The sequence below is a fragment of the Anabas testudineus genome, chromosome 12 (assembly GCF_900324465.2).
Source record: "Anabas testudineus chromosome 12, fAnaTes1.2, whole genome shotgun sequence".
Taxonomy (NCBI): Eukaryota; Metazoa; Chordata; class Actinopteri; order Anabantiformes; family Anabantidae; genus Anabas; species Anabas testudineus.
The window spans coordinates 7,619,917-7,692,005 of NC_046621.1; the positions used below are offsets into that span (position 1 = coordinate 7,619,917).

The 72,089-nt window shown below is 39.1% G+C and overlaps 1 protein-coding gene across 1 annotated transcript; it reads left to right on the forward strand.

Moving 5' to 3' along the window:
- The first annotated feature begins 5,449 nt into the window (after positions 1-5,449).
- eng (endoglin) lies at positions 5,450-36,734 on the forward strand. Its single transcript, XM_026355085.1, has 14 exons — positions 5,450-5,549; positions 6,384-6,589; positions 18,956-19,095; positions 24,789-24,902; positions 27,827-28,004; positions 30,072-30,243; positions 30,339-30,444; positions 30,721-30,919; positions 31,110-31,261; positions 31,415-31,645; positions 31,830-31,896; positions 34,620-34,730; positions 34,846-34,893; positions 34,988-36,734. The coding sequence occupies exons 2-14, from the start codon at positions 6,532-6,534 to the stop codon at positions 35,107-35,109; spliced, it is 1,698 nt and encodes a 565-aa protein (XP_026210870.1). The 5' UTR covers positions 5,450-5,549; positions 6,384-6,531; the 3' UTR covers positions 35,110-36,734.
- Positions 36,735-72,089: the final 35,355 nt, after the last annotated feature.

Here is a 72,089-nt window from a genome sequence, read left to right on the forward strand (position 1 = left end):
TGTTATGATAACTTTTCCTTTGAGCCTGTGATGACCAACATGTCTTCCTTTACCTCGCACCTTCCTCACACACACACACACTTCCACCTGGACAAGCAAACAGTGCAACAGGTATCCGGAGTACTCTCCAAGGACAGCTCGGATCATGATTCCGCGCGGTAGGAATGAGGAAGAGGAAAAACAGCTTCTGAAGGAGGACAGGATGTGTCCATCGGAAAGTCAATCAAGAGAAGGAATCTGAACCAACTTCATAAAGTCATTGAGGATGCTGCTTGAATGCTAGGAATGCTGCCTTTACCTAATAAAGGTACAAAACAAAGGCAAAGAAGATGACAGTGAAATGTGTCACGTACAATAGACAGAGAATTAAAGAGACGCGTCTCTCTGTGTTTGTTTTACTGTGTGCTCAAATGTTCAGCTAGGTACTGAACATTTGAGCACACAACACAACTGACAGTTTACTTGCTTGTAGTATTCAGAAATGTGCAACTTCAGAGCCCCCCTGTGGTAGAAAAAAGATGATCCTAGTCAACACAAGCACCCAGTCTGTATGATATTCAAGAAAATTTAATAATAGAACAGCACAATGTGATAATAATAATGTGTAATAATATGAATTTGTGGATCTCTCAGATATATTTACATATGATTTCAGCCTTTGTATTATTTCAGACATCAACAAAGGTTTCATCTTACATCCATGTGCAGAAGTTTCAAGTCCTTGAGATCATTTTAACGATGATTTAATAATAAGCAAACTGCACATTTGTGAGACCGTTTGAGTAAGGCCTCCATTGAGTCAGATAAGATGAACATGAAGCACTTACCGCAGATTCTAACATTACCACAAAGAGATTAATGTGCAATTACCTATGACTATAACAGTTTGGGATCAGGCTGGTAATACGAAATTCAACTGAATGGAAAATGTGCTGAGTGAGAGCAGCACGGTCCTGCAGTCTGTTATTAGCATTGTGATTGACTGCAAGACCTGTTCAGGGCGTACCTTCCTCTTGTGCATTGTCTCCAGGAATTGGCTCCAGTCCCACCACAATCCTCAAGGATAATCTACTGTAGCTAATAGGTGGATGGAAAATGTACTGACAAACAGCAAAACTTGTAGATCCTGTGTGCATGCATAATCCATAATACTTTCCCTTCTGCTGTCAGAAGACTGCACTGAAATGAAAATGCTAGTAGCCTATCACAATTACATGCAGCTTTGTGACTGCAATCTAAAATTATCCAGGAGCACTCACTTAACCGAATCCTACCTACACTTCCAGCAAAACCCCTGAATCAAATTCAAAAGCGAGATATGATTTTGCAAGTGGGATGTTTCTATAGTGAAAGCCTTGTCGATTAGCTGCCTTATGGGATTGTATATGTACCCTAAATCAGCCTGTAAAGCTGACAGGCTTCTGTTCATCTTCTGTCAGTCTCAGATATTACGTGTTGCAAAGCCATGCATCAGATCCCCTCTCGGAAGGCGATAAGGAAACAAGTAAGCCGGCTCACACTCTTTATTCTCACTCTGTCTCTCCTGCTATGGACTGCGGCGGGCTGGCGGGCTGGCTGGCACCACAGAGACCCAGTGGCACCGTGCGGGAACCAGCGTCAACTTGTGATGAAAGACGATGGCCGATTGTTTCCTGTTATTGAAACACTATTCATGGGTGGGGGTGGAGAGTTGGGGGGGGCAAGCTCTGATAAAAAAGGAAAACCATTGAAGGAAAGTGCTACCGTCGAAGTGTCCTTTTGCCAGCCTCAGATGTGATGAAGTACCTTAAATGAACTCCAGCTATGACACATGTCTCAGCTACTAAATCCATCTACTGGAGGATTGTAAGCATTTAAGTAACAGGGAATAAAAGTAGTGAAAAGCTGTGTGCATTTCTTTGTTCATGCCGCTTGAATGAATGCGGTCAAGGCAAGTTCACAGAACAGTCACACTACTTGCATTGTAATTAGTGACTTTAACACTCAGTACTATGTTTGCATGCACTAGATCTGTAACAAGCTGTTTTGTTATGGTACAGCATGTGCCTGAATAACACATTCTATATAAGAGAGAGGAACTATTCTTTACTTCAAATACTCCTTTCAACTTAAAAAAAAAGAAAAAAAAGAAATCAGGACAAGGAACAATTTTAACTTTGGCTTCACTGGATCGTATCACTGACTTGTCAATGGAAGAAGATAGAGGTTGCCTCTGCTCTCCTCTTGCGTTGCCGTTAAGACCTACAACGCGTGACGCACGGAGCCGAAGCAGAGAGAGTTCGTGCAATGCTGTTTTTTCCACAGCAGTTGTGTAATCATTTTAAATGCCTTTATAGTGTTGTTGAAATCTGGTCCAGCGTGTGTCTATTTCTCTTTGCTGCTGCTCCACTGCTCTGCCAATACTCTTCGTGGGGAGAGTTGATTTGACAGGATGATGACTCCTCTGAGTCTGTTCAGCACAAAAAGGATGTTGTGTCTACTCTTTGCTCCAGCCTGTTTTTTCCACACAAAATAGTAGTGCTGCAGCAGCCAGAAGAATGATGAATGTTAGTCCTCAAGGGGAAGTTTTTGTTTTTAAATAAAATTTGCTTTATCGAGAAATTAAGCGATGATAAAACTAAAGAAAATCTATTTTAAAAATGCGGATACAAATATGTCTGGAAGTTCATTTCTAAACTTCCAGTGAGGGGTCGATGGTACCGTTCACACACACACGCACATAACAATATTAACATCCAGTGAAAATATGTGTTTTATCTGTGATTGTGTTTAACTATCAGCGACAGGCCACGCTACAGTCCACAGTCCACCCACACAGGTTTTCACTTATTTTAGTTGACTGTGTGGGACTGAGCGTGATAGGTCTGTTTGAAGGAGGATGGCCGCGTTCCACTCATTTGTTTCAGGATCTGCAATTTTAATGACATCATCTCTTTGTTGTGTTCCTCTGCAGTGTTTTTGTGGTTAAGGTCACCAGCTCTTTAATTCAGGGTGCTTTACTCCCAATATTTGCAGTAGTGGATTACAACACACAATAACTCACATTGTGCTGCTAATGATTTGCCTTAAATTTATAAACACATTTATGCTCCAAGTTTAGTTTCACTCCACCTCTGGCATGAATGGGCTCATTAGGTGAACCATGTGCAGGTGTGAATCAGGCCTGACAAATAGAAGAAAGGTTGTGTCTGAGGCCTCCACCTCTGTTGAGTTAATTCTTACATGCAAGGCTTCCCTCACCCCTCTCTCAAACCAGTCGTCTTCTCTGTCCAATATGTGAACCTCACTGTCCTCGAAATAGTGTCCTTTGTCCTTTAGATGAAGGTACACAGCTGATTCCGGTCCTGAGGTGCTACTCCTCCTGTGTAGCAGCTGTTTGGTTTCTCCAACGTACAGCTCAAAGCGTTCTTCACTGCACTGGACCGCATTCACTAAATTGCTTGTCTTGTGTTTTGGAGTCCACTCTTTGGGATGGACGAGTCTCTGCCTGAGTGTGTTGGTGGGTTCGAAATAGACGTGATGTCTATTTTAGACGTGCTGTGTTTTCTAAAAATCCTTTTCAGCTTCTCCGAAACTCCAGCCATGTAAGGAATCGTTGGGACTCTGGCTGTTCCCTTGTTCTTTTTCTGGAACAGGATGCTGTCTTGCTGAAGGCCCACCTGGGGTATCCACAGGTCCTGAGAGCTGTCTTGAGATGCTTGTCTTCCTTCAATCCCCACAAAGATGAGTACCAATTCACACCTGCACCAGATTTCCCACACTCCCCACTTTAGGGGATAAGAGGGGTTTGGCTGAGGTGTAACTATTAAATCTTTCACAACCTCCCGTTCCATTGTTCCACCTAAAGAGCCTATTCAGGCTTCATAAATTGATGGTCTCTAACCAACTATCTTCAGACTGAAGAAGCTGCTTAGTTGAGTAGTGAAACATTATAACCTAACAAGAAGGAAGCCCAGTTGCCATGACTCAACTTCCTGGTAACTTCACCTGGATGAGTAAGAATCTTTTACCACATCTCACGGTCCCATGACACTTAATAAAAACACTTTATGTTTAAAGTTACACAAGTTATTTTAAGGTCTGTATCTTGCAAAACCTTTTTTTGTGATACTGTGGCATTAATATTATCAGCAACACTTACCACACATTAAACTCAAATAAATAACTAAATAATAATGTAATAGTGTATGGAACTTAAGTACACTACAGCCTGTAACAGGAACAGGTCTGTAAAACCTATTTTTATCTACAAATATCTCTCTTTTTTTTTTTTTTTTGTTAATTCTAGCCTTATAACAATATTTTACTTTACGTGTGCATACTGATTAAAAACACTCACTGAAAAAACATTTATGATAACAATGATAGGATATTAGTAGTATGTAGAGTGCCAAATGAAACTGTTATGAGTCACGAAGTGGCTCCACAAAATTCAGATCCGTTGTAGTAAATCCCTGAATATTGTCCAATCTTAGTCATCACAGAAAGACATAACAACTTGATATGTTAGTGTAAAACCAGGAGAAATTATAATTTCCATTGAAAGTCCATTGAGTTTTGCAGAGTAAAGGTGACACTCCAAAAATAAAAACAACTAACCCTCAGAAACTTTATTTGTCCTCTGCTTCTTCACTTAATCTCCACAAACAGGTACATCTTTTAAAACCATCTTGACTGTGTCCTTCTGATCCCTGTTCCATCCATTTTTCATGCATGCTGGTCTGGATTTTTGAGAAATGCCACAAGTCAGAAGGGGTCAGGTCGGGTGACTAGGGTGTGACATCCTAACGTTGACCCTAATGCACAACCAATGAAGAGGATCACTTCTCTTGGATCATTTCTAGTAGAGAACGTCACTTGTGGGTACCTCTACCTTCATTTTATGCCTCCTCAATGGGTCACATTATCACATAACCAACATGACAGCGTTTCAAACTCATTTAAATGTTTGACTTTCCAAAAATTACATCTCCAAAATGTGGGATGTGCTGCGCTTGTCATCATCATGATGAAACCAATATTATCCATTAGGTTTACTGTGAACATGTTTTGAGATCATCAAATTCATCATTTATAGGCTAATATTGGAACTTGTTAAATATTAAACCTAAACACATTATAGGCTGTAACATTACTTCATACATGCACATTACAGTATATCTTTGTTATTTAAGGATTCCGATTAATCAAGTTGCTAAGCACTGCAATATTCCTCTGAAGACAGCTGGAGGTGCAGTGTCTACCTTTCTTTGATCAGAGCATAAAACAACTCTGTCACGCAACATTCAATGCTTTCAAATCACCACGACATGGCATTTGGATTTACAGTACCCTATTTTAAGACAATGCAGGACATGGGCAGCACTTGAGCTGGAACAAGGCCGGTGGGAGGGCTGCGCAGACAATGCGCACCGCCCAGGACCAGGCAGGACACAAAAAGTCTGGAAAGTCCTGACACCGTTACAAAGCCGAAAGCAGTCACATCCACATCCTCGTAGTCCTCGGAAATAAAGCCTGTCTCGCAGAAGAAAGCCACCCTTCCTCAAAAAGTAAGTTTGATTTCACCTCTGTACTTTTTAACTTAGCCGAAGTAAAGTTTTTCCAGACTGCACCGTTACTTTTCCTTTTTTCTTTATGTCTGTATGGAACATATCACGCTGAACGATCCTGAGTTCAATAATGGTCACATACGACTCTTAAGCAGGATTTATTTCATTATCATACGTTTATGTGTGTTTATTGAAGTGAGCTGAGCTTTGAGGAGTTCTGCGCCTGGTTAAAGGCAAAACGTGACTTTTCTTTTTGTTTGTCTTCAGAAGCGCGTAAACAGTTTACACAGGCTCTTCCTCTCTCTCCCTATATGAATCATATAACAAGAGCTATGTCCTTCTTATCTGATCCCGGCATTGTGATATTATTTAAAGAAAGCCCTAGTGTTTCCTGAAACTACTGGCCTGAAGTTAGTGACCACCAGATAACCCGTGGGTTCAGACCCTCATTGTGCGTCAGGAAGATGGAAAGAAATATTTTGGGCTTGTCTCAAGTAAAATCCTGTCATCTCACTGGAGGAATGTGCCGCTTTCAAGCAACACTGTCAGTTTGTTGAGTCGTTTGTAGGCGGAATCAGTTCTCACTGGGTTGTTTGCATGATTTTATTACACAGAGCTGCCATTTAACCAGGTGTCTTATGAGGCTAAATGGCACAGTATTCAATAATTATAACCATATGATTGATCAGCATCTGGGAATGCACCTCTGTACAGTGTTGCATAACAGGTTAACATTGTTCACTAATCATGAGGGGGGTGCACATGAGAGTTGTAGCCATCACTGATTCCCCACCTCCTTCTTTTTCCCCCCCCTCCTGACTTTTCAACCTTTAGATATTTTGGATTTGCCTGCTCCTCTGCTGCCACAGTCATTGCTGCTCTGCCACTAGACAAGGACACATCGACCGCTGCCCAAGCGTCTTCACACCCTTGAGACCCAGACTCAGCTCCCAGCGACTCTTGAAACCTAAACTTAACAGAGATGGAGGGTCACATGGTGCGGTTTGCCCTGCTTCTTTGTGCTACCGTTGCAGCTTCTGGTAAGTCAACAGGTGTTTAGTGTTTTCCCAGTTTGGATGATATGTTACTGGTTTTCATGCTAATACATGGGCTCATATTAAACTATATCCTTAGACAGAATTTCAGGACATGTTTCAATCAACCTAAAGCTCAGTGTCAGATAGTATTCTTGTCCTGTCCTGTATTCTAATGTCATTTCAAGCTCAAGACATAAAAGTGTGTTATTTGCTTTGGTGTTTTTTGTTCTTACAAACTAAGTCAGGATTTTACAGCTGATCTGTAGAGAGAGCTTGAAAGATGTTTTATCCCTACAACAACCTAAAGAATATATGCTGTTGTATGCAATATTTTATTAGACTAGGGAAATAAATGATGGCACACAAGTTACATTCAAATCCTGTATTGCTCTAAATCATATTCAGTGTATTGAACCACTGAGTTTCCCTTGGAAGCTTTTGTTTATGTAGTTAAATTAATTCTTTCTAAAAAGACAGTCGAGGTGCGAGAAACAAGATAATATGTGATCTTCCTCTGTTGGTGCCCTCGAACACACCCTCCACTGGCTGCCTCTGGCTGCCCATATCAAATTGAAACCTGTAATCCCTACAAGGTGGCAATGGGATCTGAAACCCTCCCTGTGCCCTGAGGCCATAATCCAGGCTGAGCTCTTACCAGTGCTCCGCGGTGCTGCTTCTAGCTGTTTGGGTCTCGCTTCCCTGCAGCAACGTTGCGTTTAGGTGGCCACATGGTTTTCTAATAGAACATAGTTTATTCCTTGATTATTTTTGCCTTTTTGTGCAATTATCTTCAATATAACAGTCCAGATCCACTGTTTGACAAGTTAATTGTATTAGGTACTATAAATTACAAATATGTTTTTTTCCAGGTGGGAGAGTTTTGAATTGACAGACTTTGTAACTCTTTAATACTGTTGGTTTGTAGTTTCAGACAATGTCCACTATCTGAGGGTCCTAATATACAAGATGTTAAAAGTATATACATTCATTTCTTTACATACATTAACTATCAGCAAGATAATCTTGTCTGCATTCACTGGAAAAAAAACAAAACAAAAAACTTCAACCAACAGTGAAAGTGAAACAAACACGTCAGCACCAAATAAGCCTTTTCATACACTGGGTTTATAAACACACACCAGAAAACGATGAACTGGCTTTTTATAACTCGCTTTTTTAAATGAGGCAAATGGCTCTGGCAAGCACACATCATTGTTAAGATCACGTGCCAAAAAACAAGCCTGTTCACTAAACCTGGCTTCATCGCTGACCTACTATATGACAAATCACAATATTGCCACAAGTGCTAAACACCCTCTCAGCAAGGGCGCCCATGGCATGGATACAGAGGTATTTTTTGGCCAACTGGCAGGCCTGTGGAGAGTTGACCTTATGTAGCTTCCACTGCAGGGGATCAGTCTCACTGTCTGCTGGTGGAGTCAGTAAGAGGCTGTTTAGTTCAGCCTTAATTGCCTCTGTGACACATAGTCCTGTACTTGCTATTAATTTGTTCTTTCTTGAAAGAGGTTTCCAAGGATTTTCTTTTTCTCTTATTTTTCATCTGCTACAGCAGCTTTAGGAGAAAACCCAGAGGGAGCTGTGACACTGTTCTAAGACAGCGGGGTACTCTGACCCTGTGTACTGAACGTTGAAGCATTAATCAAAACATCGCTGTGACACATATGAATTCCTCCGTCTCTTTATTGTTTATTTATCACTATATTGTCATAATAATTTCTCATTTTCTTTCTGACATTGTCTCCTGGGCTCAGGTCTGTGTTGTTGTTGAACTAAAGAAACACAGACGTCGGTGTGACACACTAAGACCGACAGTACACTCTATATAAAACCAACTTTAAACATTTGCAGACTGAATATGGAATTTTGAGAAAAAAATACACGGCACCTATATTTTCACAGCGATTTAAGGTCTGTTTTTTAATAGCATCTTTCCAGCTGCAGCTCAGTGTGGGAGGAGACACAATGTAAAAGTTCCTCAAAAGAGGAAGAAGTACAGAAAAAGTCCAAGTAAATCAATACTGGCTTGCAACAACTCCCACAACACTCATGGCCAATTACAGCAGATAGTACATTGTGCCTTATTTGTTTTAAATCTTCAGCTATATTTAAACAGTCTGTATGTCCGTATCTTTCAGCTCCTTGATAACAGGGTTATTACATCGAGTTGTGATGTTTCAAAGGTGGTTACATCCACAAATTCTTATTAAGATCAAAGCCACCTATAAAATTCAATGCCAGATTTTCTATGTATTGATAGATAGATATCATGGATACATAACCCTGACACACCGATGCTTCATTATGTCCCCCCTGGCTTTTGAATACACTATTCAGGTGGATGTATTTTTATTAAAATGAAGTAATATGACCAATCCTGTCTTCTAAAAGACAAAGAGAGGAGAACAGTTATTCCGTTTAGCACAGCAGACACCAGTTCTTTTTTTCCTATAGCTGACTTTGTGTCTGCCTTTTTTGAACTGTAAGCATAGGAACCCAGCAAAGCTCTTAATCTTACCCTGATATTTGATGAACACAGATAAATTCTGTCTTGAGATCCTGTTTTCGTCAGCTCTGCATTATTTATAAAATCACTCCCTGCCTATGTCTTTCAGACCTAAATAAAACCCGTCCCTCTTTTCACCTCACACCTTGATTATTAAAAGCTCTTCTATGCTGGGATCAGTCAAGCCTGTCCTTGTTGTTTGCAGCTCATCCATAATCTCTTGACAGGCGTCTGACAGGCTCTAGTAAAACAGACAACATCACAGCAGTCTTAGTTTCAGCATGCTGCCTCCCTGTGAGGTTAATTGTGTTTTAAATTTTGCTGTTTGTTTTGAAGGCCTTACATGGTCCAGCCGACAGGTTTATCTCTGACAACCTGTGGTGCACAATATGGCCAAATTCCACAATTTTTTAAAATCCTTTTCTTTTCATGGAAGAAAAAAATGGGGTTGTTCTTTTGTGCCAAAACCATACAGGTGGTGGTGGGTGTGCAATAGTGGAATAATAATTTCAGCTTTATGACAGGCTTATTTTCCCAGCTCCTCTAGAGACGCAGAAGAAATTGTCAAACTTTATAGCAAACTATGTAGTCTTCATTTATAATACTGGAGTCCTTTTAAACTTTTAAATACTAGAACTTTAACATATGAATATTTTGTAGCTAGCTTTTTCAGGCTGATTGGCCTTAAAAGGATTTTCAAGAAATTTCTCTGATTTTGTCCTACTAGCTGCTAATTACACGGGATGTACAGTAGTTTTATACTACCTCATAAGGCATTTGTTATTTCCAGACCACTTTATAATTGCAAACACAATAACTGGTACCACTTAAACCGGCTGAAGCAGTTGGACACATAAACAATTATCTATGTGTCTGACTGAAGTCTTTGTATTTTGTCCACTGTGTGCCCGGCATTTCCTGGCAGGGAAGTAGTGTTGAATATGCCCCCTGCTGCAACAACTTTCCCAGTGGGAGCCAGGCATCATGATGTTAACTGCCAGACCTCCTGCTGCATTTCTGCCTACCCATGAGTCTTCCTCCACGGGCTGAAGGAAAAGTACAAAAGTGATTAGCGAGCTACTGAGAAAGGAGGGAGGGAAGTCTGAAAATGGATCTCAAAGAAGGAAAGAGAGTCAGACAAGACAGACAGACAGACAAACAGAGATAACAGATTTCATAGCGACTGATTCATGGAGACAGAGAGGGAGTGGGGGATCAAATTTATGTGACTGTCAAAGAGCAGATAAGTGGTTTAGAAGGCAGATTTGGGGAAATAGAAATAAGTAGAGGATTAAACAGAGGGATAGGAGGGACATGACAGAGATAAAATCAGGGAAATATGGAGACTGAGTTAAATGAGTAAAATTACAAAACTATGAGTAATTACACAAAAAGGAGCGTAAAACCGCCTTTGGAATTTCTTAATTGACAAAAATTGGTTGTTGGCGATTAAAAAAATGGAAAGAGATGAAAGTTTCTTGGAAAGCATGCTGTGGAAAAAAACTGAAAGCAAGAAAAAAAAAAAAAACATGCAAAAAAACGTCAAAGTTAAAAATGGCGCTGAGAGTCAAAACAGTCCACTTCCCCTGTTTTACTGTAGTGAGCCAGCTCTGCCTGCAGTCAGACTGGGTGGCAGGGAGACGCGACCACTTGTCGCTGCCTCAGACCGATTTCAATCTCCTTCAGTGTTATGCCCCTCCCAAATAACAATCCTTTTCTGACTGCTTTGCTTTTCCTCTGTTTGAATACAGAATGCAGTGTGAAGGAGCCTCACTAACGCTAAGTTTCCTCTCTTCAGTTTGTTCCCACATGATTTTCACTACCTAACACTTCAGTAGTTATCATAGTTATTCTAGCCAACAATTTAGTGTAGAATTGAGTGTATTTGTCGCTTCCTTACATCTCTACGCCCTAAAATAAAAAATAAAAAAAGAACTTAAACTGCATGAATGGCATACAGTAGAAAACATAACCTAACTTTTAGATTTAAAAATAAATCCGGGAACTTACCAATATTTGTTTTGTATTGTAAAAAAAATGAATGAAAATCTGATAAAAACAATTAATCATACAATCACAGGTTTCAGTATTATCATTGTTTTGTTACTTGGAAGCACTCTAGCAGTTCTTTTGTGTTATCGCCTCATACAGTATTTTAAGCTGTCCTTGCAATGTCCTTGCAATGACATAACCCTGCCCTCTGTAATTGTATTAAATTGTGTCCTAATGCATAAGAAATATTTTGGGACACAAATCTGAGTATGTTGGAGACAGCAGCACTTGTATACCATATGTAGTGTTTGACTATTATCTGTATTACTTCAGTTATGTTGCATAACTGGGTTCCTATTGTTCTAAATGGCACTGCAGCGTGGCTCAAACACAAACGACACACTAGACTTTAAATAGCTGATGTATAGGAAGAGTTTTGCATGTCACGACTGGCTCTTTGCCAAATCTAGTCTTTCTCCTGAACATCATCACTGTGCGACTGTCCTGTCTTACACCCTGTGGCCCGGTGCTTTTCATTATGCAGTTACATGAAGACAGAATGACTCATTAGTAGCGGGTGAGATAAACGCCTTGTCAGCATGGCGACCACTTGTGCCCATGTCAACATGCCTGCTGTCTGTGCAGATAAGGCATGTTATTATGTACTCTTATCTCAAGGTCTGTCTGCCTGTGGTCAACGCTGGGGTCTGCACAAACACAGGAAATGTACCTGTATATTAACACAGAATTTGGATGGAAAAACTCAGCTGACTCACACATGAATTCAAGTCAAATGTGCTCAAAGTACTGGGAGGGCTTCCCAGCTCTCGCCAAACAGGAACATATTCTTCATCAAATGTATTCTTTTCGCCAAAACTTTCAGTAGTGGCTTTAATTAATGTTTTGGGGGATTCCTTGCCAGATACACATAGATAACATGTTTCCAATTAAAACATTTCAAAATACTTTATGACAAATAACTTAAAAGAAATTCCAACGAACTTGTGGAATCAATATTAACCCTAACCATCCAGTTAGAGAATAGTAATGTAATGTAGTGTATTTTCTTAGAGAGCACATTGTCTGTCTCCATAGATTTATCTCTGAATAGTCAGGACAGTGCTGTAAATTGGCGCAGCCTCTTGCTACGAGCAGTGGGTGTGTAATTTTCCTGTTGATCCAGGTGTCACACTGGTCAATCTGTGTTTAGAGATCTGAAGTCTCTCTCTGATGTTTGTGTGTGTGCGTGTGTGTGTGTGTGTGTGTTTGTAGGTTTGATGTGATGAATGAATCCTCCCTGGATTTGGACTCTGGATTTTTCATTTGCACGTATTTCTATGATATGTCAGAAAGCCGAATGTGTGACTCAAAGAAAAGGCCTTGGGACATCTGACAGATTATTTTAATCTGTTCATATATTGCAACTACAACAAATCCAGCAGTCAAACTTGGGATACTTAATAATCTTTTCACAGATGCTGGAGGGAATAAAGTTACACTTGTCAAAACTCTCCCTATCCTAACACTTACATTAGTTAAATAGTGAAAATGAATTCATAAACTTGAAGCCATCTCATACTTTTCTCTGTGAGTTTATTCAAAAGCTTTTGTTCTTAAGTTCTTACTGACGTATATTAGGATAAATTACACATTTACATGTACAGTACGTTCTCAGCTCATAGCAGAAGAGTGGCTTCTTTGCTGCTAATAATTCAGCTAATACATTTAGTTGTTCAGTTATCTACCCAATTGAATATCCTATTACAGTATCAGGTACTCTGATTTGGCTGTGATAGCCTCTCCAAGCCTGTATATTGCACTTTTCTATAGCACTTTTTTCATTCCTTAGCTTTCACTCACTTTAAATATGTTAAAAATGTTAGAGCTGTCATTACTATGCTACCTTCATATTGGTATGCAATAACATTTACATGCAATCAGTGAAGAAAAACGGGCTAATCTCTGTTGGCTCTACATGAAGCATATGTTGTGCAAAGCTACATCAATCTTGAATGATTGGGAGCAACCACTGTGCAGTGAATCTCTAACACTTCAGTCTGCTTCACTAGCATGGGTATAGCATGAAACGTTGCATTAGTCTGTCTAGACATCAATTAAAACTATAAATCTAGCCTCAGCATAAGTAAATGGAAAAGATGCCCTACCCAGTAGACAAACTGGATCACCTGAAGGCAAACCGTATAAGAGGATCAACATAAAAATGATGTTTGCAGCTGCTGCTTGATTGTAAAGAACCACAGTCCATGCAATCAGGCCAATCTGCATCAAAGAATATGAAATGGATAATGAGTAGCAGCAGACAGAGCATAAAGTGAGTGAGTGAACAACAGAGGATGTGAGCCATAGACCTTCTATACGCCTCTGTTGGACTTGTTGTTCCTCTGGCTTCCGACAACGATGAGATGACGGACAAATGGCTCCCAGAGGTGTAAACAGAGCTAGTGTGAAGACAGGCTGTCTCCAGGCCCACTATCACATCCTCAGTTCCTCTCCAGCAAGCACTGGAAGCAAGACTTGGCACAGAGACACACACATACACACAAAAAGTCTTATGCCATTAAACTGACAAGGCTAATCAGCACTTTTTTTTTGATAGAACTTCAGAACTTAGTATTAAGGTAAGATAGTCAGGAAGCTGGTGTGTTTTAAGCGCTGTGTAACGTGTAGCATGCAGGGGTGAGAGGCCAGGGGACAGTACAGGCCCCTGCAGAGGACTGATAAGAGCTTGTTTACCTTCCTGTGGATGGTCAAGCCTCAATCTGCAGTTGCGGAAACATCGGGACAATAGGTGTGTGTATATGTGTGTGTGTGTGTGTGTGTGTGTGGAGTCGAAAGAGAGACTTGAGCCAGCCTCGAGTCTCCCCTTTCCCTTTTCAACTAACTGCGATAGGACTGCTGACCCCTCCCTCCCCTTTCCCCATCATGACTCCGTCGCCCGACCCTGGATACAAACAGTTTACGCTGCCCCAAGGGAGCAAGGGAGACAGTTGGTCTTGACTTTGTCTGCTGTAAGGGTTTCCCCTCCAGTATTTTTCTTCAGTGCCTCTATCGGCCAAGTTCTTCAAGTCATCATTTTGCATCTAAACTCAAGGCAAGTAGCTGATGTGCATTTCCACAGGAGGGCATGAAATACAGGGTGTGAAATCAAGCCACCTGATGTGAGTGAGAAGGTAGCAAGCTATTGGGCAACATGTACTCAGTGCCTTGAATCTAAATCAACATTTGGTTATGATGTGATAGAAATTAAAAATTCAAGGGGTCACCACTGCCTTAGTACTAGGCACTGCAAGTTGATGCAGCTGTGTCAGAGACAGGACGACAGCTTGCGGAATCTTTAAATCACTTGCAGATCTTTATATACTGCAAATCTGAACAATCTCAAAATATTAGCTCAAGGAGATATTTATCTGAATACACATCTTTGTACTTTATCCTTACTTTGTTCTTTATGTAGCTTATTAAAGAAATATATTTTCACTATTCCTTCTTATCGTTCTCAGTTATACATTTAGGTCATCAAATTTTAAATTCCGCTGACCAGTGAGATGTTGACACTGCAGAAGATGGGCGAAACAAGAAGTATTATACTGTATATATAGTAACGGAAAAGAATGAGCAGTGCTTGTAAGTGTGCTTCTGCTTTTTGTGTAGTTATGTGCAGTCAGAGGCCACAGAGGGTATCATTTCCAGGTCAGCAAACATTTAGACTAAAGTACACTTTGACACACAAGAGTAATGACTGGCTAATGATGGACCAAAGCAGGTACTTTTTGCAGTTACAGTTCAAAAATGTAAAAACCTAACATTGTTTGGCATTTACAATATAAGGAACAAGAATTCCAACTCTTTGTAAAAGGTGTTCTGTCACTCCTCTCCCAGCCAATAGAGGTTTTCTGCAGCTTTTTTCCGCTCTACTTTCTCTCCATTCACACACACAGAAAACTAATTTGAGTTTATTCTATTTGATGGTTTGCAACACATTATTTATTACAACCAATGTGGTGTGCTACCCTGAAGTGAGATACTTCGCTGTTAGTATAAATGCAGTTTTTTGGCCTTCACAAATGTTGTGATGGCTGAGTCACAGAGTTGTCTGTGTTCTAGGTACTGGTGCTCCCATTTGCCATTACCAGGTAATGATAGGTGGTGTCAGGGATTTACAGCTTTTGTGTTGAGACTATTATACGGAAAAACAGAAGTAGGAGGCGAAACACAGGACGTCCACACTGAGTAAAGCTACTCTGATCACTGCTATTGAAAAATCACCTCAAGTTTCTGGTTTTCTCTGGCCTCGGTTTAGCTATGATGCAATCTGGACTATTTTCTGGACAATTAAGTTTCATACAGGGGATTTAGGTTGGCATATGTTAAGTATTGTACATCTCAACTTGTTAGTGTCAGGTCTTGACAGGTCCCTATTTCACCTTTAGCTACAGTGTAGTTTATAGACCTAATAAAGTTGATGCATTTTGAGAAATTACAACAGAAACTGACTAACACTGATAAAAGATAAGATTTTTTTGCTCTTACATCAGGAAAATCCACATAGCACAGCGGCTCAAATTACAGAACAAAAAAATAAATAAAAAATCCAAAGAAAAAGAAAGCGAGCATGTAAAACGCACATGTTGAGCAACATATCAAAGCAGGATTAATGACTCATTAAATTTATGAAAGCAATACATAATTGTCCTTAGGGAATGTGAAGCTGATCCTCATATTACCTAAAATGGTCATGGTAGTTGTACTGGCTATGCATAATTGAACACATGCGGAAAACGGACGTCTGTGATTTGGTTAACCAGTCCTCTATCTTGTAGAAAACCCTGCAGGCTAGAAAAGCAAAAGTACCCTGGACCCTGTGACCCTAGACATGAAGCGAATTGTATTATGTGTTATTCTTGTTAGTTGTGGCTCCAGGATTCTGTAGACAAACAGATGAACTGCATCATACTGTAAGGTATTCATTGCTCCAAGATATTGGCTCAGTCCACAAAAATGTGCTTTCTCAAACACCGTTATTGATTTTGGCTGCACACTTTGGCTGCTGATCACACTTTTATAAGCCTTTGAATATATTTCTAGTAAAAAAGCGTTTGCTAAATTTGTTAATTTGAACACATAGTGTTGTTAAAAAGATCATTAGTGGTCTGTTGAAGTATACAGATGAATTAACATGTTTTGTTATTTTCAATTCTTCAAAGTAGCCACTGATTGCCTTTATGACAGCTTTGCACACTCTCATTCTTGCACATACTCAGATGAGGTAATGACCTGGGATGGTTTTACAACAACCTTTTTGGAGCTCCCAGAGGAGCTGAGCACCTGCTGGCTGCTGTTCCATCACTCTCTGGTCCAACTCATCCCAAACCATCTCAATTGGAATCACATCGGGTGATTTTGGAGGCCAAGTGGTGAAACAGCAAGAGAGGGTCAGGGAGGGATGACTGAGGACAGAGAGAGAGGAGGACAGCTTCATGTTCAGAGAAGAAGTCTGATGAAAAGCTAAAAGTCTTTATTACAGTTGATGTTTTTTTTAATAATGTAGGTTTCTTTGTTTCCCTGACATGATGCGCAGTATAACAATATAAGCAAGCAGTAGAAAACATTGATATTTTCTGCCAGATACTAGCTATTGGTCAAAATCTTATTTTAAACAATAAGATTCAATATCAGATCCGATTATATGCGCTTTCATGAATTGAGTCAGTGCTTAGCCTTATGTTTTTTTGTAGTGTTTTCTCCCCTTCACAGCTAACATTTGAATGGAAGTCACCAACATCTATAAACATGTCCTCTCATGAAATGGGAAATAGGGGGGCGCTGATATAAGCAGATAAAGAGGACAGGGAATGGAATGGTTCTTCTATACCTCATTTACCAGCAAACTGCTTGGTGAGGCCATTGGCATTTCCCAGGTCAGAAGGGCAAAATGAATGTTCTTCATATCCAATGGTGAGTCGTAAAAAGGAGACTAGTGACACATGGATGTGCGCACACACACAGACAGGCACTCAGAGTCTTACGCAGTCATTGTGATTTATACTGAGAGCTGTCAGGCGACAGTCATGGGCTGTTGACTCTGTCACAGCAAAACAAGAGAGACATAACTTTATGGATGTGGATACTGAGCAACAGACATTAACACAAAGGCCAAAATAACAGGAAACCAGCCTTGACCTCTAGGGTTCCTCGAGTTCAGAGCTATGAAACAATAAAGATATTTTTCCACAAATTATACACAATTACTTCTAAATGACTTCTTAATTTGACTGTGAATATACTACTGAAAGCAATAGCAAGATGCTTTTTCAAGGGACACAAAAATAGATATTTAATTTCCAGAATTCGTATCAGTAACATCTTAGATGTTGTGTGAGATAAACTTATTTCAAAGTTACAAGTTTGATCAAGTCAAAAGTGGAAGTCTTTCCATCAGTGTTGGGTCACAGATCATTTGAACAAACAAATGTTTACATCTCTATCTCTGTCCATTCCCTTCCACTGCTAGCACCAAGGCCTTTGATCAGTACTACTTCTAAATATGGCACTAGGCTCCCTGCTGACCTTCCAAACTCTGCAATTTCCTATTAACCCTCTCCTCTTCCTTTCTCCTTGCACTTGTTGCACTCCACATCACTCACTGACTGTGCCTTTTGGGCAAATGGTTCAAATACATCATAAAAGTCAGTAGAGCGGCACGTCATGCAGCATTTGCTTACTAACTATGCTGGTTATGTTGTAAAATTGCACTTACTAACTTATATGCATCAGCACCCACATTTTTGGCCTTTTGGCATTTTGCATAGTGGATGGTAAGGAGTATGTTGGTTATTGTTGTCTCATTGTACATGTGCTTATTTAGTGATTAGGGACAGAAAAGAATAGTTCAGACTGATCCTAGTAGAGGGAGTGCTAGATGGGTGCCTTTAAGGCTTCGTCCTGAAGAGTAATTACAAAGTGGAGACTATGTAAATCTGCCATTGTGGTTTGAATTGAAGCTGCAAAGCCACAGAAATTCCAGTCAGACCCTTACATGGCTAATCAGCAAAAGGTGGCAGATAGTCCAGGAAAGAGCTGCCTGATTGAGTTGGGAAAGACATTTGGCCCGCTGCACTCTATTCTGTCTTCACTGCTCTTCCTCAGGAAAGAGGACCTTTGCTGTAGAATTGTTTTTCAATAACTTCAGGCAGATTAAAGTGAGCATGTGTGCATGCCTGTCCACTCTATCTAACACAATAGAAACACACACATACATCGTCCAGGTCAAACACCCTCATTTATACCCAACCTCATCCATGACCACACAGCCTCAGCTAGATTAATTCAGCCTCCTGAGACACAGATCCCCAGGTTAAACAGCAGGCTCATAGCAGAGAGCACAGTGAGCAGGTATGATGGATGACTGTAGCCCGGTACCCTGACACGTCTGATAAACGTGAACCAGCAGATCCGTTTTTAAACAATGCAGTCCTACCCACACATTTAACATCCATACTCCGAGACCAGGGAAAAGATTTCAGAATGACTAATAACAAACTTATCCTTTTTCAGACAAGAAATCTGTAACATGGCTGGGTTCATCTATCTGCTAAATAATTGCTTTTTGGCTTGCACAGATACAGGCCTTCATTCATGTGTGTGTTTCATGCCAAAATGTGACAGCATTGTTGTGGACAGACTCAAAATCTGGGACTAATTGGCATTTAACACATTAGACTATGTAGGTTGTTATAGATTAATGCTGAAGGCAAGAAATTATTTACTATAACTGAATTATATGCTGCTGACGCTGTTAATTTGTATTTGTATTTTTATTTGATGTCTTTTAGCCTCAAGTCAGACATGTGATCCAAAGGGTAATGAAAACCCATGGGTAACAGCCAGAGAGATGCCAACTGGCTGTTGGACTAACTTTGTCACAGAGGACAAGGCAGAGGTCCACATCTTTAACCTCCACTTTGATCACAAGGTAAGAACGTCAAGGTTATACAAAGAAGATTGCATTATAGTCTTTCTGATGATGAATTATGTCACACAGTTTGGAGCTATTTATTTTCACTTTTATTTATACAGCAATAAAAAAAATGAAGCAAATTCAACTGTGGAGGCAGATCTCTGTAGAATTTATGACACATCTTTTTAGAAATAGGTGGGGGCATAATTTGAAAACAACCCAAGAGTGACACATTTTGGAAGTTCCCACAACACACTTGTTGCTTTGCATTTTAGTGTATCTAAAGGTTAAACAAACTACATATAATTATTAACCTGGGACAGGACCAAGCAGAGAACTTCCCAAAATGCTATTCAAAAACTATTCAGTCAAGAATGACGAAGGGTAAGCAGAGCAAAATGAAGGGATGCATGAGAAGATAGCAGGGATGTCCTGGCAGAGATTGACTGATAGCTCTCCTCTCTCTATATACTGAAGATAATTGCAAATTGGGATTAGCTGGGGAGGCAGGTGAGTGGATCATGTCATGAACTGAAGTTGGAAAGTTAACACTTCCAGTTGCCCGGCAGAACTTTGAGTATCTTCATGAGGGGCGTGTGTGCACATCTCTGATTAATTAGATAAACTGGAGACAGAAGAGTCAAGAATGGATTATTTGGTAACTAACTGGAGGAAATATGATTTTGATGATATATGTAACTTTACTTTGATTAATGTTGTTATACAAATTATAACCCTCATCATGAAATAAGGTCCCAAATTTAGTTCCCAAAGCTAGAAATGTAAACATACCCAACAAACCCACTTGGTTTCTAACTTTTATCAGTAAAATAACCACCTAGCCATTAACAGATGCCAGACATAGCAGAACGACAGGGTTTCTTAGACTCTAACAAAATGTTTTTCACACTAAACTGACTGTGCAAGATTGCCTGTGTGTTTAAAGAATTTCTTTTCTAGCAAAACAAACACAAGCCATAATTGCAGAAAGTGTATTGGGTCATTTTGATTTTCAAACTTTTGGCTTCAGGAAATGACAGTGAAAAAAGTAACTCCAGAAAACCTTTAATCTTTATGTTGTTATTGCTGTGCCTGGCTCCATTTTTACTGTCTCTACATTGTCGGTCAGCTTACATTACTTATTTCACTGTGCTGTTTGTTTTCCCTCTTTGTTCTTACATAGAGTTCTTTAGTACTTTGCACATAACTTTTGTTTGTGTCTACTGTCTTCATATTTTTTGTGCTGTTTGCCCATTTACCTTACTTGGTGGTGATTGCGAGGAGCATTGAGATGTGGTATCTGAATAAAGACATCATCACATGATGGTACAGGACATTGCCTACCTGAATTCATCACCTCTACAAATAATTATTAGTAAAAGCACACATTTCTTCTATTTCTTTTACGAATGCTATAGAGAATTTGCTCACATTCATTCTCTTAAGGGAAACCATCGCTGGTACCGTACAATAAGCTGACACAAGTACTTAAATTGATGCCTTAAGATGTTGAAATTAAGTTTTTTTTTACAGTATCACATAAAGATTCATTCACAACAATGTCTTATCAGCGGGGCTGGTTAGTGTCACTGATACCCTGAGCTCTTTGTTTCCTAACATTGTGCAAGCACATAACTGTCTCCCCAAAGAGCGGGTCACTGGCGTAAATGTTGCTGAACTCTTTTGCCAAGTCTTTAGTTTCATTTAATGGACTGGAGTGATAGAGCATAGTTAATGGACTGGAAATCAGAAGAAAAAGCAGTTTGATGACAAAACAGATTTAAAGTATATTAGGGGGGAAATGCTCCTCTCAGTCATCTTATTAGGGTTGAAGAGTAAAACCAGACACTTGATGTTAGAAAGGAGAAAAAGAAAAAGGCACATTTCACGCCAGGAAAATTAAACATAACTTGGAGAAAAGGTTTGTGGGAGTTTACAGAATGAATTTAGCGTGATGTCTGATTGAATGGACATTGTACAGAGTTAGCATGTTTTGTTCTCTTGTTGCACTATGAGTAGATTTTTCTTAAAATGATAGAAGAAAGTGGACATTAGATATCTTAACACAGACCCCTTATCTGCTCTTGACTGTCTGTTTTGACAGGCAGATTTCTCTTGTAAACACTATCGAAGGGGAAAGGCTTCATCTTTTGCCAAACTGTCCGGCCAGATGGGAGGTTTGTCTCCTGTGTCCCATTTGTCCTTTAAATTTTCTTATCACCTTCTTCCCCATCCCTTTGTTTTCATACTGATTTACAACCTGCCAGAGACAGTTGACTCTCACAGTTTGACTGCTCAGAGGATTCTAGAGAGAGCATCAAGGGGCTGCCCAGGAGAATTTATTGGGAGGAGCTGCTTGTACAGGGTCCATTGATGTCACACTCTGGCTTGGGTAGTCTGGGTCTTGGCTCAAGGCCAAGGCTAGACCAATGGAGCCAACTGAAGTTAAGGGACAGAGCCAAAAGAATAACTGGAAACTGCAGCAGCAAAGGCCCTTCGAAATATTCTCTCGAGAAAAAAAAAATCTGAAGAGGAAAACAATTGTATCTTGAAAGCACAGGAACAAAAGTAGCAAAGGTGAGTGATCAGGGTCACCAACAGTCGTGGTTTAGAGTTCAAAATGAAAGAATGTAAGTCACAGAAGGATGAAGGGAGGGAAACTAGACAGAGGGACAATGAAGCTCATTAGAAAGGAATATTGAAGGAAAACAGAGCAGTGTTATCTCTGTATGAAGCACAGTGGACTTCATAGGAAATGTCATTCATTAATTTACTGGATCTCCATGCAGAATGATTCAGGTAAAAACAAAGTGGTATTTCTGGGAACACATTACGTCACTACAATTCAAAACTTCCAGACCCAGTGCTTGTGATAAGTGGAGACTTGAGTTATGAAAACCCAGTCACTCCTATGTTCTGTATTCATGGCAATCATGCTATATTATTTTAATAATATTCTGTGCTGAAAATGGAAAGCAAATGTCTTATCAAAATGTGATTACTTGCTGCTCCCTTTGCCACATCCACAGTATCACATTATATATGCATAGGCACACACGTGGAGACACATACAGCCGTATCTCATATTTCTTGGTCATCTCTCCCTATGTTCCAGAGAACTTCCATCTGTCAGTCCATTAATCTTCAACACCTTTCCCTCTTGTTATTTTACACTCCTTCCCTCTTTCCATGCTGTATGATTTTCTTTAGGTCTGTCACAGGAATTCAAAATACCCACACTAATTAATGTAGGATTTAGACAACAGGACAACAGGTGTGGACGTGTTAGATACGTGAGTAGATAGATGGCACTACATTTCCACTGTGCAGTACAGTACCACTGATTATAAATGTATAATCATATGTATGTATGTTATCATTTAAACGAAAGCTCCACAGGGTTCTTTCAAATGACAATTACCACTGGACTTACATAATCATGAATTTGATTTTATTTTTATCGTGCTATTCATCAATGCAGTCATCTTCAGGGTCATTTTATCGCCCACCCCCTAAGCTTTAGATGTTATAGTCCTCTCTGGCTGTTGTTAGTAATTATTATTATTTTCATGTACTGAAATAAATGTCATTATCTTTCACCTTGGAATGCAGTGCCAGTTTTTAAGAAGGTGATGAACACTGCAGGTGCAACAGCCATTATGCAAAACTAACCAAGTCACTGATGATATGGTGCGTGTCAATGACAGATCGCTCTGTTCATTGCACTCCGCATGCAAGCTTCTTTTCCAGACGCCTCTGTGTTTTACTTGTAGGCAGTTTGTCGATGGTCTCCTTAGACCTAATTTGTTCTGTATGAGTCTAAAAATTTCCATAGCTCAGGCCTGAGCTCATCACAATTCTGTCTCTCTTACTCCGGCAACATCAGGTTGCAAGTAGATGAATTTAATATTAAGGATTCACACTGTTTTCCCAGCATGCCCATTGTCTCTCCAACAGGCTCTGCTCTGAAAACAATTGAAAAACTTTCTAATAAACATGATACAACAGAATACAGTATTTGCTGTCAGAAGACGTCACAAATTGAAGAAATATTAGATGTATATTTATAAATGTGAAAAGGCCACATAAGCCTCGCACTGGAGAGATTTCCAAGCTGCGCCTTTAAACAGTTGTTCATTTCTAATGCATTGACTCATAAAATTGAACGTATTTTAAATCCAACACTCTTTTCACTTTTCTAAACCTAATTATCTTGGGGCTATTACTGAAGTAAAAGTAATTAGAACTAGGTTTTATTGGAATTAAGGCAATCTAGAAAAAAATGTCTCTAAATTCAGACTTGTAATTCCACAGCGGGAAGGTTTACTCACCACCACTTACATCCTTAAAATTCATCAGTACCAGTTTTACCTCTCGCACATGTGGAGTGTGATAATTAAGGCTGATTCATAGAGTGACTGCTGTGGTGATTAGCAAATCACATCACCATTGTGTTACCTTCAGTTGAAAATATGCTTAATGAAGTATTATATTATATGCTAAATTATGTCAATAAGGTCGTATATATGGCATCTTTTACAACAGCCACTGGGATCAGCCATGCGTAGGAGGACACCGGGTTGCAAATACATAATTACAAAAACACTGTATACGTTGCGGCACAGTAGTTTTCCTATTGGTGTTATTATTATTATTTAATGTTATAACTTGATTGTATTGTTGTAACTTATATTTCTGTCATTACTTCTGTGTGTTGTAAAACTGTTTCCCACCATTTTAATGCTACAAGCACATACAGTGTAAATTAAAATATGCAGCTCATTGCACATGAAATGATAATCTTTGATTTACTTTTGACTTTTTCACCTTGTTTTGGTCTGCTTTGACATGTAATGTAGTCATAGAACCAAGCTGCGTTACCTCATTAATGTCTATGTCACGATGAAGACAGACAGCAAACAGTTATCGCCCTCCCCGACTATCTATGAACACCCCTCAAAAGGGATGGATGTGTTGACATTTTGTAGTTGCAAAGCAAGGATAATTGTCATATCCCCTGCTGTGTTTTGCAATAGGGCAGAAATGGAATCAAACTTGTACAAAATTAAGCTACAGTTTAGACTATTTCTTTTATTTAGTGCTGTCAACCTGAAGTCTGTTCTTTAATAACACATCATTGCAGATGGGAAGATTTGCAAATGGCCAAATAGCTATAGTCCCTTAACCAGAGAAAACAAATGCTGACATGAAGTCAGGATTGTGACAGATATTGATTGTGTGCAAAAGGTCACCATAATAACTGATTTCATACTTTTTGTCACCCTTTAAAAAATGATGGTTTTTAATTTATCAGCAAAATATTACATTTGATGTTAGATTTTAAATGGGCTGCTTAGAAAGTGTATTTCTCATGATTTGTGAGATTTCAATGGACAGAACTACTCGGATAACTGTACTGCACTATACTATGTGATAACACAGTTAAGGTGAAGAAACGGTCATTTTAGCTGTTTTGTAATTTTGCTGTATGCCGTGGTTGTACAAATAGCTACACTATGCATGTCATCATAGTGTGATTATTGTTTTCTTAACTTGCAGATTTACTTTATATGTGCAGGCTTAATACAAATACTATACATGATTAGATCACATCAAAATAACTTAGTTCGAAAGTTTTGTTTTTCTTTTATGTTCTGATGTGAGGTTACACTTATGGTAACAAATAATTTGCTTTTGTTTCCTCTTAGGATGCGCCCATGTTCGCTCTTGGGACCACCAAGGCTACGCCAATGAACCTTATTCTGACATCGTCAGCCACAACCTATGGTCTGTACGACGTCAGTGCCAATGTTAATATTTATGTGAGTACAGTTTCTTTGTTTCTATATTAACTTTCACACTGTACTTACACCCTATATTTTTCTGGGTGCAGGATGGATGAATATGTGCAAAACACACACGTTCAAATGGAAATGAAGTGCTGGCCTACTGCTGTTTAATTTGATTGTATTATGCAGTACTAACTAATCATGAAAAATTAACAGGTTGCAGGGATGCCAGTTGTGATAAATACTTGGTTATTTTTGTTCAGGGTTGTATAATTGTTACATTTCTTCAAATCTACAGTACTTAACAGCTGTTTAGTGCCAGCTGATAGCCACAGCTGTGAAGCTCTTTGATCCTGTTTAAAGAAACAGTGAACCATGTTGGTTTTCTATAGCTGCTCCCCGCTGGCTGCTTGGTACGAGGCAGTTTTTTTGTGTGTTTTTATGACCCACACTATAAAATCTGGAGTGACCAGAAATGGAGGGGTGCTGATGGAATCTGCAGTAAAATTAATGTTCCCATGAAATAGAGAATTCAGACTTTTACACACTGCCCTGTGTTCTCTGTGTTCTGTGTTGTATTCTGTGTTTAGAATAAAGTTCTGAGCTGTAAAGGAATGTGCTACCACTATATCAACTTTGGTTATTCACTTAATAAACCCCTATTTAAACAAGTTGTTAAAGAACCCAGTTTACCCCAACTACAAATCAGGTGTGATAGTGCTGAGCATTTTGTGAATGATGGATGTGGAAAAAATCACTATGAACATGCTATCGTCTTTATTTTCTACAAACCTAACAATGCTTAACAACTCCTCAAATATAAGACACTGCTAAACCACACTTTGTTGAAGTTTTAGTTTGTTATTTACCTTTTTGAGATTGTGGAGTAAAGCAGCAGACTTTCATGTGTCAGAACTTTCCTCCTGCACCTAAATGCATCATCTGGAAGACTTTTCTGCTTCTCTTTTTAACCACATCAATCCTTTTGAGGAGGAAATATACAGGAACTAATGTTTATGGTCTTGACAACCTATAGTGCAATTTGTGTCAGCGAGAGAGGATAACGCTTTTAAAAGCCTATGATTATGCTTGAAAACTGGTCATCAGTGATGTAAATTACTTGCAGAGTTAACAGGCTAACAGATAAAAAAAACGCAATGTACGGCTGACCAATCACAGTGATGACATGTTTACAGGAATGTCATTAGTTACTGATATGCTGACAGCAGTGTGGTACCACATCCTGTATCATGTCCTGTCGAGAGCCTGGACAGCTTTGCCTGTGACCACAGGATGTTTTTGTGGGATGAGCAGTATCACTTGGGGATAATAGTGTTTTACTGCAGATTGCAGTGGAAGAGAAACAACATCTGTTCTGTGTCAGAGAAAATACGTCACCAGCTTCACAGCTTGGCTTGGTGTCACAATCACAGTGCTTATTGGCCTCCTACAGCTGACCTGAGCACAGAGGGTTGCTTAAAAACACGGGTACAGCAAGATTAATGTTTTATGAGTCTTCTTTTTTTTTCAGTTATTAGCCACAAAAACAGTTCATATTATATTATACTGTGATCTGTCTTGTATATACATATATTACACCGCATTCCAATGTACATATTTATTATATACCTAATATACTTATAGTTAACTCTTTAGTAGTTACAGCAAGGTTCAATAAAAGAATCTAGCCTTATTGATCAGGTGAAAAGATGGAGCCCATCATCCAAAACTCAATCATCCTTTTTTACGACAGGCTGATGAGAAATAAAGGTTCATCAGAGGTTTCTGTAATCTGCAGTAGATAAAGATGATCTTTTCTCTCAAAACATCCTTGAGTTCCTTGAACTTTATGGGGAGCCTGCAAAATATCAAACAAATTCCACAGTGACTAATCTTGAGTTGAAGTCTACGGTAATCATTAAAATGATTACCACTGTTATTTCCCCTGTTTTTCCTATCCTGGTTTTTAGACCTTGCCCTGTCTGCCTGCTTCTGTCGTGAGTGTTTTCCCTTCTTTTATTTTTGCAGTTTCCCGTCACGCTATTTTTGATCCCACGTCAATCAAATATTCATGTAGAAAGACCGATGACTCGCCCAGTCTTACTTGGCTTTCACTATTTTTTTTTTTCTGTCATGCAATGCAAAGACACACTCACCAATAGTCAGACATATGAGTCAGGTCAGGAGCTGGTCCATGTTACATGAATTTCACCTGGCATACGTGTTTTTAAAATAGAGGTGCAGTGCTTGTACGGCACTATGTTTTCCTCTTCAACCTTTGGACTGCTACAGAAGAGAAAGACAAATCAAAGTAAATTAAAATCAATTCAGGTTCGAGCCCAGAATAAAACTGCAACACATTTTCTTTCTTGAATCGTTATTTATTGAGTGCCTTTTTACATGTCAACGAGCCTACTGTAGAATGTCCCCATTCTTATATTCCTAAAACCTTCCACTGCCTTATAAATCATGCAAAACTGGATGTAAACTCCATTATTTCCCATTGGCCTAGACAAGGAAACAGCAGTGTCTAGTCAATGGGATGGATGTATATATTTATACCTTGTATGGAGCCAGATTCCAGCCGACTGTGGTGACGCACAAAGCTAAAAAAGGTCTCATTTCCTGGCCCCACTCAGGAAGCAAAGGAAAGACCTTGGCTCCAAAAGGGTTGTGCAACCGGGCTCGTGGACACTTAACCATAATAAACATTTCTTTTTAACAGGACCCTGCTAAGAGAATAGAGGGAGAATTGGGTGGAGGGTTGAAAAAATGTAATAAAAGTGAATAAGAGGAATAGGCAAACAGTGTGATCTGAGTAGACAGGAGGTAAATGAAAATAACTGTAGAGCTGACTCAATCAATTCTGTGTTATTGTAGTAATGCAGGATGCTCCATAACTCAGTTTCTTGTGATTTCATGAAACTAACTAGCGTGACTTGGGTTCTGCTTTCCAGATAAATAATGATTCGACAATAACCCTTCATACTAATGGACCTAACAGAAACATCACCAAGCAAGGCTTCCCTACTCAGGATGAGGAGCTGGTCAAGTGGGCAAGACAGAAGTTTGGGGGTGTGACTTCATTCACAACGATTCGAAATCCGATTAACGTTTCACTGACAGAAGCAGAAGGTGAGAATTCATTGTGTAGTCTGGCTGGTGTTTTATTATTAACATATTTGGAACATGCCACCTACATCTTTGTTTGCTGCACAGCACACACAGCATACAGCTCCAGCTTATGTAAGTCAGCAGTGAGTCGGCAGTTCAGTAATCAAGGATGGATGCAGTGTTGTTTCTAGAGCTCTCTCGAAATAATTCATCACTAACCTTCTCTTATCTAAAGTGTGTATAAAAAACCCCTCTGATGAAATCACTGAGGCAGCACAGTGCTCCGAAAAGCTTTTTTTTTTCAGTGCCTGCATATTCTACCTAATTTTTTTTTTTTTTTTTACATTTTAATTTTCATAGAAAGAATTTCTGTTTCTCCGTGCCATCAATAAATTGATTTCTAGTGTGCCCATGTTGGTTCTCAATTATATAATAGTGGAAGATGGACAGATTTTTCAACCACAGATTCACTCGTACAGATAAATAAATAAAAATGAATCAAATATGTCGCTTTGAACAGTTTGTTTTTTGAGTCAAAAACACATGTCACTCATAGTTGGATCAGAGGGTGACACCTAGTCTCAGAAATACATCATATTAACAAGACTTCATGCTATTTTAATACATGGAATAGTTTATGAATGGGTCATTCGGTGTCCATATGACATTTTTTAAAAGGCCCCTTAAACCATTGAGGGATTTGTAAAGTCTACTGAAATGTATTGCTGGCTACTTAGCATACATGTGACCAGAAATCCCATTCTCCACCTACTAGTACCTTATCATGTAAGCAGCACTACTACTAATTTTAAAGCATATATACAATGGCAATGGCTTTGGGCAAATGACCCGCACCCCCAGAGATGGATGCACAAAAACGCTATGATTTAAAGTTAACATTCATGGCTGAGCGAATGCAGAACATAAGGATATTATTGGCTGCTTTTGCCAGCAGCAGTAGCAGCAGGATACTTGATGCAAGCACAATTATTTCCTAACAAAGCCTCCTTAAGGCAGGCTGAGCCAAAGCAGAGCTCTGACAAGGGTTCAGATACAAGTAAACAGTAGTGATTGTGGAAGGGAAGGATACTTTTATCTTTGGGTGTAATCTCTGTTAATGACCTTAAGGACCTGTATTTCTTCAGATCTATAAAGTATTAGGACCTAATGTAGGTGATAGTAAAGCAAGGTGATTTTAAAGGTGTTTAGATTTTCAGTAAAATGCTTTGTTTTCAGTCTTAGTTTAACATAATGTCTTAACTGACTCATAGTCCAGAAGGGTATTAAAATAAAAACGCAGAAGAACAGTTTCATTGTATCCCTTGGCCTGCATTGGGGTGTTAGGTGAACTTGCGTGGGCCTTGTCGTAGGCGTTTGAAAAGTCTGGGCAATGACTACATAACAGTGTGTTGCAAAGTTGAAGGCTGGCACACTAGCTGAGTAGAAAATGTGTCCCTCATGTTTCTCGAATGTCTTGGTGTGAGTTGATATTCGTGTCATGATACATGCGCTGCTGGTGCAAAAGAACTTGTAGCACCTTGTAGTTGAAAGAAATCACTGAGACAGTAGTGGTCTGCTTAAAAGAAACGTGGTTAGAAGATACCATAAATAGAGTCCAAACACATGATCTTGTGTTTGTTTGTGTAGTGTTTTTAAACTGAATGTGTGCAGCAATTTTAGGAGAACCCAGGGTCCACTTGTAACCATTTTTTTGTCACTGTTATTTGGTCCTGACACATCTTCCATATCGGGAAAGTAAGGTGCTAATATGCCTTTAAAAGCTTTTTGTCCTCTCAGGTTGGACTGTAGTTCCCTAGTGTTGGATACTGAGTGAAACATATTCTCTCTCATCACCCTCTGTGAATTTACCCTGTTAAATACATATAACAGCAGGCTTCAATAGTAATTGCTTATAGGTTATTATTATGCTATTGCCACAGTTAGGTCCAGGTGTGGTGGACAGTCAATCTATTGGAGCTGCTGGATGCATAACCTTTTCTTTATATAATATTTCTACTGGATTATTTTGTTTTACAAACAATTAATGAACAAATAATTGAAAATGAATGTTTGTGGTTGGTTTTACAGGAACCAAACCTGGTTCTCATAACTGCATACTTGAAAATGAAGATCCATTAGAGAAGCACTTTATGAAGATCAAAACAACTCTACCATACAAAACTTGCTCCCCACTGCAGCAGAAGAGTGGTGATGAACCTGAGATTCACATTGTAAACATCCCAGAGAATGCTGGCGTTCGGTAAACCTTTAAATTTGCAATACATAGCATCTTATGGACTATTATCCTAGCCTTTTTGGTGACAATTCTCTTGTAATATTTTATTTTTATTGCAGCAATGTATCACTTCACATTGAAACAAGGCCCAAAACCAATTTGTTCCTGAGAGGTCCTCAAGGCACCACGTGGACCTTTCTCAATGCACAGCATGCCAGCTTTGCTGTAAGTACACATATACACCCATTTCTATATTTATTATCATCCTGCAGCCACATGTGGGATAGGATTTATTAAGAGGACAAAGACTCCACTCCACTCTATGTGATTACATTGTCAATAGAGTGTGTTATACAGTAGCTCAACTAATAACACAGTTGATAATTTCTTACACATAATACCATTTCCCATGTCTGTGAAAATTCTGCTTATGATTGAGGACTTGTACAAAGCAGTCTCTAATTCATTTTTGATTTATTTTGAACTCATCTCTTTCCACAGTCTAACAACAACATCACTCTGGCCTCCATGAGTTTCCATCAAATGGCACCTACCTTTACGTTCAACAATGACAATGCACAGGATGTGCAAAGGAAAGCTTTAGAGTATTTTAAAGCCAGTACTTTCACCAGCTATACTGAACTGACGCCAGATACCTCTGTGATGAATCTGCATCTTGAAATAAAAAACATCCCTGGAGGTAAGATGGTGAAAGATACATGTTTGTTTAGAGTAGATGCTGCAAAATGCAATAGCCCACATATACTAGATGTACATGTGGCACATTGTCAGCAACAAGACAAGAAATGTTAAGTATAAAAACTTGAACGAACAGTTATAAAATTGATGTATGTGGTTCGTTTTGTGATGATCTTTTTTTATTGTCTCAGTTACAGAAGCATCACTAGCAACCGTCCCTCCCATTGAAACTAATGCTCCTAATCAGATGCCTCTGCTGATGAAACTATACACCTCCCCAGACTACCGTTTTCTCTTGGATCCTAACACCAAGGTGCAAAGTGACAAGCGGATTTATGCAGAGGTTAGTAATGCTAATGCTAAGTTTGTGGTGGATGATGCACATTCTGTATGTCTTTCTGAAATATAGGTGTTTAGATAATTTTTTTACTTTAAATGTATAATAATGTTCATTTGACAGATTATTGTGCTTCTTCTATTCAACTGTTTCCTGTAGATTTCTGGAGATACTATTGGGAAAATTGCGGTGACCATCAAAGTGACCAGTTGTTTTGTGCGCTCCAAGGACTTGTGCCCTGTAGAGAAAAAGCTCCCTTTTATTCCAGAGGCTTGCTCCTTGAAATCTTGTCCCAACAGCACTCGAGTCAGCTTCTCCTTAGATCAGCTCCAAGAGCTGACACCCACCACATGGGACCTGGAATGCTCCATTGACCTATGCTACAGTGAGGTATGAATTTCTCAGCTGTTTCTGACATAACACCTGAAATAAAAACCTTACACCCATCTCCAGCATGAACTACTGAATTCTGCGGCATAAATGCAGTGTGACCAATCTATGACATGATGACATTTGGATTTATTGATACAGTTGTTTTCTTGTTCTTCATAAGTTCTTCTTACTACCTCACTAGAACTGTGGATATGGAGGACGAGTGAAGGGGAACTTGAAGGTTACCCAGCCATGTGTGCCACCACCAAGTGAGTTCATTTTAAACTCCAGAATATGGATGAGTTAAAGTTTAATTTACCTGTCCAGTTAGAAACAGATCAATATACATTAGAGTTGATTTGAATGACTATTCTAAAGCAGTTTTTTCATACATTATTTTGATCATACAGCCTTTTCTGGTATTTTTGTTCACTTGTATATACAGGGTTTTGTTGATGGTAGCCTTGAGTAGAAAAAAACATTTTTTGGCAAACTCTTACTGAATATTTTATATTTAATTCTCTAATAATAAATTCTCAGAAAGAAATAAACAATAAAAAAATGCCTCTAGGACTTAATTGCTAGTCTAGTGCTTGGTCAGTGTACTGCTGCATGCTGCTATAATTTTCATACCTATTGTTGCCTTCAGTGCACAGCCAATGTGCTGGCGGTTGTCATAGCAGTGAGCTCAGGATGTGCCGTGAAGCCAGTAAGGGGTTGTGGGGCAGGGCCTCGTCCTTTAGGAAGGTCTGCAGGCTGACCTTGTGGCCACAATCACAAGTAATGGCCCTCTGGGGAGGGGGGTGAAGTCCTTTGTGTTTCTAAGGGAGTCTGACTATGTTGCTGTCCAAACACTGCCACTGGGCTTGATGCTATTGTCGGACCATTCAACGCAGTTGACTCAAACAAGGAAAGATGTCTTTTCACGAAAGAAAGAAGTCTCCAGAGACATAATTAATTTCTATGAAAATTCTGAAGTGGATGTTGATTAATTGCGAAACACCTGGAGTTTGTCAGACTTTGTAAAACTGATAAAGGATTTGTTTATTCCTTGAGGAATAAATTATCCTTTATCTTGCAGTGTACGTGGTGAGGAAGCTGACTGAACTCATCTATGCTATTCCTGTGTCCTGTTTGCCCTTTTCTTTGCTTGTTTTACTTTAACTTATGTAATTAGAAATGTTTTTCTGGAGCAACTGAAATACTGGAATGGAAACAGTTGTAAAGGAACATTGTGCTTTGGCTATTTATGTGGTTCCATTTGTTAGCCAGTGTCGGAGATACAAGGGTTATATCAGCAGGATTAGCAGACTGCATACTGTTGCAAACCTTCTCTGCACAGGACTGAGTGCTCCATTCAGCAGTCCTTCCTGTTTGGTAGTTTTCATAGAGAGGGCTCCAGGGAGTCACAGCACAGGCATGCTGTCTGTCTCCCCCTCTCCACCTGCACTGGAGCTTCTCTTTCCTGCTCGTGTTTATTCAGCTTTCTGTCAAAGCCTTACTTATACAAACCAACACAGCAACTGATTACAGAAAAAAAAAGTCTCAAGGGAAAGCCTGCTCGAATGCTGTAATGTTTCTGGCCCATTCGGGAAAAGAAATGTTCCTCACTGACAGATCAACAAAGAGGGTCTTGAATGTGGTTGGCTCAAATGTCCACAAGATGTCACTATTTCAGTTTAATTTGCTGTTGTGTAATCAAGTATTATGATAATATAGTATAGTATTATAATAGTATTTAATGATTTATTTATTTACATTTAAATAAAAAAATATATTAAACCCCATGGAGTCACATGTACAATATCTGGTGATGTACTTCTGTCCTGATGTTTTGTATGAAGCCCAGTATAGCACTTAACCTAGCACATTCCACCAGGAGGCAGGAGGCAGAGGAGGCAGGTGAGAGAAACTCGTGCAAAGGTGATGATTAGTTTCTTTCAAATGCTGTGGATACTTGTAGGATGATCTCTTCAGGTACCAGAACAATGGGATAAGGAGAAAGGTGTTTGGGCACAGTTTACACGTAGTAGGTCTGGAAGCAATTTAACAAGCAATTTAAGAACACAGGAAATCAGTCCAAGTTCACATCATAACTAAAAGCTCCCAAACTGCTTTACATAGCAAAGTTGTCTAAAAACTTGTTTTGGTGGCAAGAATTTCAAGGACCTAAGAATATCGGGTATGTTTTTTTCAGATTGAAAACTGGAAGCAGAGATCTGGAACTGCCTAGTGAGTAGTTTTTGTACAGTCAGATGTCAGAAGAGTTAGAGGTGTCTGACGTTTGAGTGAAGGAGGAAACTGTCAATGATCTATTGTACAGCCTTCTTGAAATGACACCTGTCTCAAGGTAATCCATTCATGGCCTTGCCAGACCACAATGAGTGAAGCAAAACTGTGCGATGGCCTTGCCAGGTTAATACAGTATGTCTGTGTCACAGTACTGTATGTCTGAGCCTTGAGCAACTTTTAGTGTTTGCCTGTTCTCTTACTCTTTCAGAGCTGCTTTGAAGGAGGGTGATATTTTATTGCTGCTGGCTCAGGTTTTTATGTTTTCTATTAAGTTTGTTAGCAACAAAACATGTTGCGTGAGACAAGCCAGCACAGAGTTTGCCGCAAGAACATTTCCAATGCCAAAGTTGACTAAATTGAAATGTGTATCATTAAATGAAAACCACGATTTTCTTTTCATTTATTTACTTTTGAAATCATTTAATAGTTAGGCAGGCGCACAGCTTTATCAATACATGCAAATTAAGGTTCACCCTGAATTTGAGATTCAGTTGCTGAAAGCATTGTATTCACTAAAGACACTAGTGCTACTATATAACATCAACCACTGGTACAATCTAATGTAATCTAATTCATCTTAGTCATGTATAGTAGAATACTGTATATAGTAGACTAACCACCTTTCTGACAGTTTCAAGAAAAATAGAGAAATTATAATATTGTAAAATTAGAATTGTTTTTGTTAATGTGTATGTTTCAGTTCCACGATGCTTTGATTTCGGCCTACCTGGTGTTCTGGGCATTGCTTTTGGAGGTTTCCTGATTGGAGTATTACTTATTGGAGCACTGTGGTTTATTAAAATTAAAACAGGTAAATATATCACTAACAGTGGAGCATCTTCAGTTGAGCTTTGGATGGATTCATACTATTATACTGTAAATATGCTTACAATTATACTGTATTTGTCTGGATTTCATTAATTTAGGATACCCAACTGGACTGGATATGAGCTCAACTGCAGCAAGTCTTCCAGGTAAGAACCTTTTTATTTCTCTCTTTCTTTTTCTTTCCGCTTCTTTCAGCCCTTTTGCTGTAATCACATCACTGGCTCTCTCTTTTTCATTCAGGATGTCCCTGCTCAGGAGTAAAGCGACAGCCAGTGTCTACCAATCCTTCCCCCTCTGAGAACAGCAGCGCAAATGCTAGCATTGGAAGCACCCAGAGCACACCGACCAGCAGCATGGCATGAGATTATGGTTAATTGCCACCACCAGCAAGGCCACCATCCCCTTCACAGTTACCAGTAGGGGTGGTGTGCCCTTGGTTTATTTAATTATGCTTAAATAGCATGTACCCCCTCCCTGACTGCTTTAAATTCTGATTTCAAAAGCCCATGTCTTTGACACACTAAGCTTGAGATGGATGTGATCTGGGAGTGTATGGTGGGGGTGGAGGTGGAACTGGGTGATGAATAACAGAAGTCTAATCAGTGATGCTCACCTCTGCAGCCTCTCTGTAAAGTCAAGCTCCTAGACAGGAAGTTAAAGAGGGCAAGAGAAAAAAAAAATTGGCTCCCAGCAACAGGAAAAACAAACCACATCCCCCAAGAGCTAACAGGAAATTCACTGCATTCCTTTCAATGAATTGTGCTTGTGTGATGGCAGCACAATAATAGTCAGACAGGAGACAAATCAGTCAAAAGATCGACTTTGAAAAACAGATGAAAAGCTGTTTTGTATTCACTTCTAGGCTACATAAATACTAAGGTCTTCTGGCCATAAAGTCCAAAAAGTTATCAATAACACCTTGGCGACTGAAAAGCTCAACATGTTAGGATCTCAAACAAGTCAAAGAAATGCTCTCTTCAAGGGGTATTTGTCTTAATTGGAGCTTGAGTCAATGGTTACCAGCTACCTCCTATTGTTTAGAAGTCTGGAGCTAAGTTTAAACTTAAAACTAGATTTCTCTTGTGAATTGATGTTATTTTCTGCCTTTGTCATTTTTATATTCTGTGTCACTTTAGGTGAACATTATAGCTGACCCACTGGGTCATTTGTAGCTCATGTAACAAAGTTATGGTGCCATTTTCATTCTTTCCAGAAACTGCATCAGGGTTTTCATAAGAGCCCCCCCCCCAACCAGTGTTTACTGGAAGCTACAGAGTACAATGTATACTGTACTTTATTTTCTAATTACCCAACAAAACCCATCTAAAATTATTTTTATGACACAGAGGTAGCAATCAATTAGGATTAGGATCCATTAAGAAGATTAATTGCATGAACAATGTATAATACTGCATGCAAAGATGATGGTATTTAGAGCTGGGCTGTGTCTACAATGGGAGTTATTTCTGAAACTCTTCACATCAGTTTTCAGACCTTACATATATGGACTTAAGCACCACCGTTGCAGCTACACCCACAGGGTGGAGTTTCCCCAGAATAGTCTGTCTAGAGGTTGAATTCCAGTACTTTTCCTTGGCACCAACCTGCTTACACATATTTGATGATTTTAATATCACAATGTAGCCAGTCATCTTGTAATTGGAGGAGACATAGTGGAAGGAATTCGTCCTTTAAAGAATGCATCACAGACACACTGAGCGATATGACAACCCGCACTTGATTCCTGCTATGGGTTCAGAAGTTGCCACCTTGATGGGGCCAAACTCCCATAGAAGTATATGTGCAAACATTAGGCTATAAAATTTGATGATGAAATTGATATTTAGTATTTTGTCTATAGATGGAAATAAAATTGTGTCTGCTTTAAATGAAAGTGCTTGGTGTTTTGGAAAACCTCATTATCTAAAAGCTAAACCAAAGCGAAACCTGGCATCTAAATATGCCTCCAAAAAAAAAAAAAAAAAAAGAGTTGCAAGCTCCTCTAACCTATAATAAAACTGCCCGTTTAGTACATCACCAGCTCTGAATACTTCTCATTTGGGTTCAACAGTATAATATTATATGATATTAATATACAAATCACATTTCTGTGCTCTATTTGCAATAAATCATTAGTCTGTGATTTGTTCTTTAAACCCATGAAGACAGATTTCAGCATTCAGATCAAATATTTTCAGCTCTGACATGACATTTGAAATGATATGAACTGTCATTTGAATTTGTTGGTATAAAAAACTAAGCCTCTGCTTACTGCATTTAAAGACTGCATCAGCCACTGCAGTGCTAAAGCTAGACAGTCACCATTGTGCATGGATGCACGGTGGGGGACTCAGGAGGGCTACAACTGTAGAGTGACGGTTGATCCGTGAATCCACGACTTTTAATGTACAAATGTAAATGTATTTAATATTTTTATTGCCACTCGTTTACCTCTTTAAAATCTTCCCAATATATGTTAAGTCTTATAAGTAAGCAGGCAACTTTTCAAAAATCAATTTAATCCATAGCTTTGAATGAAGCAACCAAAATTGTGATATTAAAACTTTACACTGATTTACTTTTACTGATTTGTATTTCAAGTAGTTACCCACCTCCTTACTTGGATTATTAAATAATTTATTCACCTTCAGATGTCCACTCTTCTCCATACCGACTACATTTATGAAATGCCTCCTCATTTTATGGATCTGAGCTATGTAGCTGATTCCAACTCTCTCTTACTCGGTGTGCGTACATGCACTGTTTTTATTTTTTTATTGTTGTTGTATTTGTGTAGACAGAGAACTGAGAGGGCCAGTACAAATTGCCACTTGAGTATTTGTGCAATATGATGAGGTAAACTTGTATGTAATGTCTATGTGTAGTTTTTCTTTTTAGTTTTTTGTAAGTGTTGTATGATATTCTGACTTGGAACCATTTTCGTAATCTGCTTTGTTCTTTTATGTATTTGAAGAACTGGGACAATTCCTAATCAAGGCACTTATCAAAAGCACATGATATGTTCTCTATAGTGATCCTTGTGTTTAATTCTCATACAGATGCCATTATATTGTAATCATAGTTTGTGTCCCATCGCATGTCACAGACAGTACATCGAGTTTATTGGTTTTACCCCTGTTTGACTTTTGGTCTCTCTAAGATTCCCCTGTAGTCCAGAAACACAGCATATCTCTGCTGCTACTGACATCCTGACATTGTATTCTGTTCCTTGTACTATCTTCAGTGGGTGTGAGGGGGAAGTGCACTCTGAAAGACAGACTGTCTCTCAGGGAAGCATCCCAGTTAAATGTGCTCCAAATAATGCTCTGGCAGTTTTTAAGGAACATTCAACGTTAACAAAGCAAGAATGCAGCAATTAGTGAAAACTTTTTTTTTTTTTTTTTCATTCAATTTTAGAAAATAGCTGCAATGTTTGACACTCTTCAAAAGTCAGGTATTCTGTACCCCTGTTAAACCAGCCCCGGTGACTATCTGAGCACTGACGGTAAAATCAGACATGCTGTCAGTTTATTCACTTGTTAACCCTGCAGATCCCCTTCGTTACCTCTGACAGCACCTTCCTCCTCCTCACACACTACACAGTTAACGAAATATGTCTCTGTCTGTGTGCGTGCAGACACATATTGTACACAGTAAATGTACTGTATTTCGTGCGCGGATGTGCACCTGTGTGTAGGTGTACAGTAGAAACTATGCCTACATTTATGTGAGCGAATTCTTTCTCCAGTCCCTTAACAATGTCCAAATTCTTACCAAAAACTTATAAGCCTGAAAAATATGCCAGAATGTCTGCTTTGATTTTTTTTATAAAGTATAGCATATAGTGGGCAGCCTTTTACTAGTTAAAATGGGCCATTTGTTGAGACTGTACATTACTGATGTCATGTATTTTATTTTATAATTTTTTTTTTTGTTTCTGATGAAGTATACTTTTTTTTCTAAAATAATCTTAATAAATTGAATATGACAAGCACTGACTGGTTTTTTTTTGTGTGTGTGTGTGTGTGTGTGTGTGTGTGTGTGTGTGTGTGTGTGTGTGTGTGTGTGTAGTGAGTAAACCCAGAACATTACCTAGTAAGGGAAAAAAAAACTAATTCCCAGGATGCCGAGTATCTCTAAGAAATACAGCAGCAGAGCACTGACGCAGAGTAAAGAGCCATAAATACTACACACTTTATAAAAAGTAGAAACAGCAAGGATTTAGATTTTTAGAGAATATTTAATGTGGCAATTGGTATTTATTGTACATACTATTGCGATTAATTTAAAGCTACCTACAATACATGGTAACATCGTCATAGATTTATATAGATAGAAAGATTTATCATCTACAAAGGAACAATCTGGAGATATTAAATATCCTACTATCCAATTTCCGATTGTAATATAGTTAAATATAACGTTTCACACAAAAGTACAATATGGAACACAATGAGTAATGTACCTATTGTTACGTTTTTGTGACATCTCTTTTTCATTTATTAGTGACTTCTGTTCTTTCTCCTGAAATGATGTGTTTATTCAAACAGCATAATAATGCTCCTATTCAGTAGAGCTTGACTTAAGACTGACCTGAGACAGAATGAGCTTAAAGAAGCAAAAGCATCACACTACAATGTTCTCTAAGTCATATATAACCTTTATTGTTGGTGGAAATGACGAAAATAATGGTGTTTTTCTCAATCCACTGCCTTTGCTGAGGTTTCAAGTCTTCCTTTTTATATATAAAAAAAAAAAATTCAATAATGTTTTCAGGGCTGAAGCACAGGCACACAATACATGTTTATGGAGTGCCTTCATCTCCACATATGCCGGTAGAGCCATTTGGCCTTGTGCAGGATACATTTTGTGACGTGTTTCTGTGTGTGTGCCTGCTTGTGTGCTCGCCTGCCTCTTCAGGATTTCCACCTTGCAGGACAACTTATGTTGTTTTCTACAGGAATTGCTCCTGCTGAAATGTGTTTGTTATCTGTGCAAATATAAATAATCTATAGATATTAAAGTGTACTACAGGAGAAAGATTCTCCTATCTGTTTATATAGGAATAAGAAATACAGGTTGGTATTATATGAAAACATTTATTATTATTATGCATATCTCACTACCAATTAGTTAAATATTTAATTAACTGACAACTACAAATTAATTCCTCTCTTTTAACCCTAAAATTCCAAGTAATAATATGGGAACAGTATAAAATAAGAGGCATTAGTGTACTTATTACTTCCCATATCATATGTCCCAGAGCACTTGCAGCCCTCAATAAGGTGTCAGTTGTGTCAAGTTAACCAGCTACTATGATGAATTTGTAAAGATAAACTCTCCCAGCATAGCTTTCATCGTGGTGTTACATTTGTTGATAACGTGGTGTAATGAGCGGCTGCAGGGAAACCTTACATACAATTAAGCCACTTCCTCTGAGAACCACCAGATGGTGCTATATTTTAAACACAGCTGTTTGAAATGCGTGTGAACAGAAGAAGACGATGAGCTTAACTCATCAATGTAAACTAGGATTTGACGCGATGTAGCAATGCTGTTCAGAAGCCATGAAAACTCGCTGCCTTATTAAAATCAGTTTTTGAGCACCCGATGTAAACAGTGCACCTGATATAGATCATGATCATGCGCCTATATTGACTGAATCAGGTTAACGAATCTGTGACTGACGTCTGTAAAACCTTGAGAACATGTTGAACTCAGGAAGCTACATGTGAACAAACTGAAGCAACTCGGAGTAAGCTGCCTCTCCCTCAGACTTTCACACCCTGAGGCGCTGTGCTGCACACAAGGTTGTTTACACACTTCAAGACTGTGTACAGGCTCAGCCTCTCTCCCCATCTCTCTTACACACACACTCAGACATTCACTCTCTCACAAGCACCCATATACTTGCCCACACCTCACTGAGTATCCACAGCCTGGACCAAAGTAATCCCCTAACTTATAGGCAGTGCTGTGTGCTCAAAGCAAATCCCATTCCTTCAAAATGCAGACACCTCTGGAGCAGACATGTGGCTCAAACACCAGGTGATATAGCATAGCCGTATCTTCTTTTATGTTTCTTCTTATGCTTCAGTACCACTCTCCCCAAGTACATGCAAGTGACTCTTGGATATGCAGTATGCTATGTAATAAATTACAATTTAACTACAATTAGCACACACAACACAAATGTCAATCCATCCGTTCACAGTTAGGGGTCGACAGGTAGGAGAGGTAACCACATGTCCTGTCCTGAAATGTACCCATGGTGTCAGTCAGTTGTGCTAAGAACTCCTCCAAAGGGTGCCACCTGGGAGATCTCTACCCAGAACTTGAACAGCTTCACCTCGATTAGGTTGGACAAAAGGTCCTACTTGCTGGAGTCATTTCACCTCCACACATCCTTGCTCGTCTCTCATCTAAAATTTCAGGTTGTCAGGGGCGCTCCTCTGAATGTTTCACGTTCTTCTTTCAAATGATCTAACAAAAAAGTAGCGCCTGAAGCAATGCATTTTAAACTGCCATGAAGGTAGCTCTTTTACTCTGGCAGACATGCTCTTGCAAAAGCTAACGCAAGACTGCTACGTGGATTGATTGATTCAGTGAAACAGGAAATGGGTCTATCTCTAACACAGGGAACGACTTGCAGAGGATTTTTTTCTTCGACAGTGAGGCAAAGAAGGTGGATGTTGTATTCAATCAGCCACAAGGAAAAGTTACCTAATCAGTGATTGATTAGGAAAACCATAGCTTATCATTGTCTGTGCCTTTCCTTCTGCAAGAAATTGGTAATGTCCCAACTTTATGCACTAGAGCAGGATTTAGCTCATTTGCTGCCTGGCCTCACAATAGCTAACTGCTTTCGCACTTTGCTGTTCCACAGACCCGACTCACCTCACCTTTGTTTTCAATATTTTGTAAGAGTAATGTTTTTCCTTTAAAAAATCGATGGTTGATGGAACACAGAATATTTTCTCCTAGAGCTTCTGGCCTGGTTATCCTGCAGATGTGTAATTGGCCACAGTTAAATGCTTCTCAGGCATTGGGTTTTGTTTCTCATCTGGGGTGGCTTTCTGCTAAATGCCACAATAGATTATAGTTTTCTCATCCTGCTACTCTCTCCTTTAACTGCTAATGCTGGTCTCTTAGAGTGCACCTTTCATCTTTACCGCTTTGCTGGAAATGGGTTGACCAAGACACCACCCTTACAAATGCAAACTTTTCACTGGCATTTCAGATTGCATTGTGCCATGTTGTAGGGTTGTTTGACCCTTTATCAACTATTTGAAGTTGTCAAGGTTATTTTCAGCATTTGATGTTTTCTTCAAACTTGCCTGGAAGTCTTTAATTAATTATTTTTTTTAAACAAGAATCATTCCTGACCTCATCTGACATGACTGTTTTCCTCACTGGTGATGAGATTATTGCATCAGCATTCAGCCTCTCAGAACTGAGTTCGAACCAATGTTTTGGTGATGCTGAAACAGCCTGTGTTAGTTATAGTTTAAATGTGATTGATACATTTCCTCTGTGAAGCCAACCTATCCCCACAGTGGCAGATATGGAAATAAGTGGAAAGGAAAACACAAATGTAAATTAGTGTAAGCAGTAAGTGTAGCTCTAGATAAACCCCTGACTGGCTGTAAAGACAAGTGCCTCCGTGCACAGAATGCTGAGCACAGCTAGACCCTTGTAAACAAAGCTTCTGCTATTTAGTTTCAGTTGGCTTAATTAGAATGAATGAGGGGCCCTTGTGCAAAGAGGACAGTTTTTTTTTTTTGTGGGTGGAGGGAGAGAGGAATTGGCCATGGTGGATGGAAAGCTGGGCTGAGAGATAAAGTTACTAGCGGGTGGCACGAACCAATTGGACAATGACAAACAAAGCCTCCAGCCAAAAGCACAGCTGTAATGAATTTAGGGGAGCAACATACATGTTAATGTGCGTTCAAATCAAATTATAATGATTTTTTTCCCCATGTTTTATCTATACACCAAGGAGAGATGAAGCGTGTGTGTGTGTGTGTGTGTGTGTGTGTGTGTGTGTGTGTGTGTGTGTGTGTGTGTGTGTGTGTTAAAAGGAGAAATGGCAGTTTTATGTGTTTGAGAGTGCATTTGTGGATTTGATTTGTTTTTGAAGACTAATATTTAGCATTTAAGTCCTGCTGCGGCACTTCGCCATATGCATTGCAGCAACAGGAACAGATTGTTGTTCATACGTTGTAATGCCATGGTAACAGACATTATAAAATGAAAATGACCTATTAGACAGTGATGTTCCCAGGCAGCGAACACAAGCCGTTAAAAACTGTTAAAAGTCTATATAATTTGACTGAAAGCCACCAAATAAGACTGCACTGACATTCATTAAGTTGTTTTTTTTAATACTGCAGCATAGGTACCCAATACCTGACTATATTTGTTTTCTAACTGCTTTTCAGAAATACTTAATTTATCAGTGGCCAATATGAATGTGCTGCACATCATTTTCTGTTTGCTAGAATTGCTGCAGTGTGTTCTGGGTGTGTACTGAGCCGGGGTCAAAGCAGCTACTTTGGGTTTTGTTGGGAGTGCAACATGTCGTCAGTACAGCTCCAAAAGTGTGAAGTGCCACTCAAGTGTAAACCAGTTTAGTGGGATTCATTCATAAATAATTCAAGGGAAAACAAAACAGTGCATTACACATGTGTGTGTGTTTGCCCCTGTGTTATTGTGTAGGGCATCAAAACGTGACTTCATTTAGAACATCGGGATTAAACGTGATTTATTTCTTGTCTATTTTATCTCAGTTTCTGTTAATGCATCCTTTTTAAATTATTTACCACCAGAAGACACATGCTTGTACAAATAGACACGATGCCCTAATTAGTGCTTTAAGCATGGGCTCTAATTGTGACTAAATATCAATAAATACAAGGCTGCAGTTCAACTACTGTCCTCACAACTCTCACAAGAACAGTACCTTTGTGTTTGTATTTTGTTTTATCTATCCCTTTTAAAAACTGAGGTATTAAATTACACCTACACCTTTTTTGTGCAGCTGTCAACAGAGATGTGCAGAATGAAAAGAAAATCTATGAAAAGGGAGCTGATTTGAACTGTTATATTATATTACAATATTACTATTTTATATATATATATATTTATATATATATATATATATATATATATATATATATATATATATATATATATATATATATATATATATTTATATATTTTATATATATAGGACACATTCAAACTGTTACAGTTCCTCCCTGTCTGTTTTTTTGTCCGGTTTCATTTTTATTTGTTCCACCTGGTCTCACTCCCTCTCCTGCCACTTCCTGGTTGCCCATACTTGGACTTCCTCACCGGCTCGTTAATTATGGATTTGTTTCTGCTTGTCCCTGTCCCTTCACAAGTTCCTCTCAGTCAGGCTCACTCTGGACTCCACCGTTTGTTTCACCCCGGACTATACCTCTGTCTGTAAGTTTGTATTTTTGCCTGCCCTGGCAGTGACTTTTTTGTTGTTTCTTTGTGTGTCTAGTTTGTATGTATGTTAGTTTTTGTCTCATTATGTGCATTGATTATATTTTTTTTACTTCGTCTTTTGTTAGTGAGTTGACTGTTTTTGGATCCATTATTTTTGATAAGCCATTTTGTTTGTACTCGTTTGTCCCCATTTTGTCAGACCGTTACACAAACTACCTATGTCATACAGAAAAACCTGACATCAATTACTTGCTTATAACATATAGAACTGAATTTGTTTGAGAGTTGAGGCCTTATGGTGAAGGACCCCGGAGTGTTAGTCAATGCTGAGAAGGCCACCTTTGATTAGTCTGGGAAAGGGCAGAGGCTTGATCTAGCAGAGCCACCCCATCTGCACATGGCTCGTGTTCAACCACTACAACTCTCAAAAACCTTTGACATTTTTGGCCTGTCAAAACCTCGTGGGAGTTGTAGTAGGACCATATAATGTCAAAATAGATGATTTAGGAATTCGTCAGCTCCATGTCCGCCCACAGACATGACATATTGAGGGTGAGAGGTCGCGTTCACACAGAAAGTGAAAATGACCAGTGTCTGGGACAAAGATGGCGACAGGAACCCAATCAGGTATGTGTCACAGCAAATCTTATCAAAAGCAAAACACTACATGCTTGAACACCTACTGTTAAATATAAATTATGAAAACATGAACAAGAAACAAAAAAAAAGCTATTTTAGTGTGACTAGAACAAAATAAAGCGCCACTTGAACGTTGAGTAAAGCTGATCCTCATTTTGCTGGAAATGCATCTGGTTCAGAACAATAGGGATTAATCAGCACCTAGCACAAATTCTCTACTCTGTATGTTTGGTATATAAATAACACCAACACCGAGGTTACAGTGTGATGTGTTCAAACACAAACAAGTCACTCCTATTGACTTTATGTCACCCTACCACTTGGCCTTTTGTTTTGGTCGGGATGGCCTGTCACTGCTGTGGCAGTAGAAGGGGGAAGATTTCTCGGAGGAAAGACGGCAAGGGAAAGGTCATGGTGAATAAAAGGCTTTTAATCTGAGTACCTTGTGTTGTGTGCCCAGGGAATATCAAAGTCATCCCATTTCTAGTGAGGTCAGACCAGGGCAGCTTCCCTGTTTTCCCACTGCTCTCTTCTATGTTTGTGATGTCTAAATACCCAAGGTTTTGAAAGCTTTAAGAAAAGGTTAGAAGCAGCATGATGTTTTTTTTTTTTTTTGTCTGACTCGCTGCACATGTCTGTTTCTGTGTGCATGTGTTCATATGTGCCCGCTAAAAAAAGCTCGTTCTATAGAGATATGATAAGAAATGTGATTGTGTTTCAAGTTTAAAACTTTGTAATGTTAACATCATCAAACAAAGCAGAGACGACGGTATTTGCTGTCATTTTGTTTGCAACCATTGCATAAGTAGAGCAAGATTCAGACAAAAGCTGAGATATTTACAGAGTTTATACAAGCATACATTATTCTAATTTTTACAACCAAGGAATCCTGAGTCAATACATGTAGACTTTGTCCTTTTGTTATACAGCTCTTGTTGTATATTCTGAGAGTGTTTATCAGACCATGTCAGTGGAGCTAGATAGTAAAGCTTTAATTTGATGTCAGCAGTGTTGTCAGCTTGGCCAAATGTCTGGACCTTTATATAAGGACTCTAACAGTCTGGGGGATAGCTTGCCAGTCCATTAGGTGTGAAGTGGAATCACGTTTTCCACAACACTGGCCCCGAGCCTCCATCATGTCACACATTCACAACTATTCAATGCCACCACAGTGCTTTGTGACTGCTTCTGCACAAGTCGCACTCTGTGATCCAAACATAAAGGTTTACTGTAGATCCACTGGAACCACAGGAACCAAATCACAACAATGCAAAAAGCTATCACCTTAAAACTGACACACAATCACAGAACAAATATGTCACATCAGGGATCCTGCCAGCAGGATAAGAAAACACAGTTTTGGGGACAAAATGTACAAATCTCAAACTAAGAATATATGTGTATGTGACATTTAAGAGCAGGAGAGGGACACTGCGACACTGCCTGCGCACTGCTTCCAGTGCAGCTTTAGCATCAATGTATCTTCATTTCAGTCGTGACATTAGAACGCCTGAAAATTGAATAATACTTTACCAATTGTTGATGTTGCTGCACAAATAGTGCAGCACACACTGCTATTAGACAATAGATTATACTGACTTCACAATTATCCTTGCACAATGAAATATGTGCTACATGGGATACATACAAATTGGACAAAAGTACAAATGAGTGATTCATTTCTCAAAGTATGATGCAGTGTCAGTGACAGTGACTGTAAATCTAATATAAATTTCTATGCTGATGAAATATTTATCTATTCTCCAAATATTGAATCAAGCCAAGGGTTTTTTTTTTTTTTTTTTTTACACCATCATTGACACCAGCATTTAGTCTGATGGTTTATTATTACTACATATAACACCCAAGCAAACCAAGTACTGTATTCCTCATTGGCAACCACCAAGAGTTGTCAAAGCAACCAAAAATTGAGCATAATTTATGTCTGGAAAGAAACAAGTTATTGCCGATCAGCCAGGGCACTTTTTAGCACTCCACTCAGTTTTTTAGCACCCTGATTGCCTCCAGGTGAAAAATCTTCAGAGCAGAAAAGCACCATCATGTCCCTTTATTCCCTACTGTCCAATCAGTGCCTTCTGTGAAAACGTAAACAAAATATAGAGTTGATGCTCCACAAACAAATACTCAGCCACTGGGCAGGACTGATCGACCGCCGGCGGCTGCGGGTCTTAAATATTCACACAAATTTCCGTTTCCTTGTGCCCAATATATTTGAGAACAGCCTCTCTTCCTCAATCAGTGCTTGAGCAAGTACTCCACAGGTAAAGCTTGAATGAAGATGTTTAGATCAATGATAAATGTTTAAATGGATGTGTAACTACACTGCAAGATGATCCTCCAGGGCTGGACTAAATGAGAGAAGTCAGGGATGACAGGCAGGTCAGGAATGAGTGACTGTTGCATGACTATTCATCTTGACAACTTAATCCTCCTGTCATGGGCAGCATTCAGACCTACTCAGCATGCCAGATTGCCTTTGTCGAACAATAGCCCAATGAGGCATGTTGAGACACTACAAAAATCAAACAAAGCAATCAAAAAAAGTGATAGGTTCCTGGACACTCAATAAAAGTGTTACATGTCCCACTTGGCTGCAACAACCACATTGGTTTTATGAAATTGTTTGGACAGACAACATCTGTCACCAACATATTTCTGTCACTAGTTCATCTCATCAGGTTTTCTCATTATTGCCTTTTTTTTTTTAGCTGCTCATTTTCTGAGCTGGTGTCTCAGACACTGAATCTAAAATCAAGACACTGTGGTTGTTTTAACATGATGTGGTAATATTTTATTGTTCACGTGGGTGAAATGCGTTCTTTTAATTCTTTAACATCTGCACAATCTCAGAACATCACCAGTTTGCTCTCCCTAGTGCTGGATTGTAAAAGAGAAGAATGGGGGTCTTAAATGAGATGGGGTTGAAATGCCACTATATGGAGGTCAGCAAGACGTATTGACGAGAGCTGAGGCGGCAGAGAAACTCATATTGGTATGGCCATTTTGTATTAGAGCATCGTGACAGAGGTTGTGAGTGAGTTATGATGAGAATGCTAAAAAGAGATAAACATAAATGTCAAATTCAAGATCAGATTTATATGTATAATAAATTGACCAATGAAGGCCACATTGATAAAAAAGAGAAAAAAAAGAGTGTGTTGAATGGCACATAAGACGGCCTTGGATCGCTAAAGCTATGTACGCTGTGAACAGAATGACCTTTCTTGTAGGGATCAGGTAAGGCAATAAAAACACATTCACAGGAATTCCAATATACTTTTATATCTCCTCTTTTATTTAGACGAAAAAATGCATTTGTCTCCTGTAACTCTATAGCTTGTTCATCTCGAAGGCTGCTGCTGAATTAACAGTATCTTCTTCTATACTAAAAGGAATGATATGCTTTTCAGTTCTCCCTCTGAGTAGCTTTCAACAGTAGCGAGGGATATTCGAATAAATATTGCTTGTTGTTGTGCCAAGGCATTGATTACCATGCTTGGCCTTGGTAGCACATCCTTATTAATGGACCGACATTGTGAAGTAATTTAATGCAGAAATTACTTTGCATTTCTGCAGAGCAATTTCAAAGGTAAAACACAGAGTGGAGGTTGGTGCCTCTGAGGGATAGGAGATGGAGCTGAGACTGAGCCCAGGCTTAAGAGGATGTGTCTGCCATGTCGTGTTTGATTAATAGCACCAGAGGCTTGCTCATCAAGAGGTAATAAAATATGAGGCCATAAGTCAGACATCCTATGGTGTTAGCGAGTCTTCAAGTACAAGCTTTTCCAAGATAGCCAAACCAAAAGATCTCCATCCTCTATTTTCTGATTCTTCCCCTCATCTTGATCTAGTAGCAAAGATTACATTTTATGCCAAAAGTCAATGAGAACTTTTTTTCTTTCATTATATACTAATATCAAATTGTAGAGTTGTCAACTTCTGCCGTGTTACAGCCGTAGATGGTAGAAAAGCCAGAGATTCAGTGTGTGTTTAATATGCAACTGAGGCTCCAAACTCTATGCTTTGTCTCAAATTCCCAAGAAGTAGAAACAGTCTCCCGACGTCTTCTCCACAGATATAGTCCGGCCAAGAAATGTGCTGTCACAGAACGTCATGTAAGAAGATGGCAAATCCTTAAAGACAGTCTTAAAAAATCCAGTCAGAGGAAATCTCACTGTGGCCCCAAAACCAGCTGCCTCCAACAACTTGATAAGAGAGTGTGTGAGTGTATGTGGCTAAAAAAAATAGAATGAAGAACACCAACCAACTGAGCCGTTCCTCAGCCGAGAGCTTTGAAAATCAACAAACAGCTGAATCCCTGGTTCTCTTTGAGATGGACTTCAGTTTTACTCTTCACCAGTAAACAACTCAATTTATACCTGTGACATGTGCAGTATGCTACTTTATTTTCGTTGGCTTTTCTTTCCAGTCTTGTTGAATGTAAATATTAAATGCTGTGTTATTAAATTAGGATCATTCTTACATTGACTCGTTTGTTGGATGTGTTGGATCCTATAATACATATATTGCATTCGCTTTCTGCTTCTAATGAATCTCCAGGCAGGTTGCTGCAGGCTGGCCCCTGTTTTAATAGTTTATTTTGTTCCAGATGAAAGTGTGAAATATTAATGTGACCAAATCCACCAAAATAGCAGAACAGACAATATATTGGATAACTAGACATTGGATGTGCCTATTTTCTCTTTTGTGTGTCTGAAACTACCAGCAATGCAACAATTTACTCCGCTGGTGCTGAATTGTGATTCCCATGAAAGACCCTGGTTACACTGTGGTTCTTCCTGAAGTGCTCCTGAGGTTTTATCTTGTTTTTTTTTTTTTTTAACTTATTTTACCGTCTTACCATGTGCATTTGTTCTGCAAGTCATAAAATATTTCTGGAAATACCACAATGAATCTTGCTTGTAATTTCCTGTTCAGTTGCGATAGCAACAGTTGATGGCGTGCTACTAAGATGTTCATCATTCAAGACACTGGTGAAATTGACTCCTTTGCCAGGTTCAGCTTTATATCTGCAGCCCCTGATTCATTTTTCTCCATTTTTTTCCATTAAAATATGTCACATTGATTTTTTTTTTTCTATGCCTCTCAAACTGTTGTATCAATTTACCGTCTCACAGCTGACCTATATTGACACTTTTGGCCTTTTTGCAAATCCAGGTCAATTTGTATAATTGTTTGTAGCATATAAAAGTGTCATTCATCCCAGGAATCTTCCTGAAGGTCAAAAGAAGTGATTGTATTTCTAGTAAACACTGAAAGCATCTCTCTAAACCTTGAACATGTCAAAATGAAACAGGTGGAAATATTTGAAAATATGTCTTTGTTCAGCACGAATGGTGCAAAGTTAATTAAACTTAGGTTGAATGCAGTTCAGATGACCAGATGGTAGTAATATTTATTTAAACAGTGTAGTCAGAAGCTTCAGAAAGAAAAATCTGTTTCATTGCAAGTGTGGATTCCATAATTATATATATGGTTATTATCAGGAGTAATGTTTTTTATTAATCAAATCACATTTTTTCCCTTTTCTATTAGATAGTAGCGTAATTACTACTATGTGCAATCTAGTATTATGTAAAACCAACTTGCAATGCAATGAAAGCTCGGACTATGAATAAACTAAGTTTATAAGTCAGAGCTATTTTCACCTATTGACTTTTAAGCTTTTCCCAGCAGAAACAGACAGATATCGATGTCAAATACAGTGTAACACTAAAAAGGATTTTTTTATTTATTTATTTATTTTTTTTTTTACACAAGAAAGGCTCCTTTGACGCTGTTTGTTACAGGTTAATAAATGGATATTTGGCTTTCCTCAATCACTGGAAAAAAAAATGCTTTCATGATAAAACGAGACAGCCAGTGCATTTAAATTGAGAACAGGTTCATTTCACGTGGTGCCTGGTGCAGGCACCCGCTGTTCAAAAGACATACAGACAGGCCAGCATATTGGAGATAAAGAGAGCACAGCAAATGTATGCACAGGTTGTTACAATATAAAGTCGCACAGAGTGGGAGATTGATATGTGCTCTTTCATCCAACAGACTGTAATGGGATGCTGTCAGAATGACTTCATGTCAGTCTGTCACACCAGGCCCTGCTCCATCAAAGTGATGTGTTTGTGCTTAAACAGGACATTGTTTTAGCAGGCAAGAGTTAAATACTACAAATAATATATTTATTTTCTGTGGCAACATAAATTTGGCTTAACAGGTGAGGTTTTACAACACTCTCAACATAAAAAAATCTGGTTGTCTACTGGTAAAAGATGAATCTGTTATTATTCAATCCACATTTCTTACAGAAATTTTAGTAACATCTATCTCAGTGTGTCTATAAAAAAAATCCTAACTCACAAGGGTGATTAGAGGACCGTCAGACCTGCATGTAATGTGAATTAAAAGCTGAGCAATTCTTCACATTTGCGAAGAATATGACTTAATTTAAATATTTGAACATGCCCGGCTACTTCGCTTTCCACTCACAGTGTTAAAATTCAAGTGCTACAAGTTATTTTGGCAGGTATTGTCTGAATGAGGGCTTTATTACTTTTTCTCTCTCACAACTTTCTCCTTTTAAAAGACTATCCATCCCACACATGTGTGTGGCAGAAAGCTAATTAGACTTATCCTCAGAAAAGCATGCACAGGTCAGTTTGCCTGGGAGGCATGTCAGGTCACTAGTTAGTGCCGGTGCCTCTGTCTCAAAAATGTCTCCGGCTGGTTGGTAATATGGCCAGTCTTTTTGTTGGTTGATTAAAGAGGTTTCTAGGAACACTCCTTGCCAAAGCACCAATATGATAATTGAAGTTGGTGGATATGACGCGCAACTTTCTGCTTTCAGAAGACTATCCAGCTCACACAGGTGTGTGGCTAATTAGACGTATCCTCAGAAAATCTGAGCTTGTGCAAAACAGTATCCTTGACAGATGCTGTAGCTCAGTTGTTAGATCAGCTGCCACCTCACGAAATATTCTGGGATCAAACCCATCTGTGACCAATGCCTTGTTGGTTGCTAAACTTAGTGCAACCACTATACCCTTTAGCGCAACAAATCTATTTTGGGCCTTTTGTTTTACATTGTGAGTTGTGCCTATTATTTGTCTATCACCTCATATTTTGGGTTTAACACATGATGTTCAGACTTCAGACCTATCTGCCCGTGTCTGCCAGCTGCCTCGAGCAAATACGAGGCAGTAAGTGATTTGCTTAAGAGCTGAGGCACAATGTGCTAACTGCTGTGAAAATGAATGCAAACATTCTCCCAGATGTGATGCATCTCAGTGCCTGCTCCCTAAAAGACCTCCTAAATGATGGAGCCTTTTAGTGAAATCAGATTTAGTTCTAATTAGATGACAGCTCCAGTGTGTGGACTCCCTCAGGACAGTGATACACATACATGGGGTGGATAAAATAACAAGTGGGCATAATGTAACAGCCATGCAACAACAGTACAACAAATGCAAACTGCGGCGAAACTTAAAATGTTCAACCCGTTGAATATTTGTCTGGGAGATGTTGATTCAACACAAGTAAAATTACGAGGTCGCAATTTGTGGTGTTGTTTTGCAAATACATTAGCAAGTGCTCCTCAGTCACTGTTGATCTAATTTTGAGCACTGTTTATGTTTACAATATTTGTGTGTTTGCCACTTGACACGTTACATAAATATGTAGTGGTGTCAAACAAAAATGTAATAACAAGAGGAAAAAAACATAATATAAAAAATAAGTATCAAATATAATATTGTCAGATCTGTAAACTGTATATAGCCGAATGCAATTTATACACAGGAGATATGTTTTTTGAGTTTAATTAAAATGAGCACATTTACTGCAGCCCAGTCACAGTCTGAACATTAAAGAATGAATATAAGATGTTCTTTTCACAAATAGACCATTTCAATGGACTCCATGTGACTGACAGCAGCAAAAGCACAGGTTTGGTTAATAACAGTAATATTGTGTCCATTTTGGTTGAGTCCTGGTAAGCCTTGAAAAAATGTTAAACACAAATACCTAAATGGAATGGCAAAATGATTCCTGAAAAGTTTGTGATGTTAGGAAGTGAGTCAACATCGAAGGGTTACATTAATTTCTTTTTATCGAATAAAATGTTTTATTCAAGGTAATGATAACACAACCCATAAATAAACTAAACCATATAACAATGTTTACCCAATTAGCAAGACAAGAATCATCCTTTTCAGTCAGAATAAGGGAAGCCTCTTAATTAAACCCAGCTCAGATGGACTGGATGAGTGAAATGGAAACATTAATGGGAGTTTCTGCTCTCAGTCTGAGCAGTAACCACTGGAACCCTTTAAAGGGTCTCTATCTGAGGAATGTCCTGCTGGTTTCCCAGAAGGAAGATTCAGGCAATATAGCCTGTCAGGAGCTTCAAACAGGAGCAAAGACAGAAGCGGCACAGGGCTAGTGGCACGCCGTGATATCTCTTCTGAACACACGGCACAAGAAATAAAAAAGATACTCTTGGGGTAATGTGTTGCTCTTCAGTGGGGAGCTGCGGTGTTAGATAACACCTCACTTTTCACACAGGTACAAAACAGATGAGGCATCGTTAAGACCTGTCACTAATTTGTTTTTGTCAGCATAAAATAAAGGTGATGTGGGGATAGCTAACCCATTTGACTGTCTTAAAAAATGAAAGGGGGACTTATTCATTCTCCCTTAAGCACTGCTTAGGGATTCTAGGCAATATTTGATAATGGCATAGCTGGAGTGTTTGTCAAGATATGTAATCAATTCTGAGTTTTCATCCCCGGGATGTGTTGACCCATATTTGTGCATAATTGTATGGCATAAAACACAGAATGCAGCATTTTTAAAAAGAACCTCTGCAGGGAAGGAGAAGAAAAAATAGAAAGAATACAACAAAGTACCTCAACAACCTGCAATAATACTCTTCAAGTAGACTAGCAGCCACATTTCAGAACCCATAGGAAAACGAAGAAAGCTGAGTAAAGCTTCGTTTGGTTTGGCTTTCTAACTTGGTTGACTTGGCATAGTGAGGAGGAGGAAGGGCATCTGACTGGGCACTGTTGCAGTCCATCGACTGTTTTCTTCATAGGGAAAGGTCAGAGGATACAGTACGTCGGGACACCTGCTGAAGGTAATCATTAATAAGCCTGCTGTCCTGTCAGCAGCCCTTGGCTTTTCCAGATGTGTGCTACTGAAAAGAGGGAAATGTGGCAGGAGTGTCCACAAATCATTATAATACACCTGGGCTGGACTAACAGCAATGCTGAAGTGCAATTTTAGGATAGGGCCAGTTTTACTCAGAAACTGGATGCCAAAGAACTTCCTCCCTGGCACAGGAATGTCTCTAATTTAAAGGTTACCAAGACAATTCTCAGTCATACAGCCCAGTCGATGTACCAAGGACAGACATTAATATTTCTGCAGTTCTTACAACAGTTAAAACACTAACTATGTTATGTATGTAGGCGGTATAATATATGTGTTTGTAAAATTATGAAAGGCACGTTTGTTCTAATTAAATGGTGTATATAGAGAAAACAGAGTGGCAGTAATACGTCTATGATTCTGATTCTGCCTTTGTGGCCCCATCTAACCTCTTCTCTATTGTTTTCCTGTCTTTACCCACTATGCTTCAATTGCAACTTCATGCAAATAAGTGTCCTGTCCTGCAAAGGAGAAAAGGTGGGAAACCAAATTGGATCGAATGTAATTCAGTTCACCAAGCAGGGAATGAATCGATAATGCTGAGAAATGGCTTTCGAAGGACTGAATACCCACTTCGGGTAAGAGGTTTTTCTTCTGTCTACAGCACAACCTGGGCGTGCATGCTTGTGTGTTTTACGACAGGTTAATCAACAATCACAGTACCCGCTGCTTTATTCCTGACATCTCTTCTTGTGATGTTGACCATGCAGCACTTCAGAAAATGTCTTACCTGTTTGCACCCTCAAGTGTGATAGGCTGGCTCGAATGGTTTTTCCATTGAATCTAAATTTGCATTCTCATCTTTGTGTAATGTATTCACTGAATATAGCTGAGCAAACAAATTGGTATAGTTTGTATTTACTCTCAGGCACATCAAGCCCCTTACAAGCAACAATGTACACATGGATGCCTTACTGTACACAGAATCCTGTAAATTCACTTTAAATGAAACTTTATTGAAGCCAGTGTTTTCTCTGTCATTTTTCTTTTCCTTGCACAAACATTATTACAAATGCCATAGAGGTCACTCTGCATACAAATGACTATGTACTGTACAGTATATGCATACTGAATGAACTGATAATTTTTTTCTTTTACTATTTCTCCTTTTTACAACTACATACTGACAAATAACTGAGAAACCAGAGGCACTCTGCAACACATGGTGAAGACACCGGTGATCTGCAGGTATTTTGATTAATGCATTTGCTGCTTTACACTGAGAAACACATGAAGTGGCTTGTTTGAGCTGCCCGTGTGCATGCTGGTTTGCAAGGGTACTAAGCTATACTGAGTGAGAGGACACCCCCCCCCCCCCCCCCCCCCACCCCAGTGCAAGCTAAGCAACTGCTGGAGGGACTGCATAAGAGCACTTTGAGATACCAATGTAGAAACTAGAGGAAGAAGCGACAGAAAAAGATGTCTGTGCCAAGGTAATGTTTATTTGAATGCTTGGGCTTTACAATGCATGGCCGGATGCATGAGGCACTCAAGGATTCATCAGGCATTTTTCCTGGCCCAGCAGAAAATCCTGGGAAATCTTAATGTCTAAAAGCCCCTTAAAGCACAGATTTACCAAACTGGAGTAGAATACAGAACTTTCTGCAATTTTCCAGTCACTTCATTCACGTAATTTTCTTTTCCAAATAAAGACTTTGACTTATGACTTAAGAGTCAACAAGATCAAAGATTGTGAAAAGTGAAATGTGCTGGTTTTCAAACATATTGAGAAACCAGCTGGTGGTAAACAGTCAAAACAGGCTCAAGATTACTTTCACTTTGGTCTGACAAAGGAAAAACCCAAGAAAATGAATGGAGAAACAAATGAATGCAGGCACTTCTGTGAAGATTATGAGGGGTCACTGCATGATTTGATGAGTATGTTAATGATCCTATTCATATGCTATGGCTTCAAACTAACCGCTATTGCAGACTTCAACCAGCTGAAGTGGGAGATTTTGGACTATTTAATAGAATTGGGGAACCTATGCCAAAAATGGGCACTTAAGCTTAGATTAGGATGGATTTTTTGATTTGTCTTCACATCACACATCTGTATGTGACACAACAGCAGTGTGTGAAATTGCCATATCAGCCACTGGCGTCACAGATGTTTAAAACATGTGTCTCGTGTGATCTAATGTTAAGTGAAACAGTAACAGCACCTATTCACTCTGTAAAGCAGGTGTACCTAGAAGGTAGGCATGATTGTACGTCTTCAGGCTCGACCCTTGTCTCATTGCATAGTGTAAACTCCTGAGCAGACTCTATAATTTGCCAGCTACGAGGCAAAAGCTATGGAAAGTGCGGATCCATTAGCAGACCATTAGCATTTTGTTTGAACAGTTCCTGGCTGTATCTCTGCTTGATTCAGGTTAGAAGTGAAAGGGGGGGTAGAGGGAGCTGAAGGGAGAAAAACAGTCAAATAGACAGGGTGATGTAGTGAGTAAGGGGAGAGGAGGAGAGAGGGAGACACAGAAATTAGGTTTTCATCTCATGACAGCTATGGCTCAAAGAAAGAGAAGGCAAGGAGAAAGCAAAGCTGAGGGAGAAGGGAGAGCTAAAAGATGCAAAGTGAGGGTTACATAGATGTGGAATATTGCTGGAGGGATGAAGGGGGGAAGTAGTGGAAGGCACTGCAAAGGAGTGAAGGGAAGCAGGGCAGTGAGTGACAAAGAGACAAAAAGACATCAAAGTATAGGAACAGACAGGGAAGAAGGTAGCTATAACCTCAGACACATTAAGAATGACTGGTGGAGGCGGGGTGTAATTAAAGTTCCATTAAGTAATATTAACATTAAATAAATGTCAGTAAATGTCTGCGTAATTAAACTGTCTGTGTAAAACGAAAAAAGGTTGCTTCTAGGCAACGACATAATCTAAGTGTCTGCTACCTGTTAGCAGTGTGAAATGGCATCACAGAAAGCTAAACAGCCAGAGAGTGTCCGTGTTGCTTGTTATTGCGTAGTATGTTTGTTATCATGACTCATATGTCCTTGGAAAGCTTAAACTATAATATAATGTACCTAAGTTGCTGTGACAGTATTGACTTCTTTCCCTAGAGGTCAAAAAATGGTATAAAAAACACTATACAGAACAAGATGGACTGCAGAATCAGGAAATAAAAACATATTGAGCATAATTTACTAACATTATTCTTTATACTTCTGCACAAGCCATGGCCTAGATTAACTTTGTGACCTTGGCTAAGTTTAGCTGTGTTGGTCTGAACAGTGGTTCACAAAACCAGTTTTGTAATGAGTTTAATGCAGTTTAAGAGTTAAACCTGATTACTTTTCCAGTGTGGTAATGGGCAACCCTAATGGCACTTGAAAGCACTTATGACAGACAGAAAGATAGATAACCAGTGACTCAAGTCACCATACACAAGGCAGGCTGCGTTGCCCAGAGCAACACTGTCTGCTGTTCTTTTCACTGAGAGGCCATCCATGACAAACAAGCATGTCCTACAGCGTAGCTAGGTCTGGCTTGCTGGCCTGCTTTCAGGTATGTTAGTTCAAAGCTGAAGTAAAAAATAAATAAGAAAAAAAAAAAAGAAAGGATAGAGAGGAAAGTTAGTGTGAGCCTAACAAAGTTAGAGAGAAGGCAAAATAGAGAAAGAATCAAAGTGAGGGTGAAGGGTTGAAAACAAACAGCACTCCCGTTCGCTGGGTCTCCAGCTCTCACAAAACAATGGATTGGAATTTAATGGGTTGGTCATACACACTTAATCTGATGCAGCATTGGCAGTGGCCACCAGAGAGTCTGAGTGCAATTAGAACTGGTTTTGGGGCACTGATTTTCTGATAGATGGCTGCTTACAGAGGCCCCATACCTACTGAATAAGAAACCCAGGGCAGTGTCTGCGGATGTTACATCAATGCTCCTCACGTAACATGCAGAAAATAGAGGGGGTGACTGCCGGCAGGGGGGAGACGTGCTATTTGTAGTCAATCCACTGATGTACAATCCACTGAGTGCACAAGGCACACAAAAAATGCACGCACAATGCAAACGAGGGTGCACAGGAGCGCTGGAAAGAAAATATGAATTGATATGAAGGCTCGACCATGTTGGACAAATGGTGTAGACAGTTTATTCTGTAGATTTTGAAAGTAAATGTGAAAGTTAATTCAACCTCATGATATTAAACAATGTGCATTGAAACACCTGCTGAAACCGTAGTGCTGTAGTTTCTTGTTGACACCAATACATTTTTGCTTCAGGTTTTTTAGTCCAACCTTTTCCTGCCACATATTTCTAGCTCAGAAATATCCACGTGTCATTTTTCCGCCCTGGATTTGAGATGTAGAATTAACACTCATGTCCAGCAGGACTCTATAAGCTCTGGTTTTCTGATTTTGTTGAAATGCTTTGGCCACCGGTTTGATGTTGATACAGTTTTATGTGAGTGAAACATGTGTCTATAGAGCATGGTGCTGACAAATGGCTATTCAACTAAAAGAGACTTGGCAACAAGAATATGAGATGAAAATGATTTATTAATAAGTTTTGGCACCGACTCAGAGTCTGTTGACAGCGTAACTGAAGCTAGAGCAGATTCTGGCAGAGTGCTTTGCAGGAAGGCGCCTGAGCGTGCCCCTGGCCAGGAGTCCTGAGCCCTCTGGTGGCAGGTGGAGTTGGGGTGGAGGTGAGTGCCTGGGAGATGAGCAAGAAGTTTAGTGAGGAAAAGCACCAGTTATAAAGAGAAGTGATAATAGAAAGTCTGAGCAGGTGCAGTGATTGGCTGAATGGGATGAATTGAGTGACAGGAGGAGTCATTGAATGTGGCTCAGTTGCTTTGCTGAACCACAGTAATTATTTATTAGCGTAGGATGGCTCGGTTTGGCATTTTCGCTATACTGCACATCATCGTCCACATTGAGCAGCTGTGTTGGGCGGAGACAACTCTGTTGACCTTTAATGATGTGTTTTGCTATAAAGCCTATGCCCCACTTGATTTTTGAAACGTGTATGGATCACATATGGAGCGCAGGGTTTTTTCCTGGCTCAGAAACAAGCAACAGCTGGTCTCATGCTGCAGAGGGCTGGGTTAGTTTGATTGAGTGTGTGACAGACAGGTACAGTATGCTTCATACTGTAGTTCTGCTAAACAGATTTGCACTGCATAAATATTTTATTATTTTAATCGTATAAAATAACGGATGTTTAAATGTTAGTCACGTAGGAAGGTGTGGGGTTATTTTATCCTACAGAGCATAGGCTTCGACTCACATATAATTAGACTCATCACTTGTTTCGAGTGGTGCCTCCACACAGGATCTGTGCTGCTCTGTTTATAGCTTGTTGCTTGGCATCACTCTACCAACGGTCGACTTTCAACACCTTTTCATTTTTTTGTTTTTTTTGTTTTGTTTTGCATAACCAAAATAAGTGCTTCTTGTGTAAATGGATTATTATTTGAGGTTGTCAGTTTGTGCAGCTCTGAGCACCGAATTTGTAATGGTCATATTAAATTCAGGTAAAACCAGATAAGCTTCAAAATACAGCATTTTGACTTGCCAGGACACACAGAAGTAGTCAAATATACCATTAGCACTGTCATGCATTGTTACTTATTTTTTTATTACATGTATTTGTCAGTGACATGAAATAAATAAATAAAATCTCAAGAACTCTTCAAAGGCTTTGAACAGAATTAGCTGCCATGCATCCATTTGCATTAAAGGTTTTTTATTTAAAAGGTTTTGATATGTTTCATGAAGATACTGAAGCACCCTGCGTTTTTTATTTTCTGTCCTTCTTTGCACTTTATTCTCTTCTGTGTGGGTTGGCTTACCAGTCTGGTGTGTAGAAAATCATTAAAGTGACCAGTGAAAAATGGATTTTGGAATATTCAGGCCTGTGAGTGAAACACCACTTGTGCCCATCCGATTCTGTCAACAAAGGCTGCTTTTCACAGCTGCCTAAGGAGGAGCCTTTTGAAAACCCATGTTGACTCATCAAGATGTATTCAGCCTCAGAATGTGGACTTTGAAAGAGGCAGTGCCCAAATGGAAAAGGTCTTGCAAAATATTTTGCCTGGTCTGTCCTGCTAAGTTCATCAAAGCTTTGGGTAAACAATACTTTTCTTTCCACATCTACCTCAGTTAACTGCACCATATCATTGATTTAGCAGTTTCTGTAGGTGGCATCTGCTGTTCAGTGTAGGCCAAGACATGTTGCCAAACTTAATAGCTCAACATTCTTAGCATATTGGCTCATAAATGCTTCTACTGGCTGAGAAAAATAAGGGGTGCAAGTGAATGAGTAACACAGTTTCAACCTTGCTGAAGCGTTGTCTGCTGTGTGCTCCTACCAGAACTCTTAATAACAATACAGGTGTCTATTTTAATAGTACAGGATGATTAATGATAGTTTCTATAATCGTATTATTTACATGTACACCTACTGAGTAGCATATGTTTTGAGCATGTTCACCTTGTCCTGCATTACAGTGTAATTACTTTTATGGTAAAACACATTACAGCGAAGCAGCTATATTCGGTAAGTTTATTTTAAGCCTCATAACCTGCTGGTGAAGTTAATCTGTCTAATGGTTCATTAATTAGTGAGTTACAAATAAAGCTCACACAATAAATCATGTGTACAGCCCCCAAACGCACAGTGGCAAACATTCACGCAGTAAGTGCTGCAGTTATGCATTAAAATTGCATTTCCTGTGGACCCTTACATCACAGAAGGACTTCCACAGCAAATTAGTAATTCAAACAACCGTGTCGAAAACTGTCACTCTTTCAAAGAACAGCCAGATGGTGAATATCCGAGCTGACAGCCAGGGAGTGTGTCTTCTACACCAAAATGACTCAAACAAGTACACAGCATGAAAAGCAAGAAACAAAAACAAAACCGAGTCTTGTTTGAGTGGAAATAACATAGATTGGTGTCCCTTAAAATAAATGAGAAAATATCAGTGCTGTTGAATTGCATAATTAGAATTACAACAGCACATGGCAGTATAAAGGACAAGGCCATGGCTTTGACCACCGTGGTTCACCTCTAATAGAGGTTTGCAATCACAAAAAGGTCATTCCATTGTGTCCTGGCAAGGCAGAGGCTCTTTGAAGGGAGCAATTACAGCATTCACTGCTGCCAGGGCCTTGACTTATTTCTCTTCAGAGAATGCACTGTACACATAGTCCATTTTGCTTTTGTCCTATTTACCATCATTCTGTTTCCACATGCTGTTCTGCGCTCTTGTTATGACTGCTGTGGCTTCCAGTACAAAGACCTAATTACAGTAATGGCAAGGGAAAAACAGATAAACAAGCAAGCAGATGAACTGGAGGCCATGAAGGCAGTTTGATAATATGTAAACCTCCCACGCTGCTTGCATAAAATCCACCCCAACCTGCCAGTTAGCTAGTCAGGAAGACCAGCTACAAGGCTATACCAAAGCAGATTACAAACAAGTATTAATATGATACAGCTCCGTGTAATTATTCAAGAGATGTCCAGTGGTCTCATAAAACATGCCATTAAAATGAAATCAAATATAATTCAAATATATTTCTGAATTAGAATTTGAATTAGTGTTTTAACTTCTGCATGGTGGTGTATGTGAGGTGTGGATGTATTCAAAGCATGTGCAGGGAGAGCAGCTCCAGGCGCGATAGCAGAATAGGGAATGGGTGACTAATGAGAACTTGTTTTACCACCGTTGCCTCAACTCTCTCGGTGTAGTGCTTAATCGTGACTGTGCATTGTGTCCGACGCTTAACCGCGGGACCCAGTCTTCACAATAAAAATGCTTGATGCAGTTGTTGAAGGATGGCAGAGATCTAGATCTGTTGTTGTCCTTGATACCGCATAGTCCAGGATTATTGATCCAAGGAAAACCATTCAATCATGACTGTGTGCCTTCTGCAGAGCCAGCAAAAATCCCCTTGGCTGAAATGAGGAGCTCCCAGAAGCTGCCCCGTTGAGGTTTCCAAACACAAAGAGACATAGAATTTACACTGAAAAATGTAAATACTATATGCATGCATGCATCTATGCTTGTGTTTTTTAAATTAAACCCTGAATAGGATATAATAGCACACGTGTTTGCATTAGCACTGTGGTAATATGCAAAAGGAAAATAAGACAGAACAGACAGAAAGCTACACAATTACACTACACTGATGTTTATATGAGCTAAACAGCAAAGATGGAAAATAAATGTGTGAATTGTTTTTCTCAGTATGTGTTGGGCTTGAAATAGACTGGCGAGTTGTCCAGGCCTGTCCAGTAGCTCCTGGGACAGACACAGTCCCTCTGAATCCTCAACAAGAACAAGACATGAACATGTGCATGGTGTGAAGACACATTTATCCGCTGGCTGCTCATGAACAGTACCTTTGCAATAATGTAAAACTAAGATGGTACAAAAGACAATTAAAAAAATATATACATACATTAAGTCGTTCTTTCTTTTTTATCTTAGTTGTAATCACATAGAGAGACATGCATTGTCTAGTTCAATTACTTTTACTGACAAGGAATTGTGTGTGTGCACCCAAGTTAAAAATGTCTGAGTCAAAGTTCTCCGTCTCAGGAGAATAAAGTGAAGTCACAGTGGTAAGGGAAGAGGGGTAATTTAGCGAAACACTCAATTGCACAAAAGTATAAAGCTGATTGTGATTGTGAACAAGTAAAACTTTAAGGAGAGAAAAGCTGACCTGTGAAGGGTGACAAGTGATCTAAGTAAGAACAGATTAGTGTGCTATTTGTCTGAATGAACGATGTTATCATTGACTGATAAGATGGTATAATGTCTTCAGTTTTCAATAGCATACATTCAATTTTTAAGCCCTTCTTGTTAAAATACTTCTATATATCACCAAGATATCTCTAGGACATGTCTCATATTTACATGACTGGGCAAGAATTAAATCCATTCTAATGATACCCATAATTAGTAACGTGGCTTTCTGAAAGCCAGGTTAACTCTTTAGTTCCTTCAAAGATCTTGCTCTTACCTGTGACGGAGAGCTCAGCTTATGAGCTCAGTCTCACAATATTGCTGTTACGTTCAACAGCAGGAGTGAATTCGTGGAGTGCACTCTGAACTGTATTTGGTTACATTTGCTTCTACAGGTGAACATATGGACAAGGTCCTTTCATCAGGCCTGAATTAATAAACCGGAGGGAATGGCATGAGCAGAATTTTGATAACGTGGGTAACAAATATTCATGACTGTGTCCTTCACGACCACAGAGCAAAAGTGGATAATGCAGTGAAGATTTCAAGCATCTATAATGACAAAAATGTGCCTGAATGTTGCATTTTAATTTAGCACTACCAGTCCGGCAAAGCAGTTGTTTGCTGTTTGCAAGGCAACTCATACCCAACTTAGGAGTGAGTTGGGACGCCTTTGAGTTCAGGTTTAGGTAGAAACTAACAGGAAAAGGAAATGAAAAGACATTTAACTTGGTGACATAACTTTCAACATGGATAAAATATATAAAATAGTAGGTAGTTTAATAAATTCTTTAAAATAAAAAATGAAACTGAGAAAACCAGCCTATTCTCATACCTCTGGACAAATGTCGCAGCCCTATGATTTTTGGCATTTTTGCTTGTCAAGAGTCTTAAACAATGAATTATTTCATCAAAATTAGTCTCCATTCATTTTCCAGCCACTGACTATTTGATTAATCCCGTCAAGCACTAATTGAATTCGATGAATACTAATAGTTTCAGCATTACTTGTATGCGTTCTTCCATTCCCTTCCCTCCCATGACTTTGTTTCCTTTCATTTCCTTTGCGAAACCAAGCACCATAGGAGACAATCAGGGACAACTGCCATTGTCACTCTCATCACTAGCACGTAAGCCCTTGTCCGACCCCAAGGACGAGTGCACTCAATAACTGTCCCTGTCCAGACGCAGTAAGCCTGTGCCACAATCCCTTAAACCCCGAACTCTGACATGCTTCAATGAGGTACATGAAGCATCCTCCTTTGGGAGATTAAATTGAAACTCTTTCCCACTAAACTCCTGATTAATTGGATTTTTTTTTTAAACTCTGCTAATCTGCACTGTTGTGTATTGTCCTCAAGCAGTGGTAAGTGATAACATCAGGGCATACTGGTGAGACGTGACACTGCTCCAGATCAGGACTTCTATACAGACGAACGATATGATGACAAAGACATTGCGTATGTTTCTTAAGTAACTGCGGTGCACAAGGTTCTGCACCTGTATGCGCTTATTTCATTTCAGCCACTGCTTCTATTTATTTATGAACTCAAGATAAATATGTCAGCTCAATTCCTTTTGCAAGACGATTATCTGTCATGTCTTCCTATCTGCCGCCGTGTCCTACATACAGTTCTGTATTTACCCTTCAAAAATCTTTTATTTTGTGTTTGAGTTTCAGATATGAAATTGTAATCATGACAGTGTCAGACATTCTTTTTCCTCTGACTTATTTTATCATTTGTCTTGGTTGTTACTTTGTCAAATACACACTTCAAAATTAATCAATGTTATGGCAGGTTGCAACCGACTCCATCTATCTATCTATCTATCTATCTATCTATCTATCTATCTATCTATCTATCTATCTATCTATCTATCTATCTATCTATCTATCTATCTATCTATCTATCTATCCATCTATTTATCTATCTATCTGGGATCTAAGATGCTACAGTGCACTTGTTTACTTTGACTGCAAACAATTGTAATCCCAGAGGTGAACTGAGATGCTACACACAAAATTCTCTCTGAAGTGGGGACTGGAGAAGAAGGAAAAAAAAAAAAACCTCTTGGGTTTGTGTGTTTTGAGTGTTTTTGTGTATATTTGCAGTTCTTACTTCACTCAAGTCAGCTCATGCTGCTCTACAGTGAGCAGTGCAGTCACGTACCGTACTATACTATACATTGGTTCCACTTTAAAGGTTTTCCTGCAGAGTAATTGAATCTCTGCCAAAGTTGACCTTTACCATCAGGATTGACTGTATGTTTTTTTTTTTTTTTTTCGAATTGAGCTTTTCACTGATCTTTTAGTTTTTTCTTTTACTGCTAATAACAAAACTTTGAGTTACTCACTTACAATTATTGCAGTTATTATTATTATGGCTCAATGTAAACTTGTTATAGCAGTTCACGTACACAGTGACCAAGAATACATGTTGTCACTATATGCTCCTGAATGACAAAGTATAGTATAGAGTTTCTCTGTTTTCACAAAGGGCACCTTTCATTCATGGTTCACCACCCCAGTATTAGTTCACAACTGTCATTTAGCCACAGCTGGGAGTGAAGTTTGGATAACACGTTGATTCCTTAGAGAGCTTTGCAGGATATGATATTTGGCCTCAGTGTTTGACCTCTTATCATTTAATACCTTTTGTGTATGTCTCTGAAAAGATATCTCTCCCTCGTTTGCATAAAAATTCCATTAATTTCTCCAGCCTGTTATCGGTGCATTTTGAAGGCATGAGATCTGAGGCAGGTTCATCACATAATAAGCGTATTTATATTATCTGTGTATTGTTGTGCATGAGAGCTTGTATAGAAAAGTCTGAGGAAAATAGATTTTCTTCTTCTGATGCTGCCAGTTTAGAGTTGCCAGTCTACTAAATACTTTCAGCTATATTTACTACTACACATTAGCCCTGCTTATTATCTCACATGGAGATTTTTTGATGATTATGTGTCAGCTGTGTCACTGTAATTCAACGCTGTGCTCATCGGAAAAGCTGTAATGTTGAATTGAATTGGACTGCGTTCAAAGATATTGACCTCCCTCAGCAACAATGGATTAAACACCGTAAAGTGACATTGATATTAGGGGTGACGTTATAATTATTTCTAACCGTTGGATTTAAAATGGTGCACTGAACAACTGTGTTATATTTAAATATTACTGATTACTATTGCTGATAAAGAAATTTCTCGAATGGTGGTGATTTTGGGGCCTTTGATTTATTCATTAATGTGTCAAATACAGTTCTTGAGGCACCAGCTGTTCATTCACATCTTTAATTAGACTTGCTAAGATCACTCACAATATCTTCAATGGATTAATACACTACTTGATAATGAAAGCAGTTCTTATAGATGAAGCTTTATAGCCTTTAGTATGACAACTTCTCTCTACTAAACTGAGAGAAAAGATGATATTACTGACATTAGAGTAACCACTTTGGAAGTACTGGAAGGCATTTATTATGCAAATGTGTCAGTGTCAAGGAAGCATCAATGTTGAGAGGCCCCAGAGCTATTCTATATGGGGGAGAAGTCGTTCTGACTTCACCTTTGGAATTAAATAAAGAGCAGTACCACAGCGGTGGGTGCCGTGATTTAAGTCCAGCTTTCATAAAACATAAAACAGTATTTGTGGAGTAAAATTCAAAATGCAGATAAAATACAGTTCATTTAATTAAATTAGTGGCTACTTTATATCATTATCAACAACCTCATACTTTAGAGTCAGTGAAGTTTTTCTTCTTCTTTGATTTACAGACTATTACCTCGGTAGAGTTTCAAACAGTTTTTACTTTTTAGAAATAAAACAGGTTTCCTCTCAGAGTTTTAAAGACATGTTGTCTTCACAGAATAAAAAAAAAAAAAAAACAATAATCAATGTGGAATAACAACTTCTGGATGAAGTTGTGTCTGTAAAATAACATGAACTGTTAATTTATGAGGACAATGACGAGAACTGCTGTACATCCATTTCAGTCAGTAACATCACCGGCTATACACTCTATCTAATCTCTGTAAACTCCTTTATTTAGCACACTTGCTAAATGGATATTGTGCAGGTAAGGCACAATTAGCTACAGAGACATTTGCTTGGCTGCCATAGTGCATCTGCATTATTTTGGACACTGTGGTTAATTAAGTGTTTATCTTAAAACTCTTGTCTGAAAGTCTTGAATGGATTATTTGACTGACCTTTACCTTTTCTGGGGTATATACAGTAGTCCTACTGAGTAGGACAACAAGTGTTGGGTTGGATGAAACGTTGGATTCATGAAATTCGTGGCTCAAATTCAGAAATCCCTTGAGGGGATTTGACTGTGCTGTTAACTTCACTTCTTTGTCAGACTTGTCTCTGGCACTTTAGATTGTCAAATAGTTACAACATCTACTAGTGCAGCTTCGTCTGAATGACTGTGCAGACTTTCAGACAAGTGCTTTTTTTGTCTCTGTGGAAAGTCAGGATGTCTGCAACAATGACAGAGCATGTTTGACACATATGGTCAGTAAATGCTTCATTGTTTTGTTGAAAACAAAAAAAGGGGGTTGCTGTGGTTCACCAGGAAGAGCAGGTTGTCCACTAATTGCAGGGCTAACCCTAGAAACCATTTTTTCCTGTCCACTGTGTTTTTAGGCATGAGCACTTGGAGCACTTAACCAAATTGTTCTCAGTGGTTATGGCACCGCACTGCATGGTATGCACCGCTGTGTGCATGTATATGAATGATTGTAAAGCACTTTGCGCTCGAGTTTGAGTTGCTCAATTTCAGTATCATGTTTAAATATGGAGGAGAACCCACTCACAGTGCTGGACCACAATTAGAGTAGGCATTTACTAAGAGGAGGTAAAAGGTAGTTGACTAATTGTCAATGAATGAAGTTTAGCATGAGTGGGAGTTGAGGAGAAGAGGCTGAGGCATGGGAAACAGAGTGCAGTCAGTCAGTTCTTTAGGAAATGAGAAGATAAAATCCAGACATAGCGTGGAAATGGGGGAAACGCCGACCAAGGCATATTTACCCTGTAAGACTACTTTCAAGTGTCATGGTGTGTGGCCTCAAACCACCGAATATGCCTGACACACTCCACATGTCAACAAGCAGTACATGGTAATCACCAACACAGCCACACAAGACCTTGCTTCAGAAGAAGTCAATATCTGTCTCCAGTAAGCATCAGCACCTGGCGTTCAGGCCTGGCCCCCTACAGCCAACCTGTCAGAATGCCTCAGGCGTTGCATCATTAGTATAACCCCATGTCAGCACTCACTCACGTTGTAGCCCCATACCTACTGTTTTTCTTCACAAAGAGCACTAAATGAAGTTTGTGCTCAAACCTCATATTTATAAGTGAAAGATTCAAATAAAAAAAATGTTTAATATTGTGCACTTTGCAAAAAGGAATGCATTTACTTTTGGGTACAAAAAAAGATTTTGGGTCTAAGAGTGTCAAAATAAGAGACAGGAATTTCTTTCATTGTTGTCCTGATAACATGCTCACTCTGAAGCCAAAGGTGTACTCAACAGAGTAGACCTAACTTTTGTTTCTCTACCAAGATGGAGGCTGGAAGGTCATTGTCACTGACGTCCAATTTCCTGCTTGTGACAACACATTTATGAAAGAATTCCATCATTCACATTTGCGGATGTTGTTCAGTAGTCATGTTAACACAGTTGCAGGTCGAAAACAACAAGAAGCGACTCAATTAAACTTAAGTGTATGTCATGAAGATATAAAAATGTGATATAACTCACGACAGAAAACATTTTCGAGGAAACGGTAACAGATCCTGGCTCGATGATTGAACAAACTGTACGGCAATCATTTACACTTTGACTGATGACTAGTGGGCAGGAAAGTAAAAGATTTTACGCCTACAGTGACAAGTGTCTGGCACCACAACAGGTGCGCTTGCAAATGAGATATAGTAATGCCATTAACAACAAACAGCCTACACAAGCAGCATCACAAAAATGAATTAATGTATATTTGTAAACACAAGAATATGCTGAAGAGAAAACACCAGGCAGCATTACCCTGCATGCACACAAGATACTAAACTCTGGATTTGATGCTGAGCACTGAATCATCTTCAAGCTGTCCATTCATCTTTTACCTTATGTTTCAGTGCCTCCTCGGCCGAATAGTGTTCCGATCCACATGTGATGTGGTGCTCGGAGCCAAATTATTTTAAGAGCTGAGAATGGGTTCTTGTATATTTCAGTGGCTACCTTCATCACAAAGATGAGGGGGCAAGCTGTGAGTGCAGTTGGCATCGCTCGAGGTGCACAGCAGAATGCAGGACTTTCAGTTTTCAAACTTTCGGGGCTTTCAACGTCTCATATGTTCACTAGAGTGTTGGTGTAAAACAACATTGCATTGAGATCTGAAGAGTTAATTCCCAGATTATCCTGGTGGTTGATTTTGATTGATTCACAGTTATCCTGCAGCCTCTGAGTTTGATGCAGCCAGCGTGCTAATGACCTCATCCTATTATTGTTCACCACACAGAATTCGTCTTTGACTAGTTCAGATTTTTTATCTGTGCCATTGTCTGTCTGTTCAAAAAAACTACAAATCCAGACAAGGATTTACTGGACCTCTTACCATGACAGCTTGCAGCTGCCTCGGCATCTACAGTGGAATGAGAAAGGAACCAAAGTGTAGTGTAGTAAACTAAGTCTCAACAGTGCACAGCGTCTCACTGCATTGTAATGCATTATACACTGTTAACAAATTGAACTTGCAGTAAACAAATCCATGTTTCCTGCTTTTGGATCTCTGTTTGACAGCTCTACAAATGCTAAACCCTTATCTCTAATGTGTTTTAGGGGCCTGGTCTTTTAACATAGTGCCTGATTTGTGGTTTTGTATAAGGCAAGTGTCTATAAAACAGCTGTTATGCCCCTTAACAGCTCTACGTAAGTTTGAGCACACTGCTTTTACAATATCTATGTACTCTAATACTAACTCTGAGATGCATACAGAGGTATAAACTTTCATTGTGGATGGATTTCTCTGGTGAAGCACTTCAGTGCTAACTATGGGGATTGTGACAACCACCAGCCTAAGCCCTGCTTCTATAAAGTCTTGAATCATTGGTTGCAGAAACCACTAAAACAATTTTTGCAGAAAGACATTTGCAGGAGGGTAGGCAGATGACAAAGTCCTCTCTGCTGTGTGTCATGGAGTGTTTTGACTTGAAGGCAATCTGAATCATTATCTGCACAATTATGCAACTTAATTACGAGTGCTAAGGGCGAGCCCCGCATCTCTACTGTCCATCTGTCACAAATCTTTGAACTGCATCCATCTTTGTTGTCCCTGTTCTTTAGATTAAACCCAAACATGTCATAAAGACGTGATCTTAAGACAGCTGAGGGCTGTCATCTGTCTGCCCTTTCTCTATTCAAATGAATGAATGAATAGTGTGCTGTGCTTTCAATCTTTATCCAGCACTTTGAACTAGTTCAGTGCTACTTTGGATTGGTAAAATAAAGTGGACATACTGACAGTATGTTAGGATTATTAGCAATTAGCAATTTGAAACAATTGCCAGATTTATTTGTTGCTTGCTGTTATTTCATAGCTGTGAAACAAATTGTATTCTGCACGGGAATAAAACAGAGACACGTTTTTACCAATAATCATCATGATTTGATAAAAAAAAATATCTGATAGACGTGGGATGCACAATTTAACAAAATATGCATACATCTGGTGCACTTAATTGATTCTGTTTAATTGACTCCTTTTAATTTGGAGTCAAAAGAAATCTCCTAAGCAGCACTTCAACCCTATACTAAGAAGAGAACATATACTGTAGATGCATACAGACATTGACATTATACATAATGTTGAAAAATGAAACATGGCAAATCACTGGACTACTCATTTATGCAAAAACACACTCAGACAGGCACTCTGCACACACACAGATACACACCCTCACATGGGCTGCCATGAAACCAGTTTAGTGACTCCAAGTCACAACATCTCTATGAGTCTAATTAGCAGTCCACACAAGCTCAAGAACCATCAAGAAAGAGACAAGAGATCAGTCATGTTTAGTCATTTTTAATTTGCTGTATTTATTCTCATTCTCCTTTGGGTGTTTCTACTTGATATGTTGCAGCACACAACATATTAATGTCATGAAATGCAGCCAAAATAATAAAATGAAAGACACCACCAAGAGGTTTATTATCACTTCAACTCTATTCTAGTCCATGACCCTTTTACTTCAATGTGCCTCAAAACACTCTTGACAGAGCAGAGATAGAAAGGTGATAAAGGAAATAAAAGGAAGGATAAACAGGAGGTTTGCTGCCACGGGATGGTAAGTTAATTTTGAGTGAGATGATCAGACCTGGGGCTGGGAGATGCTGGTGAAAATTCTCCTCTCCACATGTTCAAGGCAGTCGTTCTGCCAGCACATAAGGGTGAACGAGGCACGTATGTGTGTGAGATAATTTGTGCATGTGTGTGTTTTTATGCTGTGGGGGACTTTCTGTCCCCGCGTGTATGTGCATGTGTAGGAGCGTGAGCACTTGTGTGCCACTGCCATGTGTTTACCCGGTGTTATGAGCTACAACCTTGGCACTGTTTTCATACTCCAGACATGCTCCTCCACCCACGCAGCTCTGCTAGCGAGGAGATCTGGAATGAACCATCCTTACCACCCACCCAGCAGCCTTCTAACAAGAAGTTCTGAAGCGTGTGTGTATGTGTGTGTGTGAGTTTGTTGAAATACAGCAATCAAAAATCTATTTGTTGATTTGCCCAACATGCCCACCCAGTAAGAGAAGCAATAAAGTGGTTTCTCCTCTGTTAAACCCTTTTTACCCACAAGTTAAAGCACAGCTAGAATTGCCCTCTGCCTTCACACTGTTGCAGCTGCTCACTGATTCACTTGTGTCCCTTTCTGCACAGTGTGCTATACAGGAACTAATTCTGATATGCAGCATGCAACAGAATCATTTTACATGGTGATAAATGAGACCAAAACAGTTTCAAAACAAAAACAAAACCAAAGATCAAAGTTGAGTAGTAATTAAGATGTGTGTCATTACTGGCATCATTCTGGCCTGTGCTACATGCTGGACTTTATTGTGTTGGTTTAGTTTTAGATGAGGCAGCTCTGTCTATTCAAAACACCACTTCATATGTTATATAATGAAAAAATAACCCTCCGAGTTCCTAATGGGGGAGACAGAGGACTATTACAGAAAGCATTTTCATCACTTTTTCAAACAATG

What these genes read in the sequence shown, in the direction of transcription:
- eng (XM_026355085.1), top strand. Translation starts at nt 6,532, where the DNA reads ATGGAGGGTCACATGGTGCGGTTTGCCCTGCTTCTTTGTGCTACCGTT. An exon ending in TTCACTGACAGAAGCAGAAG is followed by an intron (nt 28,005 to 30,071) that starts GTGAGAATTCAT and finishes TTGGTTTTACAG; the next exon opens with GAACCAAACCTGGTTCTCAT. An exon ending in AACTGCAGCAAGTCTTCCAG is followed by an intron (nt 34,894 to 34,987) that starts GTAAGAACCTTT and finishes TTTTTCATTCAG; the next exon opens with GATGTCCCTGCTCAGGAGTA.